At 46.3% G+C, this 70,875-nt stretch overlaps 3 protein-coding genes and 1 pseudogene across 5 annotated transcripts; 1 reads left to right on the top strand and 3 right to left on the bottom strand.

Moving 5' to 3' along the window:
- Window positions 1–2,177: 2,177 nt before the first annotated feature.
- LOC136452563 (carbonic anhydrase, chloroplastic-like) lies at window positions 2,178–5,011 on the bottom strand. Its single transcript, XM_066453167.1, has 6 exons — window positions 4,671–5,011; window positions 4,512–4,573; window positions 4,372–4,420; window positions 2,880–2,996; window positions 2,712–2,765; window positions 2,178–2,222 (listed from the first exon to the last, which is right to left on the bottom strand). Exons 1-6 carry the CDS (start codon window positions 4,809–4,811, stop codon window positions 2,178–2,180), a joined length of 468 nt encoding a protein of 155 aa, XP_066309264.1. The 5' UTR covers window positions 4,812–5,011.
- An 18,578-nt stretch (window positions 5,012–23,589) lies between these two features.
- On the bottom strand, window positions 23,590–26,080 carry LOC136450207 (carbonic anhydrase, chloroplastic-like). The gene is made up of 7 exons (XM_066450571.1): window positions 25,954–26,080; window positions 25,542–25,609; window positions 25,391–25,439; window positions 24,811–24,927; window positions 24,569–24,708; window positions 24,299–24,404; window positions 23,590–24,160 (listed from the first exon to the last, which is right to left on the bottom strand). The coding sequence occupies exons 2-7, from the start codon at window positions 25,601–25,603 to the stop codon at window positions 24,026–24,028; spliced, it is 609 nt and encodes a 202-aa protein (XP_066306668.1). The 5' UTR covers window positions 25,604–25,609; window positions 25,954–26,080; the 3' UTR covers window positions 23,590–24,025.
- Window positions 26,081–27,771: 1,691 nt separating this feature from the next.
- LOC136455632 (putative F-box protein At5g55150) lies at window positions 27,772–28,980 on the top strand (annotated as a pseudogene).
- Window positions 28,981–41,494: 12,514 nt separating this feature from the next.
- Window positions 41,495–47,760, bottom strand: LOC136450206 (carbonic anhydrase, chloroplastic-like). Of its 3 annotated transcripts, none has more exons than XM_066450570.1 (7): window positions 47,737–47,760; window positions 46,647–46,711; window positions 46,440–46,488; window positions 42,506–42,622; window positions 42,264–42,403; window positions 42,053–42,158; window positions 41,495–41,958 (listed from the first exon to the last, which is right to left on the bottom strand). In XM_066450570.1, exons 2-7 carry the CDS (start codon window positions 46,706–46,708, stop codon window positions 41,818–41,820), a joined length of 615 nt encoding a protein of 204 aa, XP_066306667.1. In that variant the 5' UTR covers window positions 46,709–46,711; window positions 47,737–47,760; the 3' UTR covers window positions 41,495–41,817. The 3 variants fall into 3 exon arrangements, with proteins under 3 accessions (XP_066306667.1, XP_066306665.1, XP_066306666.1); XM_066450568.1 differs by lacking the exon at window positions 47,737–47,760 and adding an exon at window positions 47,092–47,228; XM_066450569.1 differs by lacking the exon at window positions 47,737–47,760 and adding an exon at window positions 47,017–47,132.
- Between the last annotated feature and the right edge of the window lie 23,115 nt (window positions 47,761–70,875).

Below are 70,875 nucleotides of genomic sequence, written 5' to 3'. Positions count from 1 at the left end.
TCTTGCTCCACGTACTTCAGCGCCCGACTCGTCCGCTGCAGCCCCGCCGTCCGACCCCTAGGTTTTGGTGTTTGACGCCAAAGGGGGAGAGGGTTTGAGTATGTAGACTTAGGGGGAGCGAGTTTCAGGGGGAGCTAGTTATCTAGTATTAGCTTATTATATACTTTTGGAGTTTTATTTGTGTGATACACTATTACTTATGCATTCGTGTGTTTACTTTCATGCATACTCTTATTTATATGTGATAGTGCTATCTACGTGGTTGTGATATTTGACATGTGTGACTTCTACTTTGCTTTATCTCTATGTCATATCACTTGTGGAATGCTCATTTGCTTTTGCTTCCGCGTTTACACTTCGAAGCAAATGAACTTTGTTATTGGTACTCATGCTCAATTCATATCCTTTGAGTACATTGTTTTGGCTTGGGTCATATAAGCTTGACTAACTCTTTTTGTTCTTATTGACAAAAGCTTATATGAATCAAGCCCGTCAAAAACCTCACTCCATAACATACTCGAGGTGGTATTGTCATCAATCACCAAAAAGGGGGAGATTGAAAGCATCTAGGCCCCTAGTTGGATTTCGGTGATTAATGTCAATACAAGATTACTATGACTAACGTGTGTTTTGCAGAGACAATTAAGTTAGGTCATGGTAATAGAGATCGATTGGGCAATCGAGGTTGTCATGCCCCTACGATGGAAATCGTTTCGGTTTTTCAAAGGATGGACGACAAGGTTAAGGATAACTAGTTCTAAGTGTCGATTGAAGTTGGAGAGACACTTAGAGTAGTTTAGGACTTTGTTTTTCCTTTGGCCGTACTATAAAGGGGGGTATGAACGGGTAGCTTGACCTAGTTGAGTCTAGTGAGTTAGGTGTGGTGCACATTTGTTCAAACTAGCTCTAGGTAGCTCCTATGAATGCCTAATATCTTTTGGAGCAAACTTCATTCACATATGTTCGGAAGTTGGAAGTGAATGGAGGGTCAAAACACTGACCGGACGCTGGCTCCGGTGCGACCGGACGCTGGCCGCAGGGTCCGGTCAGTTCATTTGACCGAGGGGATCAAGTCTGGTTTGACCGGACGCTGAGGGCCAGCGTCCGGTCGACTCCAGTAAGGGTCCAGACTTGGAAAAGAGTGACCGGACGCGTCCGGTCAGTGTGACCGGACCCTGTGTATCCAGCGTCCGGTCGTTTACAGTAAGCATCCAAGAGCGACCGGACGCGTCCGGTCAGTACTGACCGGACCCTGACAGCGTCCGGTCATCACTTGAAAACTGGTTCGCGGGTTGAACTGACCGGAGCGTCCGGTCATCACGATCGGAGCGTCCGGTCATCCCGCAGAAGCTCATAACGGTTCGTTTTTCAGGCTGGCTTATAAATAGAAGCTCCACTCGTGAGTGGAGGATCTTTTGCTCATTCCAACAGCTGAGAAACACGTTTGTGAGTGCCAAGAAGAGCAAGGTCCTAGTGAGGTGTTTGTGATTCGAGAATCCAAGAGAGTAGCCTCACTAGCAAATCAAGAGTAGCAAAGTGTGCATCCATCTTCTCATTAGGCTTCGCGTGGTCAAGTGAGAGTTCGTGCTTGTTACTCTTGGTGATCGCCATCACCTAGACGGCTTGGTGGTGATTGGGAGTTTGGTGTTCACCCGGCGGAGCTTGTGGGTGACCCAACTCAAGTTGTGAGCGGTTTTGGGTGATTCGCCGCGACGGAGTGTCGAAGAATCAACCCGTAGAGAGCACTTGATCCTTGCGCGGATCAAGGGGGAGCTACACCCTTGCGCGGGTGCTCCAACGAAGACTAGTGGGGAGTGGCGACTCTCCGATACCTCGGCAAAACATCGCCGCGTTCCTCTCTCTCTCTCTATTTACTTTGAGCACTTACTTTGAGCAATTTAATACTTGTTTAATTTCCATAAGAATTGCTTGCTAGAGTAAGTTTGGAACTTAGGTTGAGAGGTTGTTGTGCATTAGTTTAATATAAACACTTTTCTAGGCACAAGGGGTTAATTGGGCTATCCGTAGGATTTGATTATTGCAAGAAAAATTTAGAATTAGCCCAATTCACCCCCCCTCTTGGGCATCTTGATCCTTTCAGTTTTCTTTATCACCAAACATAGTGGAGACAGACAATTTGGAGCAAGATTAAGATGACTACTTACTAGGTGTGTGGTCTATCTTCCTTCAAAGAGAGGAGTGCCCTGATTCCACCACAGCAGCTGTGACCAATAACCACAATACACTCAACCTGAGAATAGGGTGTCCATCAACTTGTTTTCCATGGACAGAAGAATAAATCTCTTATAGTTCGTAATAGGGCAATTTATGTGACTATATACAGTATAACTGCCAGTATCATTCCATTGTAGGAATATTTTATTCCTCTGCACAAATTTCAGTGGTTTTGATATAGCTAATGGAGGTATAGTTACCCCAGCGATTCTAAACAGCAAACTATAAATTTAGGTTTATTCATAAAGTATTAGATAAATGACACATGACAAAAAAAACCTTCCCAAATCATGCTAACAATTAGGGAGGAGTGCAACAGCATCCTGTAGCACAAGTAGTCTGGTGGCACTGTGTTTTTATTGTCTTTTTTTTCTTACAAGACTATGTCATATTCATTGACAAATGAACCAAAACACATGAATGCAAGATGGATGTTTTTGGGTTAGGCATTCTAAAAACAACAGGGAGAAGCTCACCTTGAGGATGGTCACAGCATACTCGATGGCTGAACCGATATTGCAGTGCACATTCTGTGGTAATACATGAATGTCCAGGTTAATTAATTGTACCTCCAAAAGCACTGGCCAGAATTATTACTTCTTCTTGAAAATAAAATATGAAAAATAATCTCCATAAGCATGAACCTGCTTGTAGGCTGGGACCAGGCTGGCAATATTACGGACAGTAAAGGCTTCTCCTGGCTTTAGGTCATGGGTCACTGATGGACAAACACGCGAGTCAGAGCATGCAAACACCATGTACTGCAAGAAATAACAGAATAACCATCAAATCAGAGAGGAGAAAAAAAGGCTGACTCCTTAGAACACGGACCTTATAGAGATCAAAGATTTCCGGATGGAATGGTTTTGACTATAGATTTATTGGGGACCTTCGCAACACAGCAAGGAAGTAAATAGACATTGAATGATTCACATCCACTCCGGCCAAATATCCAGAAGATGAGTGAAAGTTGTTCATGTATCCTTTATGTGTCTTCTTCAGTCCTTCCCATTAAATGAATGATGATGTGAATGAACATATTACAGAGACCAATCAGACCATAAACACTACAACTTGGTAGGAGGCATTAATTATTTTGGTGGAGCTCCAGGTTCCAAGTCCCACCTGACGCAGCAGGTAGGTTACTTGCTTATCTCCAGTTGACCAAACTGATCATCTCCAGATACTAAGTTACAGAAACTCATAGAATGTATGAAATCATATGAAGTGTGAAGTGTAAATTAAACTACAACCCAAAGGACAAGACCAATTGCCAAACAGACAATATGTAAATATGCATGACGGGGTGAAAAGACTCATTTGCCTCATCTGTTTAACAGGCAATCAGAGTATCAGACACCACCACATGCACAATTCTCTTGTGTATTTATTATTGTTGGAGTTCCACCTTTAGAAAAATGCTCCAACCACAAAAGCGACCCTCCAGACCGCAAGGTTTGTTGCCGCCCCATCAAGAATTTGTATGCAGGGTGAAGCGGCAAGGTGGGCATGATTCAGTTTTTATGTTATATATATAACCAGTTTTGGATGGGTGTAATTGCATTTTGAAGTTATCATCAGCTTATTCTTGTATGTGAGCAACACACAGATTGCCATGTTTAACATTTGACCCTGTGCGGCCAACAAGTCTACTCATTTAGTATCATGAGGAGAAGAAGCTAATTCTGGTCTATGGTCCAACACAGACCGCTGCAAAACTGAAGCTACTAGTATTACCTTTTGTTTTAAAGACCTACTCCGTACTTCTGAACTGAAGAACTGCAGGTTAATTCTTGTTTGTGGGATTTCATTTAGTATCCTAAGGTTTCCAAAACTATGAGACCAGAATTTCGATTAGTAAATTTGTTATTCAAACTTATAAATAAGTTGCAAATAATCAGACTTCTCGTATATATACGAGAAGTCTGATTATTTGCAACTTATTTATAAGTTTGAATAACAAAATAACCATACATTTTGTTCAGTTTTTATTTTATTTGAGAATATTCTATTTGGCTGAACTATCGGTGTGTAGTTATCCTTAACAGATGCACACATTGATGAATGAACACATCCTGAATACAGTTGAACGAACAGAGGTTTTTGTCCCCCCAGGCATCAATGGATGGAAAATACCTTCGGCGACTGGGCAGACTTGAGCTGGCCGAACAACTTTGGGTTCTGACTGCAACAACCCCCAAATCAGAAGAACGAACTGAATCAGGTACACACTCAAATTCAGTTGCAGAATTCCTTGACCGTAAGAGCAAACTCACTCGTAGATGTTCTTTTTAAACGTCCGGAACCCAGCCTTCAATCTCTCTGCAGCGCCCAACCCCTGCAAACATCGGCAGCAGCCGTCAGCCACGAGGGTGAAAGCTGAAACAACACAATGCGGGCAGGTGACGAGAAAATTGCAGGAACTGGAGACTGACCTCGCTGTACGCGACCATCGGTGCTGGGTAGGGGTAGTTGGCAGCGCTCGATCCGCGCCGGATGAACTGTTCCTCATGCATCGCCATCGGGTTTTCCCGCGGACGCTTTCGATCGTGGAAGCAGCCGCAGCAGCCCCCCATCGCCGATCCCGCTCGCGAGCCGCTCGAGGAGGGAGAGATCGATGGAGGGGAGTGCGTTCGTGGCTGGCTCGTTGCCTGTCTTTTTGGACTGTGCACGAACCGAAGGGGAGGTGAAGGACTGGTTTTGCAGATTTTGGTCGGGATGGAAGCCGCAGTGGCGGACTCACATGGCGGCTGCTCGTAAAGCCTCGTGCTAATTTGTTTGTACGGCTGATTTGCTAAAGAGAACAATATTGTATGATAGCTTATAAGTCGATTTATAATGACAGCCAAATATTATCATAAGCTAAAGTTAGCTTTTAATTTTTTTTTATACTTTAATAGAAGAGAGAGAAAACCTAGTTCTTAATTCAGAGCTAGACTCGTACACATGTTTTAAGATTATGTGAAAGCGTTATGTAAACCTAATTATACTATGAGTCATTGCTAAGAGCTAGCACTACTAGAGAGGTTAGCTTAGCTAGTAACTGATTTATATCGTTACGGGTGCCCTATGGGATACTATTCGTTATTAGCAGGGGATTGACTAGGACGTTATTAGGCTTCCTCCGATTTGAACGGGTAGGCACTGAAGCTGAAAGCGATTAGAGTTCTGTTCAGGTCTTAGATCGTCCTATAGCTCACGCCGCAAAGCCCGCTTGGCACAATTTCTTTCACCGGCTTCAGGACCGGTTTGTAAATGAAATAGCTTCACCCAATGATTATTGTTGAGTATATCAAACAAAGGGTAGATTAAACCTTTCTCTAAAAAAAAGGGGTAGATTAAACCTTTAGATTAGCGCCATGACGGTTCAATTAAGCGTAACAATCAGTTTTGTTTTTTAAGAAGCACCGTACCAATCAGCTAGGAGGAGCTTCGGGCTAAGAATGTCTCCAACGGCCCGCACCTAAAATCGAGAGGCATTCCATGATTTGCGTAGCGTACAGTAAAAAGGTCATGGATCCAAAACTTTCCTTTTCCAACAACCGACACAAACGAGAACCCCGGAACGCCACGTCGGGCCGCTCCCGTCGCCGCCGGGGAAGCCCCGGACCCGAGTGGGAGGTGCTCGCCGACGTGCTCCCGCCGCCCGTTGACGCTGAGGAGGGGTTTGTGTACACCTCTCACCACAGGGAGGAGGCGGCGGCGTACGAGGTGCTCGTGGCAGGCGGGGAGGGGATGTTCCTCAAGAACAAGGCCCCGGCCGCCAGATCCGCTGTCGAGGCGCTCCCGTCCGCCGTCGTCTCGGCCGGCCAGGAAGGCGAGGGGGATGAGTGCGCGGTCTGCAAGGACGGGGTAGCCGCCGGTGGCGTGAATAGCACCTGTTCTTCTTTCTTCTTGTCCTTGGCAGTAGGAGTCGCCGGTGTCACGCCGTGGGATGAAGGGCGCCGGAGCTCGCAGGCGCGGCGAAGTGACGGGACGGATGCGGGCGGCCCCAAGGCCTCACCGGAGCCGGGTGCGCGCGGCCATGGCGGTGGAAGAGGAGGCGCTCATGGGGGGCAGCGCGTGGCTGCAGCTCGCGAGCTCACGCGGTCGTAGCTCGCAGCCTCGCCGGGCGCGGCCACGACAGTCGCCGCGGGGTAGCGGATGCAGCGGCAGGCGACTCAGGAGAGATTGGGGCCGAGCGCAGAGTAGAGGACGGCGGGAGGACAGCGCGTGGAGACGCAGAAGGACGGAGAGAGGACGCTTATTTGCGTCCCGCGTCTGCTCTCACCCAAAATGCGTCGCTCGTTTGCTTACTCCGTTGGAGCTCGTTTGACGCGGATAAAACACGGTAAACAACCCATTTTGGGTATGGGTCACGCGATGCCTACTTTGTTGGAGTCAGTCTAACAACAATCTTATGCGCTCGCGCAACCACTAGCCCATCGACGAATGGTTTAGTGGGCCTTAGAAGGCCCGTCTAGGGAGAAGGTCTAGGTGCCCGGTGAACGAGACGAGAGATTAAGCCTGTGTTTGTTTTGAAAAATAAAACGGTTCATTATATATCCGTTCCTTCCTTTTTTTTATTTGGTTTGTATACTGGAATAGGTTGATGCATCATCAGCTTATTGCTCACGAGCTCATAATCAGTACTAGTATGAGGAAGGAGTCATTAAACCAAATTTGATGAATGAATTCACGATGCACCACCTTATATTTTGAAATTTAATTTTTTAAACTGTTCAAATAAACTCGGATGGAGAAATGACCAAAACCAAAATTTTAGATCTTGATGAGATATGCAACTTTGTAATTAACAACTATATTATTTGAAACAATTTATAATCCTAAAATTCTATTTAAAATTCTCATGTTTTCAAATTCCAATTTTTGAATTGTTCGAACGACTGAGATTGAGAAATGAATGAAATCAAACTTTGTAGATCCTGATGAGATATATAACTTTATAGTTGACGACCTTTTCATTTGAAATCAATTATTATGGTCCCAAAATTTTCGAACGAACTCGGATGAGAAATAACGAAAATTGAACTTGTAGATATCGATGAGGTAGATTATAATTTTAGAAAAAAAAAATTGGTACCTTAGTTTAATTTATGATAATTTTGAAATGTTTTCATGATAAAAATCCAATAAACTGTAGATAATTTTAATACATATAGATATTTATCAATCAATAAATTTAAGTCTATTTTTGGCCCATCAACTATTGTATTTGTCTAACTTTAACACCTCAACTATCAAAACCGTTCAATTTTGATCCTTGAGGTGGTTTTGAGTGGTTTTTACGTGGCTCTAGAGTCAAAATTAAATGATTTTGATATTTGAGGTGTCAAAGTTAGACGATTTTATAGTTGAGGGTTACGATTAGACAAAGACAAAAGTTGAGGAGCTAAAAATGAACATAATCCAAGAAAAAACTATTTGTTTGCAGTTACCTTTGCAGTTTTCTGGTTTTGGTAGTGGTCTCCGACAACTGGTGCAGGTGGCCACAAACTTTTTTTTTTTCCGGCACATGAGTGATGGTCTAGTCTAGGAATTAATAGCTATTAAAGTGTGTGTGTTTTATTTTGTTTTATTTGTTGTAGGCAGAGGCCAAAAGTACTCTCCAAGACTCTGTATCAACTCGTTGTATTGTCCTAGGAGGTTTTAATAAAGTCTTCCATAAAAAAGGTCATTTTCAGTATTCTCTAAACAAAATATCTAACGGTAAGAAATATTAGCAGGCCTACATCATAGGGCCTGCGGCCCACGATGAAGTCATGCCAACAAGAAACTCTGCGAGTGTTGCTTCATTAAAAAAAAAAAACTTCTGCGAGTTCATGCCAAATGCCCACTTTTCACCGATGGAGAAGACCTTTCCTTAAAAATTTAAATAAAAAACATAGCACGCTATCCGCCAAAAAAAGAGAAAAAACATAGCACGCCATAGCCGTTATTTTCTTTTAGGGTACTGAAAGCATCTAGACTCCTAGTTGGGTTTCGATGATTAATGATAATACGAGATTACTGCTACTAACGTGTGTTTTACAGATGCAATTAAGTTAGGTCATGGCAATAATAATTGATTGGGAAATCATGGTTGTCATACCCCTACAATGGAAATCGTTTCGGTTTCTAAAGGATGGACGACAATGTTAAGGATGGACTAGTTCTAAGTGTCGTTTGGTGTTGAACAGACACTTAGAGTAGTTTAGGATTTTGTTTTTCCTTTGGCCATACTATTAAGGGGTATGGACGGGTAGCTTGACCTAGGTGAGTCTAGTGGGTTAGGTGTGGTGCACACTTATAAAATCTAGCACTAGGTAGCTCCTAAATAGCCCTTAGATCAATTGGAGCAAACTTCATTCACATATGATTTCAAGTTAAAAGTGAATAGATGATCAAATGTTGACTAGACGCTGGTTTCGGTATGACCGGACGCTAGTGTAGAGTCCGGTCAGTTCATTTGATCAAGGTGAAGTCGTCTGGTGCAACCGGACGCTGAGAGGTGTGTGACCGGACGCTGGGCACCAACGTCCGGTCGACTTCAGTAAGGTTCTAGAGAGCATATTTCGTGACTGGACGCATCCGATCAGTGCTGACCGGACGCTAGACAGAGTCCGGTCACAACTTAAACGGCTCAGTGGCGAGTGAACTGATCAGAGCGTCCGATCACTCCGCAAAGGCACATGACGGTTCGTTTTGAATTGGGGGTTATAAATATTTTCTCTATTCACTCAAGGGATCACTTTTGCTCATTTCAACAGCTAAGAAACACCCTTGAGAGTGCCAAGAAGGGCAAGGTCCTAGTGAAGTGATTGAGATTTGAGAATCCAAGAGAGAGGCCTCATTAGTAAAAACAAGAGTAGCAAAGTATGCATCCACCTTTCTCATTAGGCTTGTCGTGGTCAAGCGAGAGTTCGTGCTTATTACTCTTGGTGATCGCCATCATCTAGATGGCTTGATGGTGATTGGGAGCTTGGTGATCATCCGGCGGAGCTGGTGGATGACCCAACTCAAGTTGTGAGCGGTCGTGGATGATTCACCGCGACGGAGTGTCGAAGAATCAACCCATAGAGAGCACTTGATCCTTGCGTGAATCAAGCGGGAGCTACACCCTTACGCGGGTGCTCCAACGAGGACTAGTGGGGAGTAGCGACTCTCCCATACCTTAGCAAAACATCGCCGCGTTCTTCCTTCTCTCTTTACTTTAAGCATTTACTTTGAGCAATTCAATTCTTGTCATTTACATTCATAGAATTGCCATGCTAGAGTAGGATTGGAACATATGTTACTAAACTTTTGTGCGGTAGAACAATAGAAACAATTTCTAGGCACAAGGGGTGAAGTGGGCTAACCGTAGGGTTTAATTATTGCAAAGAATTTTAGAATCAGCCTAATTCACCCCCCTCTTGGGCATCTTGATCCTTTCAATTGGTATTGGAGCCTCGTGCTCACGTATTTAGGCTTAATCGCCTAGAGAAAGATGTCTCACGGGGATGGACCTCCTCCTATCTTTGAGGGGGATGATTTTCATTATTGGAAAATCTGCATGCAGGCGTATTTAGAAGCTCTAGATATTAGAATACTTAAAGCCGCCTCACAAGGATTCCTAAAACCTCAGGATCCCACGCACCTTCAAGGCGATGAAGTAAACTATGAGAAATAGAATGCAAAGGCTAGAAACACCATTTTTAGAGGCCTTTGCAAAGATGTGTTTAACCAGGTGAGGAACCACAAGGACGCTCATGCACTATGGTCGGACATTTGTGCGCTCCATGAGGGAACTAAGAGTGAGCGTGAGGAACGCTATCATCTCGTTATGAAAAAGCTTAATTCTTTTGAGATGCTTCCTAAAGAGAGTGCTAATGAAATGTACTCACGCTTGAATGTTTTTATAGAGGAAGTCAATGGGCTTAGACTCACTCAAATGCAACCATCTAATGTCATAAGAAAAATCTTGAGTGTCCTCCCCATTAATAAATATGGGCATATTGTGACCGTGCTTCATCAAGGTGATCTTTCTACCGCTACACCGACTCAAATCTTAGAAAAGATCAATGCTCATGAGATGTACATGCACATCACACCACAAGATGGCTCATCCTCTACCATGAATAAAGACAAAGACTTAGCATTCAAGGCTAGCCAAGAGAAGGGCAAAGCAAGAATTGAGTATGAGAGCTCAAGTGATGATGAAGTTGATGATGCAAGTCTTGCTCTCATGGTGAGAAGAACAGCCAAGATGCTAAAGAAGCTCAACAAGAGTGGCATCAAGTTCAATGGCAAGAAAAAGAAGTTCTTCACTAGCACAAGAAGGAAGCCAATCTCCAAGATGGATTGCTACAATTGTGGAGAACTTGGTCATCTAGCACATCAATGCACCAAGCCCAAGAAAGACAAGTACAAGAACAAGTACAAGGGCAAGAAAGATGACTCAAGTAATGAAGATGAAGATGAGAAAAAGAAAAACAAGCCATACAAAAAGAAGGATGGCAAGAAGAAGGACTTCCACAAGAAGAATAAAAATGGGAAGGCATACATCGTCGGTGATTGGCTCACGGACATTGATTCATCAAGTTGCTCATCTGATGATGATAGTGATAATGAGAAGGTGGCCGCAATTGTGATTGACTCTTCATCATCTTCACCGACACCACCGCCATCATCCTCTACACACATATGCCTTATGGCCAAGGGTGAACGGAAGATACCAAATGATGATGATAGTAGTGATGATGATCATGCTAACAATGATGATAGTGATAGTGATAGTGATAGTGATGATGATGAATATGAATCCCTTTCATATGATGATCTTGTTAAATTGCTAAATCAATATACTAAGATCATTAGAAAGACTAGAGCTAAGAATGACAAGCTAGAAGCTAAGAATGATTCTCTTTTAACTAAATTTGATATAGCCAAAAAGGCTAGTGTTGAGCTTAGAGAAGCAAATGAAGCTATGTCATCCAAACTCAAGGAGCTCAAATCTTCTAAGAAAGAGCTTAAAGAAAAATATAATAAACTTGAGAGGATACATAATGAGCTCATCACTAGCCACAATATGCTAAAAGAAGAATATACAACTCCCAAGATCAATCATGACAATCTTGTTATTGCTCAAGAATTTTTATACAATGAGCCACATAATGCTACTAACAATGTTGTTAAGATTGATATAGCCACATCATGTGATGATTTAATTGTTAAGAACATTGAGCAAGGATCTAGTGGTAAAGGCAAGCAAGTGGTTGAAATCGACAACTATGATGAGTATGTCAAGCTCAAGCATGATAATGAAAAGCTCAAGAAAGATCTTGAAGAGCTTAAAACCACCAACACTATAGTACTAGAAACTCTTGATCATGATGGTGATTTGATTCTTGAGAATGAGAAGCTCAAAGAAGAGAACAAGAAACTTAAGAAAGAGAAAAATAATGATGCACTCAAGGAAGAGAACAAGAAGCTCAAGTTGGAGAAAGAGCATCTCAAGATTGGATTGAGCAAGTTCACAAGAGGCAAGCATCTTCAAAGTGAGCTACTAATGAACACCATCATGAAGATGGATAGAAGTGGCATTGGGTGTTTAGCAAACCAAGAGAAGAAGGCTCAAGCTCAACAACAACAACACAAGTTAAAGCCAAAGCCAAAGAGGTATTTTGAGTGTGGACAAGAAGGCCACTTTGCCCATGAGTGTCAAACTCCACCACCACAACCCTTACCCAAGCATGCTAGACCCTTTGCTTTTAATGCTCATTACATGCTTAGAAAGGACTCTAGTGGAAGGATGAAAGTTATGTTCTTAGGACCTCCCAACAAGAATAGACCTAAGAAAATTTAGGTAGCAAAGTCACTTGTTGAGAAAGTCAATGGCCCTCAACAAGTTTGAGTTCCTAAAGCTTGATCTCTTGTGTGTAGGTGAACTACAAGACCGATGGAAGTTATTGGGTAATTGATAGTGGTTGCACACAACATATGACCAGTAATCCTCGTATGTTCACCTCACTAGATGAAGAAGTAGATGGACAAGAAAGAATCACATTTGGAGATAACTCAAAGGGCAAAGTGGTAATATCAAATGATCATTCAATCTCAAATGTGCTATATGTTGCTTCATTGAGCTTCAACTTGCTATCCGTTGGACAATTACGTGATCTTGGCTTTCAATGCCTATTTATCAAGAAGGAAGTGGTTGTATCCAAGAAAGATGATGATCAAGTGATATTTAAGGGATTTAGATACAACAATCTATATCTAGTGGACTTCACCTCCAAAGATGCTAATTTGAAGACTTGCCTATTCATCAAAACAACACTTGGGTGGCTATGGCGTAGAAGACTTGCTCATGTTGGGATGAGCTCACTCAAGAAGCTAATAAAGAATGATTTGGTGTGAGGGTTGAAGGATGTGAAGTTTGAGAAGGACAAACTTTGTAGTGCGTGTCAAGCCGGCAAACAAGTTGCTAACACTCATCCTACAAAAGCTTTCATGTCAACCATAAGAGTGCTAGAGCTCCTTCACATGGACTTATTTAGACCAACAACATACAAGAGTTTGGGAGAAAATCTTTATTGTCTTGTGATTATTGATGACTACTCAAGATACACATGGGTGTTCTTCCTTCATGACAAATCTGAAGTTGCATCATGCTTCAAGAAGTTTGCCAAGAGAGCACAAAATGAGTTTGAAGTGAAGCTCAAGAAGATTAGAAGTGACAATGAGAAAGAATTTGACAACACAAATGTTGAAGCCTATTGTGATGAAGTTGGGATCAAGCATGAGGTCTCCGCAACATATACTCTTCAATAAAATGGTGTAGTTGAGAGAAAGAACCAGACATTGATCACACTAGCAAGAACAATGCTTGATGAGTACAACACTCTCGAAGCTCTATGGGCGGAAGCTATCAACACCGTATGCTATGCATCTAATCGCCTATTCCTTCAAAAGTTTCTTGGCAAGACACCTTATGAGTTGCTCAATGGGAGGAAGCCGGACGTCTCCTTCTTTAGGGTGTTTGGTTGTAAATGCTACATCTATAAGAAGCGACAACACCTAGGAAAGTTTCAAATATGTTGTGACATTGGTTTTCTTGTTGGTTACTCATCAAAGTCCAAAACATATAGAGTATTTAATTATGCCACCGGCTTGGTTGAAGAAACATATGATGTGGAATTTAATAAATCTAACGGCTTCCAAGGAGCACATGAGAATCTTGATGATGTAGGTGATGAACCATTGAGGGAGGCCATGAAGAATATTCTGGTTGAAGACATCAAGCCTAATGATGATGAAGATGATATACAAGTGATGAATCCACCTTCTTCATCAAATGTGCCACAAGATAGTGATAAAGATAGGAGAGTAGAAAATGAAGACACTCATGTCTCCCATGAGCAAATGGTGACACAAGCACATGATGTTGATGCTCCATAACCTCCCCCTCAAGTGGTTGATAGAACAAATTCACCTCTACTACAAGCTCATGCACAAGATCTTATCATAGGGAGTCCATCAAAGGGAGTAATGACTCGCTCTCAAAAGCTTGCTTTGTTTATTGAACATCACTCTTTTATCTCTTGCTTTGAGCCTACTAAGGTAGAAGAAGCTCTTCAAGATCTGGATTGGATAAACGCCATGCATGAAGAGTTGAACAACTTCACCCGTAATGAAGTTTGGACTCTTGAAGAGCGACCATAAGGTGAAAGAGTCATTGGAACAAAGTGGGTGTTCTGCAACAAGCAAGATGATCAAGGTGTTGTTGTGAGGAACAAGGCAAGACTAGTTGAAAAGGGGTTCTCTCAAGTTGAAGGGTTGGATTTTGGAGAGACCTTTACACTGGTTGTAAGACTAGAAGCCATTCGTATCCTCCTTGCATATGCATCACATCATGAAATGAAACTATATCAAATGGATGTGAAAAGTGCATTTTTAAATTACTTTATAAATGAACTAGTCTATGTTGATCAACCTCCTAGGTTGGAAGACCCTAGATATTCTAATCATGTTTATAGGTTGTCCAAGAGGCTATATGGGCTTAAGCAAGCCCCAAGAGCATGGTATGAATGCTTTCGAGATTTCCTCATTGAGAAGGGCTTCACCATTGGGAAGATCAACATCACACTATTCACCAAGAAGCTTGATGGATATATCTTCATTTGTCAAGTATATGTTGATGATATCATCTTTGGATCATCAAATGAAGATTCTTGCAAAGAGTTTGGTGAATTGATATCGAAGGCGTTCGAGATGTTAATGATTGAAGAGCTTACATTCTTTCTTGGTTTTTAAGTCAAGCAAATGAAAGAAGGGATTTTCATCTCTCAAGAGAAATATACTAATGATCTTCTCAAGAAATTCAAAATGGATGAATGTAAGCCAATCAAGACACCAATGCCAACTAATAGACATCTCGACCTAGATGAGGAAGGTAACACGGTTGATCAAACTCTCTACCACTCTATGATTGGTAGCTTATTATATTTAACCGTATCTAGATCCGACATCATGTTTAGTATGTGTATGTGTGCTAGATTTTAAGTTAATCCTAAAAAAGCTCATTTAATTACCGTTAAAAGAATCATTAGATATCTTAAGCACGCACCAAGAATTGGCCTTTGGTATCCCAAAGGAGGTAGATTTGAATTAGTTGGCTATTCCGATTTGGATTATGTCTGTTGCAAAGTTGATAGAAAAGGCACATCCGGAGGGTGCCATTTGCTTGGCAGATCACTTGTGTCTTGGTCCTCCAAGAAGCAAAATAGTGTGGCTTTGTCCACCGCCGAAGCAGAATATATTATCACGGGTGCTTGCTGTGCACAAATACTTTACATGAAGCAAACTTTGCTAAACTATGGTATAGTTCTAGAAAAGGTACCTCTTTTGTGTGACAATAAGAGTGTGGTAAAACTTACTAATAATCCGGTTCAACACTCTCGCACCAAGCACATAGATATCCACCAACACTTTCTTAGAGATCATGTTGCTAAGAATGCTATTTCATTAGAAGGTGTAAGGACCGAGGATCAATTAGCGGATATCTTCACTAAACCGCTAGATGAGGCAACATTTTGTCGGTTGAGGAATGAGCTCGATGTGCTTAATTTTAGCAACTTCACTAGAAAATGAGCTTGTGTTGTCCCTTGCATTGCATTGTAATATATAACATGCTTAATCTTTGATAATGTATATAAGGCTTGTCTAACATGGTTAAGATAACCATCGAAAAGCGTGTGAAGAAGCTTGACCTTGGATCAAACTTGACAAGCAACTAGAATTACTTTCAAGTATTGCATTGCATATGCATGAATGTTGTTTTGTCGTTTCTCTTCAATCACCCTTTTATTGCCTATTTTCTTAAAAAGAATTATAGCCTAAGGCAAAATACTTTGAAAAATTTGAGGGTTTGAGAGAGGTCACTCACATAAGTCCCAATTGGTGTTTATTTGGATCTTATTGAAGTTGGAACTTGATTGGGAACAAGCAGCACGAAGGAACTTTGAAGATTTACTGAAAAAGAGTGATCGGACGCTGGACCGGACTTTGCTCCCCTACGTCTGGTCAGTTCACAGGTGGTTAACCGTTGCTGCGAAGGAGTGACTGGGTGCTGAAACAATGTTCTCCCTGCTGAAAGGTCCTTGTTTGGTTTTGGTAATTGAGTGACAACCTAGGTGGACTAATTGTGTTTATGTGAGATACACAGGTGATTAGTCCACAGGTACATGTGTGTGAGCAACATATGCTATGAAGGTGAAAATGGCTTGGAGATGTTGCAAAGCTCACACATGTGATGATGAAGGAGCTTAAATGCACATGAGATATGACATTGAGTCATGTGATCAGGATGGAGAAGATCAAGACAAGACTTAGCTTGATGGACCGGTTGCAAGCGTGAAGGGCAAGTCAAAGGCTTTGGAGTGATGGACCGTGTGGCGGTGAAGCTTGAGCAAGACTTGGCGCCGATGGACGATGGTAACGGTGAAGAGCAAGTAAAATCAAGATCGATGAACCAATATGATCACGTGATGATATAAAGTGGATCATATCATTGTTGATCATGTTGGTGCATGTGTTGCATCAACATTGGAGGAGATGGAATGGAATGCGCAAGGCAAAGGTATAACCTAGGGCATTTCATTTCACCGGTCATAGGTGTATAGAGAAGTTTATGACCGGGTTTAGGATAAATGGCCGTACTATCAAGAGGGGCAAACTTGTTTGCATATCGGTCATCTAGTGCCACTCGAGTGATCTAACTTTGCATTGTCGCTAGGATCGAGTGGCATGGCAAGTTGAGTGGCTAACATCCTTTAGGAAATGATTGTGAAAATGCTAACACACATACACATGGTGGTGTACACTTGGTGGTGTTGGCATATTTATAAAGGAGGTGGTGTTTGTAGGGGTGAGATGGGTTTCGGGAAAATAGAATGCATATTTTCTATTACGCCGGATGCAAATTCTTGGTGGTTAGCTCATTGGAGCAAGGGTGAAGAAGTTAGAAGTGAAAACGAGTTGGTCGTGAAGATGCTGGCATCGATCAACTGACCGGACGCTAGATCTGCATGCACCGGACGCTGGCTGGCTGCGTCCGGTCAGGCTGACGTACGATGACGCAGAAGCTAGAGTGTGATCAGACGCTGGCTGCATCCGATCAAGTGTGACCGAACACGTCCGGTCGAGGTCGGTACCTTACTGTAAACAACCGGACGCTAGGGGTTCAGTGTCCGGTCAGTTGAGTGCTGCTGCGTCTGGTCAAGTCAAGTGACCGTTGGAACCGGGACACGTGGTCGTCTGCGAGCGACCGGACGCTGGGGTCCAGCGTCCGGTCAACATGACCGAAGCGTCCGGTTGGCCCGACCGTTGCCCAGTGAAGGGGTAACGGCTAGTTTAGCCCTTGGGGCTATAAATAGAAGTGGCCTTCGGCCATGGCTGTTGTGGAGCACCTCAAGGGACTTAGTGTCCATGCTTGTGAGTGCTTGGGAGCCCTCCATCACACATATATTTGATAGTGATCATTCGATTGTGTGAGTGAGCGATTCTAGTGCGATTGCATCATGAGGTTGCATCGAGTGGCACTAGGTGATCGAGTTGCAAGCCGGTGGTGCTTGTTACTCTTGGAGGTTGCCACCTCCTAGATGGCTTGGTGGTGGTCTCCGTCGAAGCGCGCAAGAAGCTTGTGCGGCGCTCCGGAGAAGTGCTTGTGAGGGGCATTGTGCTTGCCCTGCGGGAGCCGCGAAGAGCAACTCTAGTAAAGCGTGTCATTGAGCTACCCTCACTCAAGGGGTAGGTTCTTGCGGTGCCTGACGTGCGGGCTTAGTGGGTGATGCTAATTAGCCACCGAACCACCAAGTGAGCGGTCGACACAACGGGGACTAGCGTGTTGGCAAACAAGTGAACCTCGGGAGAAAAATTATCGTGTCAACCTTGTTCTTCCCGTTGGTTTACATCCCCATTACACAAGCTTGCAATTACTTTTATACATATGAAGCTTGTGTAGTTGCTCTTATAATTAGATAGCTTGCGTAGCTTGCTAATTACCTTCTTGCTTGTGTAGTATAGAAGTAGCTCCCTTGCGTGGCTAATTTGGTTTTAGTAACCTTGTTAGTCACATTGCTTAGTTTATGTAGCTAAGTATTTGCGCTCTCTAATTAGGCATTGGTTGCCTTGGTATTGAGCATTGCTAGTGAGCTTTGTTAGCTTTGTGCTTTTGCTTACTAGCATGTGTAGGAGCTCCCTTGATGCTCAAAGTATTAGTGGCATAGGTTTGTGTAACCTTGCTCCTAGAATTGTTTAGGAGAGCTCTAGCTAACCCGACACCTTTGTTGCATAATTGTTATCTTTGCAAGGTGCTAGTGAACATATATAGTGGGGTGTAGTCTTGGCTAGACCGATAGTTTTAATTTCGCATTTGTATCGGTTAGCCAACGCGATTAATTTTAGAAAAGACTATTCACCCCCCCTCTAGTCCGCCATCTCGACCCTTCACCTGCGTTCGGTTAGATGGTGATCCTGCATCCGGTCAAGCGAAGAAGATGAAGATAGGATCGACCGGACTCTGGCTGCGTCCGGTCAGTTGGGATCGAACACGTCCGGTCATGACTCGAGGGGTTTTGGACCTCTCTAGAGTCGACCAGACTCTGGGTGGCAGCGTTCAGTCGTTGCCATTGAAGCGTCCGGTCAGTAGAAATCGTGCGGGATTTCAACTCTTCTCTGTTTCCTTTTCTATCACGTTGGGGGCCACCATAAAATCGGACCGCGCCATGACCTAATCCCTATCCCGCTAGCTCGTCGCGCCGACATCACCTGCTCCCACGCCCACGCGCCGCCGCATTACGCCTCCCAGCAGCTTCCGCACCGCCGCTCGTCTCCAGCACCGCCGCTCCACGCCTTCCCGTGTCCGCGTGCCGCCGCACACCCCGCGCACCACCATGTCTGCACCACTATAGCTCGCCCATGTTGTGCCCTAGCACCACCACGCTCGTGTCCTCTACTTGCGCTGCCTCCCCGCGCCATTGTGCTCACCGAAGCATCGCCAGCGTCGCCACTAGAGCCTCGCCGGAACCCTAGCTACATCTCCACGGCCGATTCACCGTGCAGTGCCAACCCTAACCCTAGCTTCATAGTGCTGACCCGGTGGTTATCCGTGATCCATTCCTTATTCTTCGGTTCACCGGTTCGTCAGGTAGCAAGCCCTCGTTTCCAATTTCGTATCTAATGTTTGCTTCTTAGGGTTTCGTATCTCTAGATGTATATTGAAATTATTCATATATCTGATCTATTCTAACGTGCAGCGAGTCGATGTTTCTGAGATCACTTTGGCAGTTGTCAGTTAATTCGGGGCCCAGCTCATGAGTACGGATCGAGGCCAAGCCTCGGAAGTGTCAGTGATAGTTGGTTCTTATCTGTGATGGCTATTTGTTTCAGCTTCAGTGATGGCTCATATCAAGAACACCGAAGGTGGTCCAGGTGACGAGCATCCGAGGTCTCCACCTCGCTTGCCTACTGATGTGAAAGGCAAGGCGTCAAAGAAACTTGCAACAAAGAAGAGGAAGTATGCAGATGCTGACATAGAGAGAGAGAGCAGCAGTAGTTGCAGCCGCCGTTGATCATGTAGAGAGAGGAGGTGCTAGAAGTGGAGTCTAGATTGCAGATCAACTTTCACCAGCACAGAGGGCAGCTATAGAGCAGGTTGAGCGCCGCCATGGTAGTCCAGCTAGGACTGTCATGCTTGAGAGGGACACCGTGTTGCTTTGGAGGAGCCTTAGCCTCAATGGGAGCCACAGCCAGCATAGTAGACTCAGGAGGAAGAGCAGGCCAAGGAGACAGAGCTTTGCTGCTCTAGTCATACCCATACTCAGGTGACACCGAGGCTAGAGACACAGCGGAGGGGTTCTCATCCGCCTCCTAGACCAGAGGGTCCACCTCTAGTGACTCATCTAGATTTGAGGGCTACCACGGACAAGCAGGTGTAGCAGCTCAGATTTGTGCAGTTTGAGGAGTGGTTCCCACCTAGGAGGGATGAGCGTGCTTCAGAGGGCTTCTACACACCACTACAGGAGGATTTTTATAATGCATATCTTAACAGTGGGGCAGCATTCATGTCTTAGAGGGTTTGTTCTATTAAGGCCATTGTAGCAGCAGCTAAAGAGCAGATTCGCCCTTACCTATCTTACTTGCTAGGGCTGACAGACTTACTCAGATGGATAGGCAGATATGTTTCATCTTAGGTCCATGAGTTCTATGCTACACTTTGGATTGACCCGCAGCACAGATTCATTCACTTTGCATTCAGAGGCAGAGATTATAGGCTAATGAGCTTTAGGGTCAGGGAGATTCTTAGGCTTCAGGAGCAACCTGTTCGGCTACATGAGGTTTGCTATGGTCAGACAGCGCCACCTAGACGCCCTCATGGTAGTCTTCTGCCTCCTACAGATTTGGTCCGCCATTGCTTCACAGAGCCATTCGGCGAGAGATCGAGCAGGACACCCAGGGATCTTACTCCTATAGCAAGACTGCTAGATGCTATCATGAGGACCCTGCTTCTGAGGATAGGATATCATGAGGGCTTGACTCGCATATAATTATGGCTACTGAACTCTCTGATGTAGCAGACTGTGTTTGATATTTGAGATCTTATTCTATTAGAGATGGAGGACACTCTTGCAGAGAGGTTTAGGGGTCACAGGCAGCTGCCAAATGCTCACTAGATTACATTCTTGATTCACAGGGCAGTTACTGTGAGGCCACCTGAGATGCTGGCAGAGTACAATGGTGCTACTATAGAGTTTCCAGCTTATAACATGACCCAAATGCTCTGTCATAGTAGGCCGAGTGCACCTAGTCAGCCGCACCATCGTCCAGAGGTGCCAGAGACTGTAGCCCAGCAGGATGAGACTATTAGGGGCATTGCAGCTATAGAGGAGGAGCAGTTAGATGCTTAGTAGGAGGGAATGGTCGAGAGCGACCCCAGTGATAGTTCAGATAACGACTATCAGGATATCCCTCAGATACCACCTCGACGACATGACCATGAGGCCGGTGGCTCCAGTTTAGCTCCACCTGCACCACAGATAGACCCCGCTCTACTTGCTATACTTGAGCGGATGAGGTAGGATCAGGCTCGCCAGGCCTAGGAGACCATAGCTACATTTGCATAGTTTCAGGCCAGACAGGATGAGTTATAGCGACAGCAGCAGGTGATCCAGCAGTAGTAGCAGGCTATACAGCAGCATCAGCAGGCCATGCATCAACAACAGCTTCTCATGCAGCAGCAGTTACTTGGATTTATGCAGCATGTAGTTACTACTATTGGGGCTCCACCGCCACAGCCTTCACCCCAGATCGGCCAGCCTGCCACCACTTCTATGACTCCAGCTTTACAGCCTAGTGAGCTTCAGAGTCAGGGACAACCAGCGATATAGTTTCCTTCACCTACAGAGCAGGTGTCCCAGTGGTTTGCCTCGCCAGTGCTAGCCCCATAGTTCACACCTCTACAGATGGGCTTCACACCGGCTCAGACTTCCTCGCTGCTTGTGCTAGATACCTCAGTCTCCAGGAGCCTTGGAGTGACATTCAGTGAGTTGATAGGGCAGCCTACACCTCCATATCTTTGTGTCCCTAGTACTTCCACAGTTGCTCCTATTACGGGGACTACAGAGACGCTCCCATCATCAGTTGCATCATCAGAGCCGCCTGCTACAGTCATACCTACAGAGTTACAGGCTACACCAGTCCCTGATCCAACCTAGACCGCTTCTGCGTCGCTTCCAGCTATAGAGGGTCATACAGCTCAGAGCTCAGGATCAGATGATGATGGCACACAGTTCCAGCTCTCTCCTCGCACCTCAGCGCTCGACTCGTCCGCTGCAGTCCTGCTGACCAACCCTTAGGTTTTGGTGTTTGACGCCAAAGGGGAAGAAGGACCGAGTATGTTAGACTTAGGAGGGACGACATATTTAGGGGGAGCTTATCTATTATATTTGGCTTTTTATGTGTGATACATTTTTATGCATTCATGTTTACTATTATACATTGAACTACATAAATGTGATCGTAATCGTGATATTAATGTGATCGTGATATTTATGTGATATGTGACATGTGTGCTCTCTACTTTGAATTATTTATATGTCATATCACTTGGTTATGCTCATTTACTTTGCTTCCGTGTTTTAACTCCAATGCAAATGAGCTTTATTTCTTGTACTCATGCTTATTTCATATCTATTGAGTACATCATGTTGGCTTGGATTATATAAGTTTGCCTAACTCTTTTGTTCTTATTGTCAAAAGCTTATATGAACCAAGCATGTTGAAAACCTCATCTCTTTTACATACTCGAGGTTGTATTATCATCAATCACCAAAAAGGGGGAGATTGAAAGCATCTAGGCCCCTAGTTGGGTTTCGGTGATTAATGACAATACGAGATTACTGTGACTAACGTGTGTTTTGCAGATGCAATTAAGTTAGGTTATGATAATGACAATTGATTGGGCAATCATGGTTGTCATGCCCCTACAATGGAAATCGTTTCGGTTTTTAAAGGATGGACGACAAAGTTAAGGATGGACTAGTTCTAAGTGTTATTTGATATTGAAGAGACACTTAGAGTAGTTTAGGACTTTGTTTTTCCTTTGGCCATACTGTTAAGGGGGGTATGGACGGGTAGCTTGACCTAGGTGAGTCTAGTGGGTTAGGTGTGGTGCACACTTATAAAATCTAGCACTAGGTAGCTTCTAAATAGCCCTTAGATCAATTGGAGGAAACTTCATTCACATATGATTTCGAGTTAGAAGTGAATGGAGGGTCAAATATTGACCGGACGCTGGTTCCGGTGTGACCGGACGCTGGTGCAGAGTCCAGTCAGTTCATTTGATCAAAGTGAAGTCGTCTGGTGCGACCGGACGCTGAGAGGTGAGTGACCGAACGTTGGGCGCCAGCGTCCGGTCGACTCTAGTAAGGTTCCAGAGAGCAGATTTCATGACCGTACGCGTCTGGTCAGTGCTGACCGAACGCTGGACAGAGTCCGATCACAACTTAAATGGCTCAGTGGTGGGTGAACTGACCGGAGCGTCCGGTCACCCCGCAGATGCACATAACGGTTTGTTTTGAATGAGGGGTTATAAATACATCCTCTATTCACTCAAGGGACCACTTTTGCTCATTCCAACAGCTGAGAAACACCCTTGAGAGTGCCAAGAAGAGCAATGTCCTTGTGAGGTGATTAAGATTTGAGAATCCAAGAGAGAGGCCTAATTAGTGAAAGCAAGAGTAGCAAAGCATGCATCCACCTTTCTCATTAGGCTTGTCGTGGTCAAGTAAGAGTTCGTGCTTGTTACTCTTGGTGATCGCTATCACCTAGACGGCTTGGTGGTGATTGAGAGCTTGGTGATCATCCGGCTGAGCTTGTGGATGACCCAACTCAAGTTATGAGCGGTTGTGAGTGATACACCACGACGGAGTGTCGAAGAATCAACCCGTAGAGAGCACTTGATTCTTGCACGGATCAAGGGAGAGCTACACCTTTGCGCGGGTGCTCCAACGAGGACTAGTGGGGAGTGGCGACTCTCCGATACCTCGGTAAAACATCGCCGCGTTCCTACTTCTCTCTTTACTTTAAGCATTTACTTTGAGCAATTCAATTCTTGTCTTTACATTCATAGAATTGCCATGCTAGAGTAGGATTGGAACATAGGTTGCTAAACTTTTGTGCGGTAGAATAATAGAAACACTTTCTAGGCACAAGGGGTGAAGTGGGCTAACCGTAGGGTTTAATTATTGCAAAGAATTTTAGAATTAGCCCAATTCACCTTTCTCTTAGGCATCTTCCTTTCAGGTACGAATCAGCATTTCAGAGAGAGACAGAAAGACAAAGAACAGCAAGAGATGGTAAAATATAGCTGATGTCTTCTGACCACACGTTGATCAAAATTATGCATCATATCATAAAAAAAACTCGGCGCTAGAAAGTCAAAGCACGCAGGTATTGCTTATTACAAGCCTGTTCGGCAGGACTAAAAAATAAGCTAAAATACTGTTCCAGCTGATTGTTGTGAGAGAAAATATTGTTTAGCTAAAATCACTGTTTACGTGAATAGTGATTCGTGAGGGGGCTGGCCAGCCAGCCGGCCAGCCGAACAGCATGTACAGTATAGTTGCTCTCATCGGTCAATTCCGGTGTATATGTGTATATGTAGGTATAGCGGCAAACAAGTACTCCACGCGGCAAATAAGTTGGGGAGCGTATTTGTAGGCATATGGTGTAGCCTTGTTGGAGTTATCTGAAACGGCTGTTCGACCGCTTAGGGGTCCCATGTCTCGAACTTTCCATTGACGAAGTCGTAGTGGCCGCCGACCAGCTTGAGGGTCCCTTTGTCCAGCCCTTCCATGACGAACGGGTAGGTCTTGAGGTTCTCAAGGGAGACGTTGACGGCCTCCTGCAATGCAAGATGAAAGTATTGGTATTCAGAGATCGAAATGCATGCCGTATTCAGAGATCCAACAACACAGGATACGCCAATAAGCGTGTACAATGTGGTCAAAGAGAAACCGTGCATGTGTAGTGTGTACCGTACCTTCTCCAGGACGGAGCATTGGTCTTCGAAAGGCACCGAGGCGTGGTCGGCCTGCACCTTAGTCTTGGCCGGGGCGCCGATCCTGACCCATTCCTCGACGAAGTGGCTGTAGGACAAGGCAATCAGACAACAGCCAACACAGGCTCTCGTCAACAACGACAACAACAAAAAAGTGATGCAAGAAGAAGAAACAGCTAGCTTTAACGCCAGTGCTGTGCTGTCATCAGTGTCTGAACCGATCGTTCATCCGGTAGAGTACTAGGTGCTTACAACTTGTCTGGCGCGCCGTCCTCGAGGGAGAGCAGCGCCTTGATCCCGCCGCAGCGGCTGTGGCCGATGACGACGATGACCTCCACCTTGAGGGCGCACACGGCGTACTCGATGGCGGACCCGACGCCGGCGTACTTGGTCTGCAGGAGGCGTGCGTACGTGTGAGTCGCATCAATGGCACCAGGCCATGCAGGAGGAGGAGGCCGGCGTCCATGCGTGCGTGCGTGTGCATGCTTTGTTACCTTGTCGTAGGGTGGCACCATGCTGGCGATGTTGCGGACGGCGAAGGCCTCGCCGGGGTGCAGGCCCAGGGTCACCGACGGGCACACGCGGGAGTCGGAGCAGGCGAACACCATGTACTGCAATTGCATGCAGCCAATTCATGGACGGCAAGAGAAGGAGAACAGTCAACAGCCGGCCGGTGGAGTATGGTATATGTACTCTTCCGATTCCGATACTAAAAGAAAAAAAAACAAGCTGCTACTTTGGAGGAAAAAACAGCTGGCCTTTGACGCTTTTGTTCTCAGGCTCTCAGGCTCAACGAGAAAAACAAGCTGCTATGCAATCTATCTACAGTCATTAATTTTCTCATAAAGCACATTATTGGCAACATCCCAAGCGGGGGACCCGTGATCCCGGCCCGATGTGAACTGTCGTGGACCAAGGTGTGGAGTGTTGACAAATCCCCACGGAATTCCAAATTCACTCAACACGCGGTACGGCTTGGAAAATCTCGACGCGAAACTCGCAGAATAACAGGAAATTAAATAGCATTTCGCTGCTCCAGGAGGAAGATCGGACGATCCGCCAGGACATACATACCTTGGGTGACTGGTGCGCCTTGAGTGGCTCGAACAGCTCCGGCTTCTTGCTGCCAATACGGGAGGCAGCAGATCACAACATCAGTTCACGTAAACTCTCGTCGATTCGCATAACAAATCGAGTACAGGCCGGGTTGGAACGAATTACTTACTCGTAGACATCGGCCTTGAACTGCTCGAACCCGGTCTTCAAGCGCTCGACGGCGTCCGCCATGTCGTCCTGCAAGAACAACGGAACCGCAAATTAATTGATAATTAATCGTCAACAATCCCTTTCCACATCCACAACAAGAGCGTGCGTGCGCGTGTGTATATTCTTGAATCTTCGAGGCATCAGCAGGTTTCTTGTGAGGATTGTTCGAATTTTGGCTTTTCTTGTCCGATCCCCACATGATGCCACAAGAAAAGCATGCAGGAAGGTGATGTAAAGTGGATACAGGATCTGCTTTGCAACAAAAAGAAAGCGAAAGGGCATGCTAGATAAGCTGGAAGATGGATGGATCATGGATGCATGCATGGAAGGACGGGAACACGGTGGATGGGAGGAGGAGGAGGACGACGGACCTTACGCGGTCGGAGAGGAAGAGAGCTGCTGGTCTCTGGAGGATTGACGAAGAGGAGGAGGGGTCGCAGGAGTCTGCGGACTGCTGCTTCGCTGTAGCCTGTAGAGCTACCTTGCGATGGGGGCCGTTTTTATAGGAGGGGAGAGGCACGAGAAGGAGCGGCCCAGCTTCTTTTCCTCCTCCCCACTCCGGCCGTGTGTGACAGGAACAGAATGGATGGACGCGGTAAACGGCGAAGCTGTCCAGACCGAGACGTTTCTCGTGTATACTCTCCCTCGGTCCCTTCTCCTTCAAATATAGAGCGTATTTATAGTTGTCCTAAGTCAATTCATTTCATATTCAATTAAAATTATAGAAAATTTATTAACTTTTACCACATCAAGAAGGTAAGTCATATTAACTTCTACCACATCAAAAAGGCAAGTCATAATATTCCATAAAAAATGTATGATGTCAAAGATATTATTGTTCTTTTTCTATAAATTTAGTCAAATTTAAGATGAGTTAGCTTAGGACAAATAAAAATACAATATACATCAGGACAGAGGGAGTATGTATTGTGCTATATTAGGACTATATATAGGAAAGATACTAGCAAACACATAGCTTGTTACATGGTCTATTGATCGATTTGTTCAGTGATCGTCATACATTTTATTTGGAATCGAACTCCATACCATCGCTTGATGGATGCATGTTATTTTAACTCGTATGAGCATGGACCGTGAGTCCAAGTGACCAAGTCACATACGGATAGGGAGGGACGTGAGGGCATCATAAAAATATATATAAAAAATGGACAGAAGAGTAGATAGATAGATTAGGCAAATAGATATAGATATAGATACACCGCTAACTCACAGAACTCCTGAAGGTCAAGGGGAATCCTTAGTCTAATGAAGATATTATTGTCTTTTCTATAAATTTAGTCAAATTTAACATGCGTTAACCTAGGACAAATGAAAATACACTATACTTTAGGACAGAGGGAGTATGTATTGTGCTACATTAGGACTATACTAGGAAATGAGAGGAGGTTTTCCACAACAATGTCTCCAAGAAGGGGAACAACATGCACCGATGTCACCAAACACCAACAGGAGAATCAAGGTTTTCTAACCATAACTACAGATGAAAGGACGCCTCACGACAATGTCTCCAACGAGAATTATGCTACCAAAAGCGTCACTATTGTCAGACAGAAAGACAACTGAGAGCCTGGCAGGGGCTTCGCCCGATAGCCCCCCTCACCTCCCTTCCAACAACCAGCTACACCGTGGAACCGAGGGCAAATGCATTGTCATGTGATTACCAAGACATCAACGACAACCATGATAGCTTAATAGCCAAATCTCCTACGACTAAAAAGAACAAAGTGCGGACATTTTTTGGTGCGATATTTGTTTTGGTTCGTCCGTCTGTCCACACCTGCGATCCCATGACATCTTAATTACTGATTGATCGTGCCATTCTCCTTGATTGAATATTGTCTGTCATGTGATAGAGAAATCACGATAAAATAGGAAGTAGAAAATTATTGTGTCATCCATATACACATTGCATGTTTGCATGCACCAGCATACATGGCAACGAGCAAAAGGAAAGAGAATTAACACAGAAGGAAATAGAATTAAGACAAAAGGAACCTCTTTGTATTTCTAAGAACCTTGCCAAATCTGCCTACATTTAATTACTTCCCCTCTTTGCATTTGCAAAAAGAACAACTTTTTCCTCCTTTCATTTGGTTTCACGCTCACGTGTTCCATCGCCCTCGCTTGTTGTTTCTTGCGTGAACCATAGTTGATGGCATCTGCCTTCCATGGCTCAGCCTCCCGATCCCAAGAGAAGGTCCATACCTCTCCCTGACTGGAGATCCGGCCTGCCAGAGGATCTCCTCGAGTCCATCAGGCAACGTCTCGCGTCAGGCCACGACGCGGCGTCCTTCCGATCCGCTTGCTCCCCATGGCGCGCCGCCGTCCCGTTCACGACTTTCGGGCCGCTCCTGCTGCTCCCGTTTGACCCCGACCCGGACCGCGTCGGCTTCTACTGTGTCCCGAAGAAGAAGGTCTTGTCCAAGACGCTGCCCGACGTGCGCGGCAAGGTGGCGTGCGGCTCCTCGTGTGGGTGGCTAGCGCTCATGGACGAGGTGGCGTCTGTGACGCTGTTGAATCCATTCGTCGGTGCCCATGCCCCCCGCGTTGAGCTCCCGCCAGCAGGCGAACACGTCATGGCGGCGTCCTCATCGGAACGCTTGTCTAGGGTCCACGGCCGGTGGGTCCTCCATCCCACCAATGACTACGGGGATGCGGATGCCATAGGCAGAGCCATCAAGGTAGAAGACATAAGGGACGTGTTCTTCCGTGAGATCGTGCTCTCGGCGCCGCCTGACGCCTCCGGCCGCGAGTGCGTGGCCATGGCCATGCTTGGGTGCTCCATAGAGGTCGCGTTCTGCCGGGTTGGAGTCGACAGCGCATGGACGCTGCTCGATACCAAACTGGAGTTCTCCATGGGGTCTATCGTCCACTGCCAAGACAAGTTCTTGGCGATCGACTGCACTGGAGAAATCTCCGTCTGCAGCAGCAACGCCGCCAGCGCTACTCCAACCGCGACGCTGCTGCCATCGTTGTCGCCACCTGCGGGGCTCTGCCACCGCAGCTACCTGGAATCAAACGGTGAGCTACACATTGTGGGTGCCATGGTGAGCATGTTCCACGAGACACAGAGCTTCACCTACAGCAGCGCGATCTACAAGTGCAACCTCCACGACCGTACGCCGGAGTGGTCCAGGGTAAGGGACATCGGTGATCAGACAATGTTCATGTCTAAACATTTCAATGAAAGCTTCAGTGGAACAAGTGTATCCAAGTACAAGGAGAACAAAATCTACATGTCTGAGCCATTGTATGGGGATCCATACGACTTGGTCCATCGACTGGAAATCGTTGATATTGCTACCGGCGCATCCGAAGTGAATCCCGTCCAGGAAAAGATGTAGGGTTCCGAGGCTCTAGGTTGGATTCGACCCAATCTCTGGAAGCTCTAGAGTTTGTGAGCCTGCGACGCCGCGCACTTCGTGACTGTGTTAAATTCATAAACTTTGTTTTTTGGATTAAATGTCACTTTAACGTTGGTATTTAATTTAACAGTATTGTTATCTTATCGTGTGATCCGTTTGTTTTTAGTATAAATTGTTAGTTATCCCGTAGTAACGCACGGACACGCTACCCAATGATCTCTAAATATATTATCCGGCCAATCATCGATGTGAAATCATGCCCTGGTTACCGAAGTGCCAAATTTGGTTGTCAACGTGAATATTGCTTTTGGATGCATTTTGATAACATTTCAAATCACATATATTGAGTATCATTGTTAAGGTGTTTGTGTATTATTGTTAACTGGCCTCGAGTTCAATTTGACCCTGGCTGGGCCCCAGGAATTTTAGGACCGTGGCGACAATGCCAGCATCCAGCAACGGAGACAAGGCCGGCCGGTCGAATAATACAAGCTTTTGCACTTTTGGCATTTCATTTCTCGCCCGAACAGACATATGTGCCGCCCTTCTCTGTCTATAAGCTAGTAGCAGTACAAACTTAAAAGACAAATAATAATGTAGATTTATATACGTCAGGTGGGCCTGTCAAAGTTAATATTTGCATCTAGCTGGAGGCAGAGATACGCCAGGTGAGCCCTGCCAGTCTTATCTCCAGAGTGCGGTTTCATCTTATACATTTTTTTATGTAGTTCATCTTATACATGGGAAAGATACTGGCAAACACATAGCTTGTTACATGGTTATTTGGACAAGTTGTAGTTTAGAGATTTATTCAGTGATCGTCATATATTTTATTTGGATTTGAACTCCATACCGTTGCTTGATGTACACGTGTTATTTTTAACTCGTATGAGCATGGACCGTGAGTCCAGGTGACCATATCACAGGGAGGGGCGTGAGGGTATTATCAAAAACATAAAAAATGGACAGAAAAATCACTTTGCCCTTTAATTTTAGGTAGAAGAATAGATATAGGTGTAGATATAGATACACTGCTAACTCACAGGACTCCTGAAGGTCAAGGGAAAGCCTCAGTCTAGTGGGAGCTCTAGAGGTAGAAGGCGTGGCAGCGGTGATGATGTGCCATACGTTGAGTGTAAATCCTTACGGATTTCTTTACAAAACAGCACCTAGAAATAAATTTTCTAGGAACAAGGTTGAAAGACCGCACTAAAGGTCAGGTCTTTATAATCAATAATGTAGTGTTGGTTTTAGAAACTTTTTTTTACTGTTCCTAGAAATCTTTTCTGCAATAGTGATGAGGAGGAGCATGATGTATTAGGCTAGTCTCAGTGGAGAGTTTAATGGCATTGTTTTCAAAACTGTCATATCATATAAAATAAAATAAAACATGGATGAAACGCTCACTTTGAATAGAAAGTTTCATTATATGGTTTTATATACAATTAATTTCATGACTCATAGAGAATTAGTAATCGTGTCAAGAGAGTTTCATCCCTATAAATGAAACTCATTTCTTCTCTTTTTTTAAAAACGTTGCCACATCATCAAAAGTGGTTATATGGCAGCTTATTAAATACAAATAAAACTCTAATAAAACTTTCACTGAGACTAGTCTTAGTCACGAAATAATACAAAGCGACCTGTCATAGTGTGCGTTGAGAAGGAGACATCTCCTTTTGCAGTTTGGTTGCAGGGAATGTGTCCTCTCTTGCTCGGCCCGTTAAATAGCTAGGATTGAGAGCTGAAGAGGCCCTTTGAATGCGAATATGTATAAGAGGAAATAAATAACACGTCATTGAGAAGCTAATAGTAGGAACACAGAGGACATTAAGTTACCCCATTTGCATGAAGCTAAATAGTAGTGCGGCACTGAGAAGCTAAATAAGGTGGGAGACAAAAAGGGTCGATTGTCCATTTGTATGGAGCAAATTAAAACTATTTGGATAGGTGGCAAATGAAAGTGATATGGAGATAAAGGCGTCGCCCATAATAATAGATAAAGGCGCGTGTAATAAATTGCAGTCGTTAGTGGAGAATGGTGTCCAGATATACCCCGTTCGCTTGACCTTATAATCCATACTATTCAGCTTGTTTTTTCAGCCGAAATATTATTTTTCTCTCACAACAATTCAGCCGGAACAGTTTTTTTTGCTTGTTTTTTCAGCCAATCGAACGGGGCCATAATAGGACATGAACAACGTAACATGATATGTGCACGACAAACGGACGTACATGATCAAAGTCGCGCTTAAGATCGATGGTCTTAGTTTTAAGATGTCGTGGCTTAACGTGGTTGCAGAAAAATTAAAATTACTGACTCTTAGTCGGTTCCATCTACATAGGTTATACAGATAGATATAGATGTTAGTTTGATTTCTACCACGGCCAATTGGGTCCTTGATCCGTGCCCTGATCGGGGCGCCCAACTGCTCCAAGGTTGATGGGCCCCCGTCGCGCAGCACTATATAAAGGGGGTGGGGGCCAAGGTGCGGACTGAGGGGTTCACTATAGCCGCCATGATCCCCACTTACTGCCCTAACCCTACCGATCAAGGGAGTGCTGAAGCGGCGGGAAGTGCCACCACCGATGCCTTGCACCTCGCCTCGTCATCGGGCACCGTCACTGCACTTTATCTCCGACATCGCCGAGGGCACACTAGCTACCAAGGTACACCAACAAGATATTTTACCCGCTAGATCTGCACCTAGAGGTTTAGAAATTCTATCAATGGCATCAGAGCCAGGTTACTAGGGCGTAGATCTATGGTCTTGGGGTAGAATCCGAGTAGAAACCATAAGGAGATGAGAAAGATCCAATTCAGATCGAAGCAGAGGGTTCCTAACCCTAACCCTAACCCTAGAAGGGGAAGAACAACAGAAGAAAGATGGCTCGATTCGGTCAGATTCAAATCGATCCAGACACGAACCCTTACCCTAACTCGCGAAAAGCAGTCGGGGAAATGAATAGTGGCAGAAGGGTTGACCCGAACCCTAACCCCAAATCAGACAAGATCCGAGAAGAATAGAAAGAAGACCCAAAAGGAGAAGATGGGGAAAGGGAAAGGGCTTGGGAGGCGGCTTACCTCGCCGGCCTCCACTCACCGGAGTACTCCGGGAAAGGGCTCCACACTACGCTAGGGCACTGCCACTGGGCCACTCGACGGCGACGCGCTCACCCGTTGGGGAGCGCGCGCGCCGGCGAGGGGGCCAGTGACGATGCCATTCCTTCGCCGCAGGCTCTTTCGGTCACTACTGCCGTGGGGCTATGGGGGAGCCGAAGGGGCCGGCCGGGGACTGACCGGAGTGCGCGCGCGCTATCGCCTTAGCTCGGGCCACCACTTCGCTCGCCTCTGCTCGCTCACCGACGTTCGCTCACCAGCGGCGCTCGGCTCTCACTCAAAGGCGCTCGGCTGCGGCGTGAGAGAGAGAGAAGGGGAGGGAGGAAATAAGATTAGAGTTTGGGGAGAGGCCGACGCCGCGGGGTTTTGTTCCGCCGAGATCAATGCCCCGCCATCGGATTCGAGGTCAACGGCCAGCGCTCGCTGGGCCGGTAGTTGGCCCAGGCGGAGCGGTGCAGGGCGCGCGCTGTGGGTCGAATTCCCGGCCCAGGCCCAGGTTGTGGCCTGGGCGCGGGGGAGGGCAGCACGCACGATCGGCGTGGGCCGATTTCACGGACTAGGCCACGTGCTGCTGCGCTATGGAGCTGGGCCGCATGCTGTTTTTCCATAGGCCGGGCCAAATGAACAGTTGCTAATTGTTTAAGTTTTTATTTATTTTTAGAAGCAGTTTTAACAATTTTTAGAAGCAAATTTTGATGAATTTTGTCAAGTTTTGAATCTCTGTCAAAATTTAAACCAACGGGATAATTTTTTCAGAGAGTAGATGAGTAAAGTAAAATGCTTCTGAAAAGTAGATAAATAATTTTTCATGTTTCCGCTGCAAAATTTAATGTTTCTTATCTTCCAATTAAATTGGAACCTTTCGAACCAACGGTTGAATTTAATTTGAAGGGCAGTTATATTTAGTAAATTATGATTATGTTGATCCTCTAATTAAATTGGAACCAACGAGAAAATTTAATTAAAGGAGTAGTCCATTTTTTGTTTAAGTAAGATTATGGTATTGTCATTTTCTGACCAACGTTGATGATGACAATATTATAACAAATTTAAGTTTGAAGTTTAAATATCTAGAAAATTTTACACCAACGTGGTGAATTTTTCAGAGAGTAGATAAGGACCAAGAAATACTCCTAAACTAAAAGAATGTATTTCATTATTAAGTTTCCGCTGCAATGATGTTGATTATCTTATAATTAAATTTGAACCAACGGAAGAATTTAATTTTAAAGAGTAGTTATATGGATTTCAAGTTAATTTATGAGTTTTATGCATTAATTCTATTTTTTGCCCAACGGTAATATAGAATTGATGCAGAAGCATATTGTATGTTTTATTTTAATCGATGAGATCACTCGGCTGCATGCCAACAGGTTGCAATGCTGGGGTATGTGAATGAAAAGGCTTGAGTCAAGCCAGTTCAGGACAGTTTTTGTTAGTTTACTAATTTTTTGATTAAATTGGAACCAACGGGAAGATTTAATTGGAAAATGAAGTATAAGTGAATGTTTTAGTCGTCATGACTAAGTTTTCGTATAGATATATCCCGCATGGGGAGAAGTTTTGGTATAGTAATTATGCTAGTCAATCCAGCATGGTGGGAGAAGTTTTGTGATGACTCATATATTTTTGTATCCCGCATAGTGAGCGAAGTTTGGGTAGCTCTTATGATATCCTAGTATTAACCATGTCATAATAGAAATGCATCGTCATGGTTAATACTAACCAAAGGATAAGAAAAAGATGTAAACGTGACTTGCAAAAGTACTGCTAATGAAATACCTCGTTGAGTTCTTAAAGTGAATTTAAGAAAGTGTATTCTTAAACGGATCAAGAAATAACTTTGTTTACATGATAAAATCATGTGAATGAAGTAATTTATAAGTGTCTCCTCGTTTATAGGATTTCTGAATAGTTATCAAAATTATGGCAGTAAAGTTCATGCCACATTTCGAGGGGGAGAATATTAAGATCAATTAAAAAATACTCTTCATTAAGAATGAGATAAAGATCAATTAAGAAATATACTCTTCATTAAGAGTGAGATAAAGACTGTTGGAGGAGTACAGCGGTTACAACAATGATACCCCTAAGCAGAGAAATAGCTAAATTCCTGGATCTTTTAAAGTTTCGACAGAAAAATAGCGTAGTCAGTCTCAAAGATGTTAAGGTGGTGCTTAAAGCACCATATGAGATTTTAACGAATTAAACCCAAAATAAGATATTTAAAGATACACTATCTTTAGAAAAGATGGGAAGATCTGGGGGAGCACGGTATGTAGAGGTATGTAGAGACCTAAGACTTGAAGAGAAGCGGGAATGCGTGCCCACTTCAGTGATTAAAAACAATGAATTTCTCAATGCCTATTGATGTTGTATGACTTATACAACACCTGTTGTTGGCTCTTCGAAGAAGATGAATAATATAAACAAGGATCTTATGATACAGGAGCCTATAGAATCAATTGCCTCTTAGCAATGAAGGGCAACAACAGCCCCATATGAAAGTGCAGTAGCTGAGGCCCTAGTAGGTCTCAAAGAATTAGTAAATCAGTTTTTCTGATAACTATAAAGTCTATGTTAGTAAAGAAATTCAAATGAAGGGTGATCCCACCTCACTTGAAGAAGTCATGAGAAGCGTTTACTCGTTTAAATGGCAAGAAGCTATGAAAGTTGAAATGAATTCGATGAATACCAATGATGTTTGGGACTTAGAAGTAATTCCTAATGGAGCCAAAACAGTAGGTTGTTAATGGGTCTACAAGATAAAATATGACTCTAAAGGGAATATAGAAAGATATAAAGCATGACTTGTAGCAATATGCTTTACGCAAAGAGAATGAAAAGATTACAATGAGAGTTTTCTCTCTAGTCTCATGCAAGTATTCTTTTAGAATTATAATGGTGTTCATGGCACATTACGATTTAGAAATACATCAGATGGCTGTAAAGATGGCATTCCTCAACAGGAATTTGTATGAAAATGTTTACATGGCGTAACCCAAAATGTTTTGTCATGTAAGAAAAGAACATATGGGATGCCGCCTGTGGAAATCTATTTATGGGTCAAAAGTAAGTCTCTAGACAGTAGTATTTGAAGTTGATGAAACAATGATAAAAAAAGTTTGGGTTTAAAGAAAATAAGAAGGACAATAGCGTTTATACGAAGTTCAAGAATGGAAAATTTATTTGCCACATCCTATGAATAGATGACATTCTACTCACTAGTAGTGACGCTAATCTGTCAATAGAGAAGAAGAAGTTTTGTCCTCAAGTTTCAATGTGAATGATCTTGGTGAAGCGTCATTGGTTCTAGAATCAAAATTCACCGAGATAGAAGAAAATAGGGTATTAGGACTATCGCAAAGGCATACTTAGAAAAGATTCTAAAGAAATTATCGGTGCGAAAAGTGACCAACTAGTAAATATTTATCGTTTTGCCGTACGTTGTGATCGGATGTGGCCTAGCACTCAATGACACAGGATTTATACTGGTTCAGGCAACATGACCTACGTCTAGTTTGAGTCGGTCGATGACTTTATTCCTGAGCCCAGGTGCTCGAAGTTTACTGTGGGGTTACAAATGAGAGGGTGTAAGATGGGGGGTGCAAGAGGTCCGGTCGAACTCTGGTCGGAAGGGCCGAGAGTGACGAGAGCTCCTACGTGCGCTGAGTATTCAAACATGTGCTTTGTGTAGCTTTAGAGTGTCTAAAGCTAGCAGAAAGTGAATCGGAGTGATCCGTCTATTGTTTGAATCGATCCTCTTTTGGAGAGAGCGCATCCCCTTTTATAGATAAAGGGGACGGCTTTACAAGAGAGAGTGAGAGAAAGAGTGTGTGTGTGCTACCTAGTCTTGTTGCCCACGTCGTTGGGTACAAGGTGGTTTGTCGGCGCCCATAATACTATTGATGGCTGGATGCATGTGGTTGGTTCCACCGTGTTCTTCTAGTATGGCAAATATCGACGCCTACCATATTGTAGGACAAATGTCGACGCCCACAATACTATTCGTCAGTTCTGATAGGTCTGGAAGGTTATAGAGTACCCTTCTGACATGACCTGATAGTACTATCCTATAGGTGTGTAGGGTACGGTCCTCGGCATCACGGTTTGACTTGAGCGCCCTGCCTTACTTGCTCTGCCTGGTCCTTTGGGTCCTTACCGAGCGGGCATCCCCGTTCGGTCGTTCCCTAGTCGGTTTCGATCGCGCTGGTCAGAGAAGAGCTGTAAGCAGGGGTTTAGTGAAGCGAGCGTCGTTCCTCCTCGGCCAAGCCTTCTGGTCAGAGAGGTGGGTCAGAGTCAAAAGCGAGTGTCGTTCCTCCTCGGCTAGGCCTTCCGGTCGGAGAGGTGGGCCGGAGTCGAAAGCGAGGCCTTCCGACCGGAGAGGCGGGCCGGAGTCGGAAGCGAGCACCGTTCCTCCTTGGCTAGGCCTTCTGGTTGGAAAGGCAGGCCGGAGTCAGAAGCCCATCCTTCCGGTCGGAGAGGTGGGCTGGAGTCGGAGGCTAGCGTCATTCCTCCTTGGCCAGACCCTCCGGTCGGAGAGGCGGGCCAGAGTCGAAAGTGAGCGCCGTTCCTCCTTGGCAGGCCTTCCGGTCAGAGAGGCAGGCCAGAGTCGGAAGCGAGCATCGTTCCTCCTTGGCCAGGCCTTTCGGTCGGAGACTGGATCTCCCTTCTGGCCTGTCGTTTAGGTATTTCGGGCCGGCCTAGGAGTTGCGCGTCGTTCGCAACGTCGTCTGCTGGGCTGAGCTTTTGCTGGGAAGCAGGTCCATGAGGGACCCCAGGTTTATGAACCCGACAGAAATAAAGTATGCATGCGAGTAAACCTACGCCTGCTCCTATAGTCAAGGTTAATAGTTTTGGGAACTTTAAGTGTTCCAGGAACCAATATGAGATCGATCAAAAGAATATGGTTCCATATGATTCAGCTGTTGGAAGCTTGATGTGCGTACAAGTACAAGTAAGAACTTACCCCGACGTAGTTTATGTATCCGGGATATTTTGGCAGAAGTCCAGTTCAGATATAGATCACTAGAATTGAGTTGAGAATATCTTGCAATATTGCAAAGTATCATAGGCCCCATGCTGAGTAAGAAAGAACAAGTACTCTCAAATGGTTAAGGGTACAAATGTTAAGTCATGGCAAGATGTGTAGTGAAATCCACAGTAGTTGCTAACACTTGCAGTTGGATTATTATTGTGGAAAAACTCCAAAGAAACAGTTATGGTGTCATCAGTGATGCATACCATAGTATAGCTTGACATAAGGCTTAAGGAACAGGCAAAAGTAGGTTAAGGAAATTTGTACCCGGATTTAACAATGGTAAACAACAACAATAACCATTTAAAGTAAGTTAACTCATAAGACAACATGTCAAGTGTGCTGCTAGACATATTGACACTAAGTTATATGTTGTAAAGAAGAAAATTCAGAATCATTTTAAAAGCATTGAGCACATAAGTACCGAGTAAGTACTTGCGGATCCGCTTACCAAAGGCTAACCACCTAGTGCGTTCAGAGAACACACAGTGGACATTAGTTTATGGGAAACCTATGATTTCTGGATACTAAGGGTCTAGTTGAGTATCTGTTTCAAAACAGAGAGGTGCATTATAGCTGTTAAATCTAATGGTAACTGACCGTGACGATGAAGCGCGCTCTATACACTGATCTATGATGGAATGGGAAAAAGGTAAAGAAAGTTGAGTTTAAGTATGATGTGAGATTAAGGGGGAGATTGTTAGTGTTGATCTCATCCGACTCGGCCCAATGAGAGTCGTGCCTTGATCCAGTGCCCTGATCGGGGGCATCCAACCAAACCAAGGTTGGCAGGTCCCCATCGCGCAGCACTATATAGAGGAAGATGGGGGTCATGGCGCAAATATGAGGTTCACTACAACTGCCATGATCCCCACTTACTGTCCTAACCCTACCGATCAAGGGAGTGCTGAAGCGACGGGAAGTGCCACCACCGGACCGCTGCATCGCGCCTGCACTGCGTCTCCACAGGCTGCTCTCTTGTCGGCGGCGCCATGGCCACGACTACGCTCGACATGTGGTACACCAAGCAAGTTTTCCTATCTAAGTTATGCATTTACCCACTGATCTATACCTAAAGGTTCCATAATTTCTATCACATGCTTCCTATCTACAAAGAGCTTATCGCAGCTGGCCTAAGGATATGGGTCTTCAGGTCAGTTCGTTGCAGCTAGCGTTTTTCTTTCCTTTTTTGAAACAAAAAATGGGCACCAGGAGAGCTACCGATTATTTGCCTAGACAGCTGTTGCAGCAAACGGTGTGCTCTCATGCATGGGGAGGATTGGAGGCTGTTTGATAGGCAAAGTAGAAATTTAGAATACACGTGGTTTTCTCTATTCCAATCCGAATTGAATAATTTTCAATCAAATTATTGCATTGGCGCTCAGGCCATGTTTAGATTGTAAAAAATTTCAACCCGATGAATAGTAGCACTTTCGTCTTATTTGATAAATATTATCCAATCGTGGACTAACTAAGTTCAAAAGATTCATCTCGTGATTTCGAACTAAACTGTGCAATTAGTTATTTTTTTATCTACATTTAATGCTCCATACAAGCGGCTAAAAATTGATGTGATGGAGAGAGAGTGAAAAAACCAGTGTGTTTGATTGCATGCATAGAACTAGAAGGTCGTTACAGCTATCGTGTCACACTTTGCTGCAATGATCGGACGGAATGATTGACTGAAGAAGTAGGTATAGGTCGTGCATTGCGTCAGGTGCATAATATTCCGCTGTGAACCTGTCGTTTTCATGGATGAATGAATAGCAGAAGGCCCCAAATAGTCGTTCACATGAAAGTTGTCTCTTGCTCCAGCTTCAATTTTGTCGCAATTATGTGGCGTTTGCCAACTTGTTTTCATCATGTGTGCCAAAATTTCGATCGCCAACTATATAGAAATTTGATTGAAAGTCACGGTTGCCCTGTCATCAAGAAGAATAATTGCAACAACAATAAGCTGGAAAATGAAACACAGCTGCATTTGAATTCAACTACTACTACTCAACACAATTTCCTTTGCTTGGACATAGATAGCCTCTAGTCCAGTAGTAGGGATGGAATAGACCACACACGCACAACTATTTAGGATATATTTTGGACCAGGAAGTCACACAAAGACGTGACAGGGAAGCCTGCATTATTTGCCACAACAACTGTAGGAGTACTGAATGTTCAAAGTCAGTCATCTTCAATTATAGAATGATTGATCTCTCGTTTATTTCGCAGTGGAGACACGGACGCCGTAATCCCCTTAACATCAACAAGATACTCCATTGATGCTCTTGGCCTCCCAACTACCACCAGCTGGTATCCGTGGTATGATAAGAAACAGGTCAGCTTCAGTATTCATTCTACTCAACCGGCCTTCCTCGATCATATGAACCTCATGACCGATGGACATACATCTCTGAATTCTAGTTAATTTCTAGTCACATTTCACGTCAATATGCAAATTACTCTGGTATTCACACATCCTACAAGTCGACAGCTGTTAATAATCTGTGCTAATAATCATTTGTGATTTTGATTTTAAATAGGTTGGTGGATGGAGCCAAGTGTACGAGGGCCTGACCTTGGTGACCGTCCGTGGCGCAGGTCACGAGGTTCCCCTCCACCGCCCGCAGCAAGCACTCATATTGTTCCAACAGTTCTTGAAGGAGGAATCCATGCCAAAAAATGGAACCGTGGCATAGTTATCATTTATTTTTATTGGCATACATAACGGGAAATAACTCAACATTAAATTGTGTGCAATACTTAGCACATTCAAGTATTCATTTCTTCCCAATGCATGTATATTGTACACAAGTTTTTATTTGCGAAACGTATTGTACACAAGTTAAATTTTAGAACAGCAAGAATAACGGCACACAAGATTCTTTGTTCTTCAGAACTGCAGAAGAAAAGACTCTTTGGTCTTCAGGATTGCAAAAAAAATAGTTGAAGGTACAAATGTTAAGTATTGGTGAGATGTGTAGTGAAATCCACAGCAGTTGCTAACACTCACAGTTGGAGTATTATTGTGGAAAAGCTCCAAGAAAACAGTTGTGGTGTCATCAGTGATGCATACCATAGTATAGCTTGACATGAGGCTTAAGGAACAGACAAAAGGAGGTTAAGGGAATTTGTACCTGGATTTAACAATGGTAGACAATAGCAATAACCATTTAAAGTAAGTTAACTCCTAAGACAACAGATCAAGTGTGCTGCCAGACACATTGACACTAAGTTATATGTTGTAAAGGAGAAAATCTAGAATCATTCTGAAAGCATTGAGCACATAAGTACCGAGTAAGTGCTTGCGGATCCTCTTACCAAAGGCTAACCACCCAGTGCGTTCAGAGAACACACAGTCGATATGGGTTTATGGAAAAGCCTATGATTTCTGGATACTAAGGGCCTGGTGGAGTATCTGTTTCAAAACAGAGATGTGCGTTGTAGCTGTTAAATCTAATGGTAACTGACCGTGATGATGAGGCACGCTCTATGCACTGATCTGTGATGGAATGGGAACAAGAAAAAGTAAGTAAGTTAAGTTTAAGTCATAAGGTGAGATCAAGGGGGAGAATGTTAGTTTGATCTCCACCAATTGGCCTAGGCCCTTGGATCCACACCCTGATCGGGGGTGCCCAACCGCTCCAAGGTTGGTGGGCCCATATCGCGCAGCACTATATAAAGGGAGGTGGGGGCCAGGGCGCGGACTGGGGGGTTCACTACAGCCACCATGATCCCCACTTACTGCCCTAACCCTACCGATCAAGGGAGTGCTGAAGCAACGGGAAGTGCCACCATCGGGCCCCTGCACCTCGCCTCGTCGTCAGACACCGTCACTGCACTTCATCTCCGACATCGCCGTGGGTGCACTAGCTACCAAGGTACACCAACAAGATATTTTAGCCGCTAGATCTGCACCTAGAGGTTTAGAAATTCTATCAATAGATAGATAGATAGATGACATGGGTAGATAATGAAGAAAAGGATAATTGGGGGCATCAGCTTTTGAATTATTACAGTTTGTTCGTCTTCCTTTTGTAAGCATAATTGTCCTGTTCGCTTGGCTGATAAACCATGGCTGAAAGTATTGTTGGCTGATTTGTTGTGAGAGAAAAATACTGTTCGTTGGCTGAAAAAAGTACGGCTTATAAGCCAAGCGAACAGGACAAATATATCCGCAGTATGTTGTTAATACTTTTCGAAACGAATCACGCAGGAGAGCTGCCGAATATATTAAAAATCAAATAAAGCCCGTTGAGGAGTATATGGTGCATACGCATGAAAAAAAATGTGAAGAATAAATTTGAATCGACCTCACATAAAACAGTGTCATATGTCAGCATTTCATAGAGAGACAGACAAGATGGACAACATAAGGCAGTAGAAAAAGGTAAACGCTTCAGAATAATGTTGCGAAAAAAAGGATTATATCTGATGTCTTTTGACCACAGGGCGGACAAATTACTCATCATATAATACATTATATAGTACATGAAAGCTCGGCGTTAGAAATAAAAGCCAATGCTATTGCTTATTACATTCACATTGGGCGATCTGGTATATATGTATGTAGCTGCATGCTGAAAACATGCAGGTAGTACTCCACGCGTTCACATCGATCGGGTGCATATCGGTAGGTATGTAGTTATATATAATTATGATGGTGTAGGAGTTGTTAAGCGGCCGGCCGGGTGGCTTAGCTCTTAATTTCCCATGTGTGGAACTCCCCTGACACGAAGTTGTAGTGGCCGCCGACCAGCCTGAGGGTCCCGTTGGCCAGCCCTTCCTTGACGAAGGGATAGGTCTTGAGGTTCTCGAGGGACACGTTCACAGCCTCCTGCAGAAACATTCAGAAATACAAGGTCCTTTGGTGAGCAAAATCAATCTATTCACGCAACAACTAACTGCTCGTGCGTGTACGGTGTACGTACCTTCTCCAGGATGGAGCACTGGTCATCGAACGGCACCGAGGCGTGCTCTTTCTTCACCTTCACTTTGGCAGGGAAGCCGATCCTGACCCAGTCCTCAACGAAGTGGCTGGGTACACCACCAAACCAACGAACGATCAAATTCATGACACGAGGCACATGAGTTTTTTTTTTTATCTGAATAAAACTTGTATGTTTTACAGTGATGACTTACAAGTTGTCAGGTGCGCCGTCCTGGAGGGAGAGCAGCGCCCTGATGCCACCGCAGCAGCTGTGGCCGATGACCACGAGGACCTCCACCTTGAGGGCGCACACGGCGTACTCGATGGCAGACCCAATGCCGGTGTACTTGGTCTGCCGCGAAAACGAAAGGCGACCATGTTAGTCGTCCGTTAATGGTCCGCCCGGGCTAGAAAAAAATAGACGTCCATTGCGACGGTCAGTGTGTACACGTACCTTGTCGTAGGCTGGGACCATGGCGGCGATGTTGCGGACGGTGAAGGCCTCACCGGGCTGCAGGCCCAGGGTCACCGACGGGCACACACGGGAGTCAGCGCAGGCGAACACCATGTACTGCATGCAGATGCAGCAGAGGAAGAAAATCACCATCAGGTCGGGTCGGCGCAAAGAGGGAGCACGCAAAGCAAAACCAGCCCGGCTCCCATGGCTCTGTTATCGATAAGCAGGTAGGCAGATCGGCCCTGATCAGTGGAGGACTACACACGATTCTGGCTGTGGTGGATTTGCAAGCTGGCACCCAAAACCAAAAGGCGGCAACTTTTGAGTTTTGACCCGCCTGTCTTTGTTCCAATGCTCTTTTTACAGGGGCAGGATGGACAAAATCCAGGCTGAAGGAAGGTTCCTTCCGTGCTACTAGTACTAGTTGCAATGAGGATATTCTACGCTGGTTTTCGTGTGTTCTCACGGGGGCAGATCAGCGGCACGCTGAACCATCCCATTCCTATACGCTGAACCATCCCATTCCTATAGCCGCCATGTAGCCTGAGGCACGACGGCACGGCACGAAGCCTGCTTTTTTAGCTCGACACGAGCACGGCACGGCCTGGTGACATGTGGGCCCGGGCTGGCCCGGCCCGAGGGAGCAGGCCGTGCCTGGGCCGCTGCTCAGGCCCGTGGGCTGGCATGGCCCGGCCCGCCCTGCATCAGCCGGCCTCCCCCTCCTCACTCATCCTACCCTCCGCAAGGCCCAGCGCGGCGCCGTGGCCCAACGCGGCCGGGCCACCTTCCCTGCCTCCCTCCCCTCCGCATATAAAAGCGCACGGGCCGGCTCCACACCACAGCGCAAGCTCGCCGCTGAGGTGCACCGCCGTGGGCTCGGGGCTCCTCACCTCCGTACCTCTTCTTGCTGCACGCGGCCGGATCCTCCTCGGTGGCGTCCACCGTCACCTCCCGTGGGCTGCCCCTGCCTCCTCCTGCCACGCGCGGGTGCGCGACCGCCGCCTCCAGCCGGATCTGCCTCGGGTGCGCGGCGTCGAGCTCGGTAGTAGCAGCAGCGTCGAGCGGGTGGCCTCCTCCATCCTCCACGGATCCGGCCTCCTCCATCCTCCTCCTGGCTCCTGCCGCCGGATCTGGCGGTCGCCGCCAACCCGCCACCTCCCGCGACTCGAGCAGCTCGCGCCGACGGCCTCCCCTTCCCCGCCTCTCTCTCTCTCTCTCTCTCTCTTGGCTGTGGTTGCGGGCTTCTGGATGGCCACACTCGCACCCCGCTTCTCCCCACGTGCGACGCGGGAGACGGGCCTCCGGCCCTCCGTGCCACCCGCCGCCGCCGCCGTTTTGACCTCGTCCTCCGTCCTCTCTCCCTTCCCCTGCTGAGGTGGGCCTCGGGCCGGCCTGTCCTGTAAAAAAGGCCATGCTTTCCGGGACGGCCCGGCACGGAAAGTGGCCCGACGGGCCGTGCCTGGGCCGTCGGTTAGGCACGGTGGACTGGGGCGGCACGGCCCAGCGGCCCGTCGTGCTCTACCGGGCCGTGACTGGCACGGGCCCGTGCCGGGCCAGGCGGGGCGGCCCGAATGGCCAGCTATACCCATTCCCAGCGGCCAAGCAAGAATATTTTTGCGTAAGTTGGCACGCAAAAGTGAGGCTGCATATCTGCATAAGTGAATGAACCGATAACGAATTTCATGTGACGGGTTTATGTGGCCCAGGGATGTGGGTGTCCAAATCAACACTGCAAATTAAGCTTTGACGGCAAGAGCAGCATCATCCATCAGGACTTGGGAGGTAGGACGCTAGAATATTTGTTCTGGCTTGGATTAGCTCACACTTGGGAGGCCATGATATGGAAAGGGGCCCGGGGATACAAAGGCGATGAGGACGCATGGCGTAATGCAATCATCTTCCACTATTTTTTTTGGTATACTTTGAGACATCTGTAGTGTAGTAGTAGAGCATATTTTTCTCGAGGATCGGCATATGGATGCGAATCCACAGTGTTCTCAATGCTAAAGCAACAGCGCCTAACTTTTGCAAGGGGTGTGAGAGGAGAGGAGAGAGGACACGTCCAAACCAACTACTACTCTCCTATAGTGACGATGAAGAAAGAATCCCGTGAGGTGAATGGTGGGGCCTGTGCCCAATCATGGCTGGACCACACTCACAACATGTTCGGTTTGCTGGTTCATGAAAAAGTACGGCTGACTGGTTTGTGTGAGAGAAAAATACTATTCCGGCTGAAAATTTACGATCGTTTACGACAAGCCACAGCCAAACGAACAGGCTGTTAGCCATGGAATGATGAATGCTAATACACACCTGTTCTTATGTAGTACATGGCTCCCCTTGCATTATCTCTGTTCTATCATAAGGTAAGCCAAGGAGACTTGGGGTTCACGTCTCTTTGTGTTATGTATGGTATGTGAGTGTCAAACAAAAATCAAAATGACGAGACATCTGAAATGGCTGGTCACCACCATCTGTTGCTGGCGTTCAAATGTAATGATGGAAGTGACCATTATAGTTCAAAAAAGAATTCAACACGGCTAGAAGGTGGAAATGACCATTATAATTCAAATGTACAGAGTCGTAGTAAGCCAAATTAGACTGCTTTTATCTTCTCCTTTACTACAAACAATATTTGACTACTAGTAATTTTTATGGGTAGGAAAACTAGTAGAACCAGCTAGCAACACCGTGCATGCATGCATGAAGTAATTACTAATTAGGCGCATGGGATCGATGCCAGATCAAGACTCCCATAAATTACAACAATAAACTCTGTACTTGCAAGATTCTGGCACAAGGTCATACTAGTCAACTGAAGGAAAATCAATATACTCACATAACATAACTATATCCGTCATCTGCAAAGTGAGCCTATATAGGGACGGCGGCATCTCAATAATTTACCAACCAAATGCAAATCACCACCAGCCAGCATGCAGCACATGGGTTAGCACTCGCGGCGCGCATGTTAGTGCCCGCCACAGTGGTGGCCGGTGGGAGCTGTGAAGGATTTTGCTTTGCATGCATGATGTATGTATCCCACTACACCATTTCTTTGCGCTATGACTGGTAGTGCCAAGTGGAAGATTGTGCCCTATGGAGGAGGCTTGTACAAAACAATTATAGGACTAGTTATGTATATCCAACAGACTAGTTGCCAATTGGCCGCTAATGGCGACAACAAGCTGTCACCATCAGTTTTAAACCGTGCAATTAGGACAATCCGTTTCCTTTTGTCTACTGCAACTTTGACCTTTGTTACCTGCGCAAAGGCTGCGTGCGCACCCAGGGACACAGGGTGGACGAGGAATAGTGCAGCAGGGTTAGTGCTTGTTTAGTTCCCAACTAAATTCCCAAAAAGTGCTACAGTAGCCATCATATCGAATCTTGCGATACGTGCATGAAGCATTAAATGTAGAAAAAAAAACTAATTACACAGTTTGGTTGGAAATTGCGAGATGAACGTTTTGAGCCTAATTAGTCTATGATTGAACACTAATTGTCAAATAAAAACGAAAGTGCTACAGTAGCCAAATTTCTAAAATTCCCGAACTAAATATAACCTTATTGCAGATCAGATGGGAATGCAATGCAGGGATGCTGATGAGGTACAGAGCCTAGTACTAGCAGCGACACGGTTCTCTGAGCAGAGCCTGCCTTTGCCTCAACCTGGACAGCTGGGCAAGCAGGCAGCAAGTGCTACCAAATCTGTGGCTGTGGGCCAGTTGGGCGTTGCCCAGGCCCCACGGAAAATCCGAAATTACGGGGTTTCGCCTAATTAACCATCCAGGATCTGTGCTGAGGATCACGGGAGCACCAGCACCTACGAGCACGACAGAATAATTGGCCGGAGTCGCTAGAGACGAAAAACTTAGCGGCGTACAAGGGAGCTGAGAAGAAGAGAAGGTAGTATGGTAGTAGCGCATACCTTGGGGGACTGGCCGGCCTTGAGAGGCTCGAACAGCTCCGGCTTCTTGCTGCGGAAAAACAAAAAATCGACGGGGCACAGGATCAGTCGGAGCTCTCAGAATTCCGACAAGAAAGCAAGGACCATGTGGTTGAAACTGAAACGATTAGACCAAACGCGGGGCTGCAGAAGAAAGCGACAGCTCTGGGTAGAGAGATGATGACTTACTCATAGACCTCGGTCTTGAACTTGTTGAACCCGCTCTTCAAGCGCTCGACGGCGTTCGCCATGTCCTGCAGGACGAATAACCATAAAATCGTCGGTCAGTTCGCCATCCCTAGAAAGACCAACTTGCTTGCTCTTGATCGTGATGCAGCATGAGGGGTAGAGAGAGAGAGAAGGGGGGCATTGCTGCAATGTTTGGCCTCCTTCCTTGCCCACGGACCACAAGAAAAGCATGCACAAAGGTGATCTAAAAGGGGGAACAGGATCTTCTTTGCACCATCACAGTACGACACAGGAAGAAAGTGGAAGCTACAGGGTACAGGCTACTGATTGCAACAGAGGAAAAGAAAACGGAGGGATTGGCAGATATTACCGTGTGTGTGCGTGCTGTGTGGAGGATGGTGCTGCGGTGAGGGAGGAGAAAGAGGATGAGGAGGAGGGGACGGACCTTGGAGGAATGGAGGGTGGGTGGGTGGCCTTCTGGTTCTGGTTCTCAAGGAGTGACGAGGCGGAGGCATCTATGGACGGCTTCCCTGCCCCCTCCTCCTTTTTATAACAGGGGAGGCAAAGTCAGCTGCTCATCTTCTCCTCTTTTCTTCCACTCCTCTCTTATCTCCGGACGGATGGATGCGATGCGGCCCTCCCTCCCTTTCTCTCTCTCTCTCTCTCTCTCGTCTCGTTCGACTCTTGAGCTGCCCCGCCCGCTGTCCAGTTTACTAGCAACAGGACACGTGCAATTGTTTCAGCGAGAGAAAGAGACGCCCAGTAACGGCTGAGGGCGGCTTCTGTGGACAAAATTAAACGCCTGAGCGGAATGTCGATGGCTACTTGAGCGCGCGCGATTGTGCAGAAATAACGACTCCAAAATGACAGTTTGGGACCACTGATTCAGCGAACCACGGTGGCCATGGAAACGCAGTGGCGTCGTTGTGGTAGATGGACCTCGATGGCCATGGCCTCGTCGTATCCATCATCACAGACGAGACGGGGAAGGGAACGCCTCCCCATCCCCGCCCTCGTCCGCATGAGTCGATTCGCAGCCAAAGAAATCAAAATATGGGGGAGCAGGACTACGGGAGGAGCAGCGGAGCACCTTCTGCAGAGGATCGGCTGGCCAACGATGTGGATCCGCCGTGCTCCTGCATCTACTGGCGGCGAACCCTGCTTCTGCATCTGCTGGTGGCGAACCCTGCTCTGCCCCTGCGCCTTCTTGGGTGGGAATCGGAGGAGGAGCGATTGGGGGCTTGGGGCGTCGGGAGGCGGGCGCCAGTGGCGGAGCCACCCTAGCGGCGATGGCAAACGAGCGACATCGGAGGAGGAGCGATTCCGGTCCGATGAGCTGGCTCCGGCGGCGGCTCCCTAGGGCTTGCAGGAACGAGAGCGTGCGGGGAGGCGGGCTGCTGCGGCCGCGGCTGGCTGGCGTAGTGCCGATCGCGGCGGCCGCCTGGAGTTGTGCCGGCGGTGGGCGAGCTGCCTTTCCGTGCCGTCGTCTCTGGTTCGTGCGTGATTTATGATGGTCAGGTACCGTTTGTAAATTGCTAGCTTTGTCCACAAAAGAATATAATTGTAGGAACCGTGCCGATCAAGTTAGCTCATTTAACTAATTTTATACAAAATATTATTAACATTTATGTCTCTAAATATTTTTATTATAAAATTATATTCTATAACTAATCTAATAATATTTATTTTATATCACGACCAAGAGTGTGGTCGTGGGGCTCTGCCTTGCCATGCTTGTCGTGGTTGTTGCCGACACCCGCAAAAGCTGGACCCATGATTCCCATAACAACTGCACACAGTTCTGGTACACTAGTGGCGAAGTTACATAGTTGCTTGTGGGTGCGGATGTTCCCCCCCCCAAATGAAAATTCACTGGTTGGGTTAAATTTTCACCATAGTTGTATCTTAAATTTTTACACCTATCAGAGAAACGCACCCCTCTAATTTGTTCTAGGTTCGTCACGGGGTACGCGCTAAGAAAATCCCCGTGATTCCTTTTACTCACATGATAGGGTACTCGGAGGCCATGAATGTGATCGGCTTCCTGTACTCTGTGTTTCAGTTCGTCGCGCTCGCACTTGCCCAGCTAATGAAGAATGTCAGTTAAAACATTTAGGCATTTAGCTATACTATAGGAGATTTCAGTGCCATATCCATGTCATATTCATTCTATAGTTGTTTCAGTCGTCTGGGACCCAGTTTGATTCTTTTCCTTTCCATTATGCCTGAATATTCACAGGATTTGATAAGCCGGTGCTGACATACAACCCAACTAGAGAGGCCAAATGTACTAACGATTGCTCAAGATCCTTATCTCATACGCAAAGAAGTAGCCATTGCATATGAAAAGATTTTGCGTAGGGTAGCTGTAACACCCTCGGTGTTACACCGTAAATCATTTAATAAAACATGTCATGAGCATCATGTTTATGTGTTAATGCATGTGATAAAGTGTGTAGATCAATTTCTGTAATTCGAAACGATCAACAAAAATCCGAAACGGAAGTTGGTTCAATAGTCGTGTTATATCACTTAAGGTTGAAAACCAATTTTTATTAAGCAAAAAATGTTATAGAACATATATGCGTCACCTTAATAAAGTTGGAAGTACAACATTTGTATATGACAGTGAAATACCTGCGGTCGAAAAATGATATTACTAGCTAATATGTCCACTAGTTTAGAAATCACAAATTGAAAACAAATCTAGCTCAAAAAAAATAGAAAATTTTAAGTCTGTCAACAGCTAGACATTGCTATGTTTAGCAATTTATTGTGAGAGATTCGGTTAAAGGGTGGTATAGTGTTATAGCTCGGTTTGGTAGTCTCATATGCCATCTTGAGCATGGTGAAGATGGTTTAGGTCCTAAAGCAACAGTTTTGTCGTGTTGAACGCTTTAAAATTCGTGCACGTCACTATCTTAGGTTGGTCGGCGCCGGGTGCGCGGTCACCGCGCGGCCTCCCAATGCCGCGCACATGGCCGCATCCCGCCCGGTCCACCATGCCGCTGCGCCTGGCCTGTCGAGCCGCCTGGGCTTGGCCGAGGCCGGCCGCAGCGAGCCGCTGGCTCCGCACCCCGTAGCTTTGCCTCGCGCTGCCGTTTTAGGTGCCACCGTGACCACGCTGCACTGTCGTTGCGCCTGCGCTGTCGTTGCCCTCATGTTGCGACGCTGTCGTTGTCATCGCATCATCATCACGTCCGCGCCGGTTTGCTGCACCTCTGCGCTGTTGCCGGTCCTGTGCGTGTCGCCTCTGCCGCGCACACGTGGGCGGGACGTCATCGCCTTGTCATTTAAGGCGATGCGGCCGTGCGGGCCACGTCGGTTGGGAGCACGTGCGCCTGTCAGTTAGCGTCGGCGCGTGGGTCTCCCGATCTCACCGCTCGCGTCCCGCCAAGGCGTGGACGAGCCGAGCCCACCTGTCGCGTCATTCTCTCTTCTCTCTTTGCTTTCCGCCGCCGTCGTGTCGCGTCATGGTGAGCCAGAGAGCGGGCAACTCTCATTAATTCCTTGTGCTCGTGTCTCCTCTCTCACATCCTCTCTCCAGCCGCCCCACCTCGCTTTGATTGCAGCTCAGCCGAGCTCCAATTTTTGGAGCTTTGCCCACCACCGTGCCATTATGTACCATCACCGCCCGCGTCATGGCCAGCCTCCACCACTTTACCCCGCGTAAATTCCTCTACACCACTAGCTCGCCTTGGCTCCCTCTCCATCGTGCGCACGCCAGTGGGAGCGCTACTGCCTCCCCGTTACCGCTGACATGGCCGTGTCAGCCGTGGCTCATCGCCGTGCTTGTAGCGCACGTGGGTAGCACTGCTCAGGTAGTCGCTGGCCGAACCACCACTTTGGCCTGGTTCACGGTGTGCCCTTGGTGCTTATCCCCTATCTCTACCATCCTGTTAGCGCTGTGGCTCACCGAAACACGGTTGCCACCGTTGTAGGTCGCCCACCACCAGGGAGAGCCCGCTCTGCCTCACCCCATTCGTGCCACCACCACTCATCGCTTCGCGTCAAACCCTAGGTGAGCGTCGGCCTCGTAGATAGGTCAGCGTGGGTCCCGTGTGGCCGGCGCAAGTGCCAGTGCCACCTCTCGCTGTGCCGGAGCGCGCGAGGGAGGCCAGGGACCTTGCCGTTGTAAAGAGTAGAAGATCTGAGGGTTCCGTTGCAAAGTCGTTGTCTATAGAAATAGTACATGTAGGGTTCGCGCTATTGTTTGATAACGTGATGGTGTTTTTGCAAGATTGCCAGCGCACGCAGGCTCCCCGCCACGGGCCGCCTCCGCGCGTGGGACGTGTTGGGCCGAAATGAGTTTATCTTTTTCGTGGAAAATAGAAATAGCTTTTCATTTGTATTTCTGAGCTGAACTTTGGTAATTAATATAACATTATGTAGATGTCCAAAAATTGTGAAACAATTTTTGTTAAGTTTTTAAAATTATGCTCTATCTGTTAGTGTATTTAGTTCATATGTATACATGTTGATACCAGGAGCTATTAAATCAATTGAGAGTGCTTAATATTATTAGGTTAATTATTTTAGGATTTTTTGTAGTAGATTGGTGATAGCAAAAATCATAAAATTTTTATAGCAGCATCGTGGTATTATTATGTGCTCATTGTAATTTTTGTGGCCTTAGAATAGGCTAAGTACTAGGGTAGTTAGGTGCTCCTTGTTGTAATATAAGTTAAATCGATAATAAGAGTAAGATCACATTTTAGTTGCTAAGTTAATACATGTTAGATGAATCCATACCTATTTTGTGGAAATGATAGGTAGTTAGTATCTTAACTATTAGAGCTAGCTTAGTGGCTTAGTAGATGTATTCTTATTTTAAGAGTTGTTGTTGCCAAAATACTAAGTGTTGCATCATCATTGCATACATATAGAGAATGAGTTGGTGGAGTTCGTGACCGCCGGAGAGCAGGAGTACGAGGAGGTGATCTAGGAGTACGAGGAGGAGGTCCTAGAGTCGTCACTGACTGACTTAGCTGACAATCCTGAAAGTGCATTTACCCCCTATGTGGGTTTTGGTGTATTGATGACATCGCAATTAGGGACTAATATGATCTTAATGAGATATGTCGTAGCTATTAGTCCCATGAAAGATTCAAAGAGTTGATAAAGATGAAATGGTATCCCTCAATTCTTGAAGTTGTAAAGGCGGACGAACTCAAAGCGCTATCCAAAGGTTTTATTTTTTGTTTTTGAGTTTAGGATCCACCGCACTATAAAGAGCGATGCAAACTTAGTTGGTCTGAAGAAGATAGAGTGCTCAAGCATAAAAATAAAATCAAAAGAGAGACACTCTAGCACTCCACGAGCACGTAGAATATTTTTCAGTGACTGTTGGTGTCGAAAGTCCTAACGTAAGCCGGAACTCCCGACTGTCGGAAGTCATGACTCATGCTGGAAGTCCTAATGCCTAGTCACTTGGTCTGCGTGGTGACTGTGGCCGTCGGAAGTCCCGACGTGAGTCAGAACTCCCGACAATCGAAAGTCCTGACCCAAGTTGGGAGTCCCGACACCTGGGGTTTGTTGGCCGACTATCTACGCCCGTCGGAAGTCCCGATGTACGTTGGAACTCCTGATAGTCGGAAGTCCTAACCCATGTCGGGAGTCCTAATCTTGGCTTGTGGTATCCTAAGGGCTCCACTTTTGAGTTACTTGGCTATTCCGATTCAGATTATGCCAGTTGCAAAGTAACTCGAAAGAGTACTACCGAGACTTGTCAAATTATTGGCCGATCCTTGGTGTCTTAGAGCTCTAAGAAGCAAAACTCCATTGCTTTGTCCACCGTCGAAGCCGAGTATGTGGCGGCTAGTGCATGCTGTGCCCAACTACTTTGGATGTGAGTTAACCAAGATTCCACTTTTGTGTGACAAGGAGAGTGACATTAAGTTGGCAAACAACCCTGTAAACCACTCTCAAACAAAGCACATAGACATCCAGCATCACTTTTTGAGAGACCACGAAGCCAAAGGAGATATTGCCATTCACCATGTGAGCACCGAAAAGCAACTAGCCGATATATTCACAAAGCCCCTAGATGAGTCAAGATTTTGTGCTTTGAGGAGTGAACTAAATATCATTGATTCTCATAACGTGGATTGATGTCTTGCACACACTTTGTTTGATTTAATTAGGAGAAAAGAATTAAGAAAATATTGTGTGACACTTTCAAAATCTATTTTATAATTTTCATGAGGGGCTATTGCTTTGTGCTGATTGAATGAAATCTAGTCACTTGTGAAAATGTTAGTGTCCATCATATTTTTGCCCCACATGTTATAGTGAGTTCAAGTTGAGATGTTTTTCAGTTTCCCTGCGTTGGAAGTCCCAACGTAGGTCAAAACTCCCGACGACCGGAAGTCACGGCTCGCGCTGGGACTCTCGACAGCCGAAAGTCCCGACTTACACCGGGAGTCCCGATGAAGATCTGGGTCATCCATTTTGACCATGCCAAGTCATTTTGATCTAGGGTGATATACTCATTTATACCCGGCCTGGTCCCTTTACTGCGGTTATTTTCTTCGTCCCCGTACTCCCATCACCCTGCATCCCTCTCCTCGCTCCGCCCTCGTGCATCCTCACATAGTTGTCGCTCCTCCTCACGCTACTGCGTCGCGCCCTGCCCACGGCTCTGGCCTACCAGGAGCTCCGGCCCCCATCCCTTTTGGTTGCGCCACTGGGGTCCTACCGGCACTTCTGACCTCTCCGCCCCCTTCCACCGCCCGTGCTTGGATCTTCTGCCTTAGCTCGATGGTGGGGATTCCATTTATGGAGGTGCTAGTGATCGTCGATTTGTTTGTGGCCTATGGAATTTGTTTTCCTCCGTCTTCTTTCTCTCTCAAGGTACTACCATGGCGCCCTAACCCTAATGCAATGTACCTTGTGATTTGCCTCTATTCTTTCTTCCTCTCTACTCCTCTATCCTCCTTGTATGATTGTGTGTCATGATTTGAAGCCCCATGAATGGGATGGTCACCATGTGCGTCGGAAGTCCCAGCGACCGTTAGAGGTTTCGATCGTCGGAACACCCGATGACAGGCTAGAACTCCCGACTCCGGTCAGGACTCCTGACCCAATGGTCACCACTCCATTCATGTTTCTTCAGTTCTCGATATTTGTTCGCTTCTAGTTGTCTTGTTTCTTAGTTCCTCTTCATGATTTTCGTAGCCATGGATGGTGGTAGTCACTCGTGTCACAAGGAGAAGAGGTCCAAGAAGAATCAAGACCATGCCACTATCCCTAGGCCATCTAGCCACACAAAAGTGGCATGTCCCCATGCTGGTGCTGGTGGTTCCCATGCTGCCCATCGCCATGATGATCAAGGCTCATCGGCTACCGCTCCTCCTCCTGCTCCTGCCTCTATTGGGGATGTTCCTGTTGTTGATGCAGAAGAAGAAGCTCTTGAGTGTGCTGGCCGCACCATTGCTGCTCCACCTGTTCACACCCTGACTCGTGGTTTGGGTTTCATCATTGAGCTTATTCCCTTCCCGAGAGTTTTGCCAATCATGCGGGAGCCCGCCATGGCTCCTAATCCTGCTGGTGGCTGGACTCCTCCTCTACCAATTGACTACCATTGCTGAGTTTGGGACATCAGGCCATGAGAGGCAAAAACCTTTATGCTGAGGATGAGAAGGATCTCCGGCTTGAGTTTTGCTTCTAGCACCCGTTTCACTTTGACTTTTATGATTCCATCATCTATCAGAAGTTTTTTAAGAAGAGGGAGCCACCGGTTCTTTAGATGAAATGCATTGGTGCCTATTCTCTTGGTTTATTCAAGGAGCCCAAGCTAGAGCAGATGGTTCATGATATATGCTCAATGGTGTTGTCCTACTTGCTGGAATTTAGGAAGCATTGGACCAATGAGCTTATCTATCAGTTTTATGCTTCCTATCACCATGAGAGAGACCCTACTGGTGCTATTGATATTATTCATTGGACCACTAAAGGCAAGCACTATAAGGTGGATTTCATTACTTTCTCTCGCCTTCTTGGTTTAAGTCAAGCCGACCGCACTGCACCTGAACTGACTGAGTATGAGGATGTGGCTTTGGAGGAGTGCCAGCATATGTATCTTGATGGACATACAGCTATGGACAGACTGTGTATCTGAAGCCCTACTACTATGTTCTCAATAACATTCTATGATAGATCTTATTTTCCGAAGTGAGGTGATTCCACTTTCCTTCGTGATGATTCTCAGAAGGTGCTTTAGCGCTTGGTGATAATTTTCAGCTATTTTCCATTAGCCGATACATTTGGAACAAGATACATAATGCTACTGAGGATCTAGTGAAGCATCTTCCCTATGCACCATACATCATGCATGTGATTGAGCAAGTGTCCGACATTCGGTTCCCCATAGACACTCAGCACAATCTCCTCAAGATCTCTAACAAGACATCTATCACAGCTACAAAAGAATTGAGGAAGAAAGCTGTTGTAGTCCAAGCCAAAGGCAAAGGTGCCTTGGGTTCTCGCTCTCGTCGTGGTACCTCACCACCTGCTGCTGTTGCTCGCCCTTCTAGTGTCGAGCCACTATCTTCTTCCTCCTTTGGTAAGAAGCCCAACAAGTTCAAGTTCCTCATGACCTACATGTTTGGACAATGTTGTGCTAGTGCTCAATGTGAGCATGATATGCAAGAGAGGCTCTATCATTTGGAACAGCAGGTAGGTATTGTGTCTTCTCCTCCACCACCGTTTGTGCCTCCCCGTGATCCTTTGGCACTCTATGATGAGGCTTGTGTGGCATATGAGGATGATGCGGCTTCTCGCCCTCATGGCAAGAGCAAGGCTACTGAAGAAGATGAGGACTACATGGGGGAGGAGGATGATGAAGACTACGATGGTGGTGATGATGGTGACCAAGATGATGATGATGACTACGAGGACGAGTAGTTGGTTCTTCATGAGGCCTACCCCTTTTGGCACTTGTTGACAAAGGGGGAGTGTTAGGCTTTGATCTATCTTGTAATAAGTTAGTTGGTCATTTAGTTTCGAGACTTTTAGCTTGTATGAACTATGTCGTGTGGTGGCTAGTATGTGATGGACAACTATATATATGTGTTTGTGATGCTTGATTGTAGGACAAGTAATGGCTATCTATCTACCTTATTAGCTTGTGCTTGTCTCTACTTGTGATGGTGGATGTATTTTGGATGGCCATGTGTTGCTTCAAGTTTCTACTTTGAAATCTTGGCAATCATATTCTCTTTTACTTGTGTGAAATAACATGTCATGTTGCACCTCTTTTCATGGATATATATTTGTTCACACACACTTGTTGCACCCCACGGATTGCAAAATTTAGGGGGAGCTTTTGTCTTGATGTATGCAAATCATGTATAGATGATTCTAATTGAAATTGAAATTCATGCATACATCAAGGGGGAGCTCTTCATAAATTTTGGGTTTCAAAAGCTTTAAATTCTCTCATTCTTATAAAAGCCTAAGTTGGTTGTCATCAATTACCAAAAAGGGAGAGATTAAAAGTGCATTTGCCCCCTATGTGGGTTTTGGTGTATTGATGACATCTAAATTAGGGACTAATGTGATCTGAATAAGATATGTCACATCTATTAGTCCCATCAAAGATTCAAAGAGTTGATAAAGATGGAATGGTATCCCTCAATTCTTGAAGTTGTAAAGGTGGACGAACTCAAAGCGCTCTCCAAAGGTTTTATTTTTGTTTTTGAGTTTAGGATCCACCGCACTATAAAGAGGTATGCAAACTTAGTTGGTCTGAGGAAGATAGAGTGCGCAAGCATAAAAATAAAATTAGAAGAGAGACACTCTAGCACTTCATGAGCACGTAGAATATTTTTCAGTGACTGTTGGTGTTGGAAGTCCCGACATAAGCCAGAACTCCTAACTGTCGGAAGTCATGACTCATGCCAGAAGTCCTAACGCCCAATCATTTGGTCTGCGCGGTGACTATGGTCGTCGAAAGTCCCGACATGAGTCGGAACTCCCGACAGTCGGAAGTCTTGACCCAAGTTGGGAGTCCCGACACCTAGGGTTTGTTTGCCGGCTGTCTACGCCCGTCGGAAGTCCCGACGTACGTCGAAACTCCTGATAGTCGGAAGTCCTGACCCATGTCGGGAGTCCCGACACCTAGGGCTTTGCTGGTTGTCTAACTGCGCACGTCGGAAGCCCTGACCGTCGGAAGTCCTGATGTTTGTCAGGAGTTCTGACATTGTCTTGCTCATGTGGACTTCTGACCCTATGTAAATAGTGTTTTCTGTTAAGGTCGGAAGTCCCAAGATCTACGGTAGAACTTTAGACGTAGATCTAAATGGTTAGATTTCTACTATGAGTATAAATAGCCCTCTCTTCACTTCTAACCGTTATGGACTCATTCACAACTCATCAACCTTCATGCTCAACAACTCCCAAGCAACAAAGACACCCCTCTCCTCCCTCCTTTGCTCCAATCTTTGATTCCCCTAGGGTCTTGAGTGAAAGGAGAGTGGATTAAATGAGAGAATCACTTTGGCAAGCTTGAGCACTTGATTTCTTCATCAAGCCGGTTGATTTTGCATCTATTACTCTTGGGGCTTTGCCCCTAGCTGGCTAGGCATTGCCCAAGAGCTTCCATCCTGTGGAAGAGCCTTAGAGAGTTTGTATTACCCTTGATTTCTTAGTGGAAAGCTCAAATGACCTTTGTGTTCGCTTTGAGAGAGGCAAGGAGGTGAAAGAGACTCCGACCTTTGTGGTCACCTCAACAATGAGGACGTAGGAGCTCCTTTGTGGGGTTGCCGAACCTCGGGATAAATCCTTATGTCATGTGTGCTTGTTGTTGTGATTGCTAGAGATTACCTGTATGTGTTTGTCTCTCTCTCTCTCTCCCAAACTTTATTTTAGGGTTTGGACTCAATCTATGGTTTGGAGGCATTACGACGTCAAGGGAGTGACCCAACACCTTCACCAAACCACTAGGAAGTGGTGTTGTAAGATTATTTATCCGCAAAGTTAAATTTGGCACTGCTTTTGTAGTTCACGTAGGCGTCGGGACTTCTGACATTTGTGCCAAAACTTCTGATGATGTCAGGAGTTCTGACCCAAACTATCAGGACTTTCGACATTGACTGACAAATTTGAACTTAGCATTTGCAGTTAATTTTTAGATACACCAATTCACCCCTCCTCTAGGCATTGTTAGATCCTTTCAAATCCACATGCCCAAGGCAAGCCCCAGTGCATAACCCTTATTTTGAATAATCACTAGATATATATAGTGTGTGTGTGATATGCATTTATGTTACAAGATTTATATTGAAACTACATGTATAGATAACCCTACCTATGAGTCCTACTAGTATAGGTCGAGTATCTTCTATGCTTAGGCTATCGGTAGCGTGAGTAACCTACCGTTACTCACAATAGGTGATTATTGTTATTACTCTCATGATAAAATGGTGAAAGGAAATGGAGACCAGCCAGGGATATGGTACGGATATTGGTGGGTGTAAGAGGTTGTGTCCCGCGGCCATTGGGTCATAGCTTGGTTACACTAGTTCCATGTCCATCTCAGTTAAGGACCTTCCGTTGCATTGGATTCTAGTCAGGCGACAGACTTATTATCCTAAGCACATACTTGCTTATGGGAGCGGGAAGGCTCGTTGCTCTCTTGTCTTGGGTTTTGGCTCTTTTCGGACTGACTGATTGGAGGTGGGGATGGTGGAGGTCTATGCACCACACTGAGTCTGGGACTCAGGAGTGGGGTCTTGGAGTCCAAGTTTGGACGAGGACCTAGAACCCTTGATAGGAGAGTGGTGGGTTGGTCCTTGTCGACAAAAGGTGCTCGATAGTCCTCTGAGGGTTTTCCTAGGAAGGTAGATTGATCGGTAGAGGTGCGCGTAATCAAGAACAAGAAGGCAATAGAGACACAAGAGTTAGACAGGGTCGGGCCATCAGCAATACATAATACCCTACTCCTGTGGTCTGTTGGTTTGTATTGGCTGTCGTATGATATTGCGTGTGTTTTGAGGGGGTTCCCTACCTGTCTTATATAGCTAGGGATAGGGTTACAAATCGGTTAGATCTAGGAGATAACCGGAAAGTAATAACAGATTACATGAATCATGGGATCGAACGTATCCTAACAGATCTCATAGTATCTTTAGGATATCGCCCTTGATGCCTTGCGGTGCACGCTGAGCAGTGCCGTGCACCGTAGGTCTTCGTCTTGTGGGCTGGACCGCCCCTAGGAGCACAGCTCATGTAGTCTACTATGTGTATCCAAGGTCATACCCCCACAGCTTGGCCCGAGCGCCTTGTATCCGCTATGCAATGCCGTCTTGAGCTTGTCTGAGCAGGTGTAAACAAAGCCAAGCAGCTAGACTCATAGTCCGACCACTCTAATGAGTCACTGAGTAGTTGTGGACCGTTGTCGAGCAGAGTATCCCAAGTAAGGCTTGCCAAAAGGATGTAAGGAGCTCAAGTTCAAAATCAAAAATTTTCTCGCTGTGAACCAAGTGTGCCCACTTAGAGTCTGACCACGAGAAAGGGTGATAATCGTCTTCAACTTCATGAGGCATGGGGTCTTCTAGATTAAAGAAAACACACTCACTGCAAGGTGAAGTGTGCCCACTTAGTCCCCAAACCTGATAGTAGGTGACGTAGTCACATGGTGCTAGGGTCCAGAAAAGTAGAAGAAAGGCAGAAGACTAGTCGAGCAGGCAACCAGTCCGTGGGTGGAGCCCTGAAATGAAAAGCGCACATTCACCGCAAGGTGAAGTGTGCCCACTTAGTCCCCAAGCTTGATAGTAGGTGGTGTGGCCATGTGGTGCTAGGGTCAGAAACAACAGTAACTGAAAAAGTCCCCAATATGGTGAGAAGATGAATCATAATGATGACGTAGTCCCCGAGCCATAAGTGGAAATCTTGGATAAATCAAGAAGAGCCAATTACACAATTGTGGAGAAAAAACTGGAGTGATGGTTGTACAGTAGAAATTACTAAGCCTTGATGACATTACGGAGAAGTCAGCGAATATTCGGTGTGTAGTACCAAGTTGTGTCAAAAATGGGCGATATGGGCCGTAGTTACGCAGAAGCCTAGATAACAGCCCACCATGCCACTTTGGGGAATTTGGAAGGGCACAAATCATGGTACAATTTCCCAAAAACCCTTGAGTGCGAAAAGTGGAGAAGGTGTCTTTATAACTGCATCACCACACTCCGCGATCCCACCTTTGCCACTTCACCACTTTGTCTTCCTCCTCAGCCTCATGCTTCCCCATTCACATGCACTCCGTCGCTAGGGCTAAAAAGCTTGTGAAAAAAGGCAAGTTCTGATCTAGATCTGAGGGATGGTGCCAAAGAAGGGAGGTGGCAACGCGAAGAAGGCAGCCGTCGGAGCAAGCCGTGACAAGGAAGGTAGCCGTTGGAGCAAGCCGTGATAAGGAATGGGTATTGTCGCTCATAGGGAAGACGGAGCTCAACGAGATGGTGGAGGCGGGCGTCCTTCCTGACCGTGTCACCGCCGGATGGCGTTTGACCGACGGTGAGCCCTATCCGATGCCACACATTGATGAAGTCATAGTATTCAAGGATTACTTTTGGCGTGGATTAGGACTTCCTGTACATCCTTTCTTGCAGGATCTATTGGAGTTCTAGGGAGTGGGCTTGTGCAATCTGCATTCGAACACTATTTTGCACATTTCCATGTTTATCCATTTCTACGAGGCCTATCTTGGCATTCTTCCCCATTTCAATCTCTTCCAACACCTTTTCTAGCTGAAGAAGAAAGGAGGGGGTGGTTCTAAAGTGGTCGGCGGTGTGTATCTATAGCTCCATGATGGGATGGTGGGTGAATACATTATTGTGCCGTTAAAACCTCGCTGAGGGGGTGAAATGCCAGGTGATTCTACATAAAGCAGAGTCATCCTACCATCCGATGCAATGTCGACCAGATTTTGGAGAACTAGAGGAGATGGTTGAAGAAACCGACCAGTGCTGATATGTAGCAGGTGAAGGAGCTCCTCGAGCTAATAAAAAGCACTTGGGAGAGGATGGAGAGACTGATGAAGGAGGCTGTGCTACGCCAGGCCGCTGAACTATTCACTCCAAACATGTCATTTAGTGTGCTAGGGCAGCTGAGAGCCTTCAACTGCATGAACCCACCTCCTTAGGTAAAAATTTTGACTGTTGTTCCTGGTGCTTTTTATCCCATGCCGGCATCGAGCAGTGCACTGATTCGCTTGTGGAAAGATCCATTTGTAGGAACGGACGGCATACTTCTCGGCCATGCCGAGGAGCGATTAGCAGAAGGCGGTGGACACCATGCCGACCACTCAGCTAGAGGAAGGTGCCGTCAGTGCCTCATCTGAATCCAAAGGTGAAGGTGCTGGTCAGAAGGAGAGACCCCTCGATATCAGAGAAGGTCCGAGGGAAAAGGGCAGCGAGAGACAAGCCTTCTCGAAAGAAGAGGAGAATGATAGATGTAGCTCCCCGCAAGCTGGATAACATCTCAGTTGGTGGCGATTGGACTGCTCGGATGGAGAGTGTGGTGATATTCGAGTTGTCAGATGACGATGAGGCTCTAGCAGCTCCCCCTCTGAGCACTAAAGCATCATCGCGCAACAAGCGCATGGAGGTGCAATCGGAGGGAGGGGAAGAAGTCCCTGAGCAACAAGCGAAGGAGACACCAACAGTGGGGGCCACAAGACCTCCAACCTAGGCCATGTGGGTTGACCCTAGAGCAGTGCCTGGGTGCTCAGGGAGGTAGCGCTAGTTCAGAACCATCTACCGGGAAGCTGACGTGTAAGTATCTTTGCCATGAGATTGGTAGCTGTCCAATTTTTAAAGTTGCGGTGACCAATGAGCTAATCTATTGTAGAACAGGGCGCGTGGAGGACCTTAATCCCTCAGGCTAGACTAGCGAGGAGCCGATGGCTATTCCTAGCATGGAGACAATGCAGGCAGACTGCATCCCAAAGTCCCTGAGCGCTCGTCGATCTACGGAGGAGTCAACCACCACTGCTGATGGAGTTGGAGAGAAGCGGTTGGCGACGATGGCGGGCGATGCGATGGAGATGCTGGGAGCAACGCCGAGAGCTACCAAATCTTCTGAGGCGAGAGCGTGAGCTACCAACATCATGCCAAAGTCTAGGGCGTAGAGGCTAGTAGCATTGGAGGAACAAACAGTGCACCTAGAGATGTCGCAGAGCATGGTCGGACACTCTATGCGGCCACCGAGCCCCCAGGGAGCGCCACCGGCTGTGTAGGAGGAGGACAAGGTCAAGGAGATTGAGCGTGAAGAATCACGACCTCAAGCTGTCCGCATCCTCTACAAATGGGGGGATGAAGTTGTGATTGTAGAAGAGGAGGACACCACTAGGGAGGTGAGGAGGCTACAGTCCACCCTTTGCACAGCTATGAAGCAAATGGAGGTTAATATTGCGTCAACGGTGTTGTCTTTGGCATTGGAGAATATGTCTTTTATAATCTTGGTGCTTTGTAGGGCATAGCATGAACTGTAGTACAACGGCAGCAGCTGATCAAGATTATGGAGCCCCTCGCTGAGGAGAATGAGAAGCTGAAGGAGGCAGGGAAGCTGATGGAGAAGAATGTTTAGAGGGCCCAATGTGAAAGGGATCTTGCTGAATCAAAGGTGAGGGACCTAGAGTACCAAAGGGGTGCCTTGTCTGAGCAAGTGAGAACCATCTCTGAGTAGCTGAAGCTCACCTTCGAGCAGCTGAACAACCTCTTTGAGCAGCTAGGGCGCACCTTCGAGCAACTGAAATGCGTCTCCGACCAGAGTAAAGGTATTGCAGATCGGTGAGTTAGTTCTGCATTTGTTGAATAGTCTTGATGTTGCTGTCGATCGTTATGTTTGTAGAGCAAGATGCAGAGCTCAGCCGGTTGCAAGAAGTCATCGGTCAACTCCAAGCGGAGAAGGAGAAGGTATCCAAGTGAGCGGAGAAACTAGCCAAGGATCTAGAAGGTGAGTAATTCGTGATAGGAGTTATTGCTGAAATGACTTCTTCGCTTGACAAATCCCTTTGGTGTCTGTAGAATACCATTGAAGGACCAACGCACAGTTCGACATGCTGGAGCTGGAGGCAAAAACCCATAGGGGAAAACTAGATGCCATGGTGGCCGAAGTCATGCCGGTGCTCGACTACATCGACATGGAGGTAGCTCCATAGCCCGATGATAGGCCGCCATGTCCAGACGCCATCATTGATAGGTGCAAGGTAGCATGGGAGAACTTCAAGAGCTTCAACCGAGGCACCACTATCTCCATCGTGACCCATTGCCTAGCGGTGGTCTAGTCTCACTATCCTTCCATCATTCTTCGAGCGATAGGGGCTGGATTTGCTAGAGGGATGGGTGCGGCAAAGCAAGAGCAGATGAAGGATGAGGTGGAGGATGCGACGAAGAGTCTGGTTGGCGATGTTGATCTATTCGGTGAGGTAGACAGTGACAGCCAAGCCTAAGTGGAGAGGAACATGTATTTGCAACTAGAGAGGAGAGTTAGATGCGCGAGGGCATAAGCAAACATTCATGTATTTGTATAAATGTTGCAAGTAGATGTCGTATGCATGTTTATGCATCTTGCTAGCACTTTTGGTGAAAAATAGATGTATTGTTAACCCTAACGCAGTTATACATGGTATAAGTAGTGTCCAAGCAGTTAGTTTGTTACTGAGCTCTTGGCGTTGGCTAGACTATATTCTATAACGTCGAGCGCTAGAGCCCGTGCACGTGTAGGAGGAACAGACATGACCAAGGAACCATAGCCGACCACCCATAACGCTGAGCACTAGAGCCCATAGCACATGTAGGGAGAGATCAGAGGCAGGGTTTTCTCCAAAGAACACAGAGCGGAACATGTGTTGCTCGATGGTTGGTGAAATATCTTAGAGATATTTTAGTATGGAGAAACAGAGCAGAGCATTTATGGAGATCATGTATAATTGTTAGAGTTTGTTAAGGAGTAGCTCGAAGCTGGTAATCGTAAATGAAGATTAAACTGGAGCAGAGAAATAATGGAGACAAATTATGGCGACAAAAAACTTCATTCATTACAGAGTGGAGAGTACATATCTGGAGCGTTTCAAGGATAGAAACATATAAGTTGCTCGATGTGCCATGAATTGGGGATATCGATTCCCTCCATGTCACATAGCTGGTAAGACCCTGGTCAGGTAATCTCTTTGACCACGTAAGGCCCTTCCCAGGGGAAGGAGAGCTTGTGCATCCCTTTGGTTTTCTGCTTTCTACGGAGAACGAGGTCATCGACCGTAAATGAACGACCTTTGATGTTGCGATTGTAGTATCTTCACAGGCCTTCTAGGTATTTGGCTGTACGGATGCAAGTGATCAGGCGTTCTTCTTGGGCCCTATTGACATCCTCTGTCTGAACAACTACGGCTTGCTCTTCATTATAATGTTCCACTCTTGGTGCTCGGAAGGCAATGTCCACGGGAAGTATGGCCTCTGAGCCATACACCAAAAAATATGGAGATACACCGGTGTTGCCACTAGCTTGAGTGCGCAGTCCCTAGACCATAGCTAGGAGTTCTTTGAGCCATCTGCTCAGATGCTTTTCCTCTTTCTGGTGTAGCCTCTTTTTGAGGGCATCTAGGATCATGCCATTTGCCCGTTTGACCTAGTCATTGGCTCTAGGATGGGCAACAGAGACGTATTTGATAGAGATGGATCGATCTTCGTAGAGGTCGGTGATAATGCTATTCAGGAGACCGAATCTATGGATGATATCTTCAAAGAGCTTGACTACCTTCTTTGCAGTAGCCAAAACAAGTGGCTTGTACTCAATCCACTTGGAGAACTTGTTAATGGTGATGTACATGTACCGAAAGCCACCTAGCGTGGGCTTGAAAGGCCTGATCATGTCGAGTCCCTAGCATGCAAAAGGCCAAGAAGCTAGGATGGTCTGCAACTCCTACGCCAGCATGTGTATTTGCTTGGTGAAAAACTGACATCCTTCACAATGTCGGACGAGGTCTTCTACGTCGGATATGGCCGTGGGCTAGTAAAAAATAGCTTAAAAAGCTTTGTCGACCAGGTTTCTGGAGGTCACGTGGTTGCCACAGGAGCCAGAGTGAATCTCAAGAAGTAGTTTCACTCCCTCTTCTTGGGTGATACATTTCTACAGTATCCCTTCCTTGGCACTTTTCCTCATCAACTTCCCATCTACCAGCACATAATGCTTGCTGTGACATATGAGGCATTCTGTTTTAGTCTTATTGGTGGGTATATCGGCGCTGGTGAGGTACTTGATGAACTATTCCCTCCAATCTATGGCCAACGAAGGTACTATGAGTTCTAGCTGCTCTGCGGGGGGATTTCTTGAACTTCCTTCTCTTCCTTAATAGGCGGCGTAAAGAGGTCTTGAACAAAGACACTAGGCGGAATCATGGCATGAGAGGAGCCTATCTTAGATAGGTGGTCAGCGAGCTGATTTTGATCTTGTACCACGTGGTGGTACTTGATACTGTAGAACTTTCCTTCAAGTTTCCTGATCTTGGCGCAATATTCCTCCATCTTGTCACTGGAACAGGACCAATCTTTGTTGACTTGGTTGATGACCAGCATGGAGTCTCCGTATACCATGAGGCGTTTAACGTTGAGCTCGATGGCAATACAAATTCCATGGAGACATGCTTCATATTCCACGGTGTTGTTGGAGGCTAGAAAATGATTTTGAAGGATGTAACAAAGCTTGTCCTTAGTTGATGTAATGAATAAAATGCTAGCATCAGCACCATTGATATTGAGGGCACCATCAAAATACATCACCTAGTGCTCGGGGCAAGCAGTAGGAATGGGCTCTTGGATCTTGGTCCACTCAGCGATGAAGTTAGCTAGCACCAACGACTTAATGGTGTCTTGCTTCTGAATTCTATGGAATAAGTGCCGACCTTGATTGTCCACTTGATGATGCGGCCATTGGCCTCTTTGTTACGGAGAATGTCCCCTAAAGGGAACTTAGTGACCATGATGATCTTGTAGTACTTGAAGTAATGGTGGAGCTTGCGCGACATGATCAGAATGGCATATAACAACTTCTAAACCTAAGGGTAATGAGTTTTAAACTCATTAAGAACCTCACTGATGAAGTAGATCGGACGTTGCACCTTATAGGCATGCTTGGCCTCCTCGCACTCAATGACGATAGCTGTGCTAACGACGTGAGAGGTAGAGGTGATGTAGATCAATAGGGTTTCATTTTGTTGAGGCGCCGTCATGATCGGAGGCTTTGTTAGAAACAACTTGAGCTGCTCGATAGTCATATCAGCCTCCTCTGACCAGGAGAAGCGCTCAGAGGCCTTGAGTAGTTTGAAGAACGGTGGTCCCTTTTTGCTGAGGCATGATATAAAGCGGCTAAGAGCAGCCATGCACCCTATGAGCTTCTGTATATCCTTTACGCAGGTTGGCTGTTTCATATTGGTAATGGCAGAGACCTTGTCAGGGTTGGGTTTGATACCGTGGGTGCTGATGATGTAGCCTAGGAGTATGCTAGATGAAACTCCAAAGACGCACTTTGAAGGGTTTAGCTTCCATTTGTATCTTTTTAGGTTGGCAAACGTTTCTTTGAGGTCGGCGATGAGATTGTCGGTGGTTTTGGACTTGACGATCACATTGTTGATGTAAGCTTCGATGTTGCGGCCTATATGTTGGTCAAGGCACATCTGGATGGCCCTTTGGTAGGTTGCCCCGACATTTTTGAGTCCGAAGGACATGATGGTGTAGAAATACGCACCGAAAGGCGTGATGAATGATGTTTTGATCTAGTCATCTTCCTTAAGGGATATCTGGTGATAGCTAGAGCAACAGTCGAGGAAGGAGAGGAGTTCGCGCCGGCGGTGGAGTCTACAACCTCGTCTATCTGAGGCAGATCGAAGGGGTGTTTAGGATAGTGTTTGTTGAGATTAATGTAATCAATACACATTCTTCATTCTTTATTCTTTTTTTGAACAAGAACTGGATTTGCTAGCCACTTAGGATGATACACTTCTTTAATAAATCCAGCTACTAGGAGCCATTTTATTTCTACCCTAATAGCCTCCTTCTTGTCTAGCGTGAATTGTCGGAGTTTCTAGTTGATTGGTTTGGCGGTCGGCGAGACATTCAAGGAGTGCTCGATCTTCTCCCGTGGTACCCCTAGCATGTCTGCAAGTTTCTAAGCAAACATGTCGGTGTTGGCACATAGGAAGGAGATGAGTGCGCTTTCCTATTTGGGGTCGAGATGAGCCCCAATCTTGATGGTCTTGGTGGGGTCATCGAGGCCGAGGCTGACCTCCTTTGTTTCCTTGGACTTGGTGGAGGCATGAAGAGGCTCTAGTGCTAGGATCTCCAGATCATCGGTGGGCACCGTCTTGGCGTCGTTGACCATGCTAGCCATATGGATGGAGAGGGCAATGGCTTTGGCGAGGGAGAGACTCTATTTTGCAGGCGTAGGCGATGGAGAGGTTGGCCCATAGAGCCAGGACTCCTATAGGCGAAGGCATCTTCAATACCAGATAGGCATAGTGTGGTATGGCCATGAACTTGGCCAGAGTTGGCCCACCAAGTATGGCATGGTAGGCGGTGTTGAAGTCGACGATGTAGAAGTTGATGTGCTCAACATGGAAGTTGCTGGCCGTGCCGAATTGCACCGATAGGGTGATCTCTCCAAGTGGTTTGGATGCCCTGCTAGGTACCACACCCCAGAAGGAGGAGTCAGAGGGAGTGAGGTCTTCTATTCTGAGGCCCAACGTCTTTAGGGCTCCGACGAAGAGGAGGTTTAGGGCACTTCCGCCATCGACGAGTACTTTCCTGAAAAGTACTTTCTTGACGGTTGCATCGAGGATGAGGGGGAAACACCCTGTGTAAGGGATGTCCTCCCACTGGTCGGCCCTGCTAAAAGTGATGGGGACCAGGGGCAATAGCTAGGGTTGACGATGGCATCTTGTGTGTTGACGGCGAGCACCTGGCTTGCGGTGAGCTTTCGATCTCTTATGCTCTTGGCAGCGGTGAGGCCCCCAAAGATAGTGGCGTCCACTTTGCCATGGTCCTAGAAGGCATTGTTGTTATCCCCAGGTGGTCGGTGGCCTCTAGCTCTGTCGTTGTCATCGTCCTTCTTCTTGGCCTAGAACTCCTTAGCCAAGCCGAGGCAGTCCTTCATCTTGTGCTAGTTGTTCTTGTGGTGGGGGCATGGGCCTTCGAAGATTTTCTTGTACTGCTCATCGTAGTTACGCTTGGCATGAGGTTCGTCAATAGTGGTGATGATGTTGTTTGGTCGACAACGGCAATACTGACCAGCTTTGGACCCTTCTGGCCGATCACGGCCACGATCATGATGGTGGCCACGGTCGTCGTTGTGGTGGTCACTGTGGCATCATTCGTTGAGGCGCTCATCGCTACGGCAAGTTAGGTGGTGAGTGCCCACATCCTTGTTGAAGCGAATTTTGGCCTCTTCAGTGTCAGCATACTGATCGGCGATCGTGATCATCTCGTCAATCCCCTTTGGCAGCTTACGATTGAATTTGGAGCGGAGGTCGCGAGGATGGAGTCCTTGGACAAAGGCGGTGATTATTTTTGCTTCTGTGATGTTGGGGATAGAATTCCTCATCTTGGAAAATCGTCTGATGTAGCTATGGAGGAGCTCGGACGATTTCTAATAGATGCAATTTAGATCTTGCTTGGTGCCTAGCCAAGTACACGTAGCCATGTAGTTGTCGGTGAAGACTTTTTTCAACTGTTCCCAAGATCCGATGGAATCTGGGGTGAGGCACGTGAGCCAGTTCATTGCGGTTGGCATGAGCATGATAGGAAGATAGTTTGCCATGACACTGGTATCTCCCCCTGCGGCATGCACAGCGGTGGCATAAGCTTGTAGCCACTATGTGGGGTTCATCCGCCCCTCGTAGAGCTCGACCCCGGTGATCTTGAAACCATGGGTCCGCTGGTGTGTTTGAAGTGCTCTTGTGAATGCTTGGGGCCCTTTGGGATTATCACCATCATGATCGGCGGCATTGCCGGCGTTAAGTGGCTGGAGGGCTATATCTGGATTGCTAAACTCTTGCTCGTATTCTTGATGCCGGCGTACTTCCTCTTCATGGCAAGAGAAACGGCGCTCGTCGATATGAAGTCACGCATCCTGAAGATTGTTAATGTGCGCTCAGACATCTTGGTCGACTTCTTGGTCATGTTGGCGAGGGTAGTCGATATGGTTCCCCCTAGCCCCCCTAGAGGGGACGTCCCTCGTCATGATGCTGGTCGGTGAAATGGCTTCTGCCAGGGCGGCGATTGGATCTTAGCATGGTGGATCGGTGATTTGAGCTTGTTGAGTAGGAGGGTCCCTGATCCTAGCGGAGCTTGTTGACCTAGCAGTGCGTGGCTTTAAGCATTGCAGCGACCTTGGCAACCTCTGGCATTTGCTCAAGTCAAGCAAGCTCATTAGCAGCCACAACCAAGTTGGCCCTTGGGGTCTTGTAGACATCATGGCCATTGACATGGACAAATTTGTCATCAAGGTTGCAGCAGAGTGGGCGTGGCCTCCCTTGTGAGTTGAGTTGTTCTCCATTGCGACCAGCCTCAGCTAACATAATGGCGGCTTCATTTGCTTGGCACTGCATGCGGTTGGCATTTCTGTTGATGCGAGCTACGCAGTCCTCATCGGTGTCTCCATCCCATGGAGGGCTATTGACGCTAATATTAAAGATCTCCCCTCCTCACAAGGGTTGGAAAGGAGGTTGGACAGTGGCAGTTTCGGTGACAGTCTCCATAGAGCTCTAGGACTCAGAGTCTAGATTCTCCTCTAGGATGCTATGAAGGGATGCTTCGGGGCGTTGGCCAATGTGCAGCATATTGACAGTTGGCAAGAGCTAGTAGGTGATCTAGTCGGCGAGAGGATAGATGTCTCCCACCTGGTCAGGGAATTTGCCCCTTAGGGCATCCTGATGGATGGTGGCCATAACCCCTAGAGGTTCCTAATCAGCCTCTGATAGATCAGAATCGGAGGATGGTCGGTGCTAAACCAGAGTGGTTAGAGCCAATTCCACAATGGAGAGCCAGTCGATGAGCTTCTGGCCAACCTGATTGATGGATGCGATCAGATCGTCATTGTTGATCTACTTCCTCGGGTAGCAAGGGAGCAGGCGGTGAGTTGTTGGTGAAGATGACCTCAGAGGCGGTTCTAAGATCGGATCTACTATTATAGGTGCTGGTGTGGTTGGCGCAAAATCGATCTACACCGGCTCGATGATCTCTGCGTCTCCATCAGCATTGATGACCCAGGAGATCAATTTGACCGTAAAGATCTGGCTAGGCTTTGAAGAGGATGAAGAGCCTACAAAACATACCATCTTGTTTTCATAGAAATAGCATGCACACCCCTACCTGGCGCACCAACTGTCGACAAAAGATGCTCGGTAGTCCTCCGAGGGGTTTCCCACAAAGGTAGATTGATCGACAGAGGTGCGCGTAATCAAGAACAAGAAGGCAACAGAGACACAAGAGTTAGATAGGTTTGGGCCGTTAGCACAATGTAATACCCTACTCCTATGGTATGTTGGTTTTATTGGCTATCGCATGATATTTGCGTGTGTTTTGAGGGGTTCCCCTACCCACCTTATATAGCTGGGGATAGGGTTACAAATCAGTTAGATCTAGGAGATAACCGTAAAGTAATAACAGATTACATGAATCATGGGATTGAACGTATCCTAACAGATCTCATAGTATCTTTGGGATATCACCCTAGATGCCTTGCGGTGCACGCCGATTAGTGCCGTGCACCATAGGTCTTTGTCTTGTGGGCTAGACCACCCCTAGGAGCGCAACCCTTGTAGTCTGCCCTGGGTATCCAGGGTCGTACCCCCCACAGTCCTATTTATGCCTGGGGTACAAGCGGAGCATATGTTTTAAGGTACCCAGCTGGGATATATTGGTTCACAAATCGCCGTGTGATACGGTATGGCTTGGCTATGATCTAGCACCGTAGTAAGAACTGGATGATGAAAGGGAATGAATGGATCTGATTGCTCAACTTTTGCTTGAAAGTAGAACAGGTGCTTAAATAGAATGGTTAGCTAATGAACTAATCATGACTGCTAATAAAGTACATACATAAAGATTCACTACTAGCAATGCTTTTTGCAAAAAGGAAACCCAGCAAACCATAAAGCTTATCATATCCTTTGGAGTCAGGAAATTATTCCCAGTAGTCGGGTAAGTCTTGCGAGTATATTGTGTACTCAGGGTTTATT

This window comes from Miscanthus floridulus, chromosome 5, assembly GCF_019320115.1.
Source record: "Miscanthus floridulus cultivar M001 chromosome 5, ASM1932011v1, whole genome shotgun sequence".
Classification (NCBI taxonomy): Eukaryota; Viridiplantae; Streptophyta; class Magnoliopsida; order Poales; family Poaceae; genus Miscanthus; species Miscanthus floridulus.
The sequence above is the reverse complement of the archived record's forward strand: the minus strand, read 5'-3'. Positions and strand labels throughout refer to the sequence as shown.

What these genes read in the sequence shown, in the direction of transcription:
- LOC136452563 (XM_066453167.1), bottom strand. Translation starts at nt 4,811, where the DNA reads ATGGGGGGCTGCTGCGGCTGCTTCCACGATCGAAAGCGTCCGCGGGAA. An exon ending in CGATGGTCGCGTACAGCGAG is followed by an intron (nt 4,574 to 4,670) that starts GTCAGTCTCCAG and finishes CGATGTTTGCAG; the next exon opens with GGGTTGGGCGCTGCAGAGAG. An exon ending in AGTCTGCCCAGTCGCCGAAG is followed by an intron (nt 2,997 to 4,371) that starts GTATTTTCCATC and finishes TATTTCTTGCAG; the next exon opens with TACATGGTGTTTGCATGCTC.
- LOC136450207 (XM_066450571.1), bottom strand. Translation starts at nt 25,603, where the DNA reads ATGGCGGACGCCGTCGAGCGCTTGAAGACCGGGTTCGAGCAGTTCAAG. An exon ending in AGGCGCACCAGTCACCCAAG is followed by an intron (nt 24,928 to 25,390) that starts GTATGTATGTCC and finishes ATGCAATTGCAG; the next exon opens with TACATGGTGTTCGCCTGCTC. An exon ending in GACGGCGCGCCAGACAAGTT is followed by an intron (nt 24,405 to 24,568) that starts GTAAGCACCTAG and finishes CTTGTCCTACAG; the next exon opens with CCACTTCGTCGAGGAATGGG.
- LOC136450206 (XM_066450570.1), bottom strand. Translation starts at nt 46,708, where the DNA reads ATGGCGAACGCCGTCGAGCGCTTGAAGAGCGGGTTCAACAAGTTCAAG. An exon ending in AGGCCGGCCAGTCCCCCAAG is followed by an intron (nt 42,623 to 46,439) that starts GTATGCGCTACT and finishes ATCTGCATGCAG; the next exon opens with TACATGGTGTTCGCCTGCGC. An exon ending in TGGTCCCAGCCTACGACAAG is followed by an intron (nt 42,404 to 42,505) that starts GTACGTGTACAC and finishes TTTTCGCGGCAG; the next exon opens with ACCAAGTACACCGGCATTGG.